The sequence below is a fragment of the Mytilus edulis genome, chromosome 13 (genome assembly GCF_963676685.1).
Source record: "Mytilus edulis chromosome 13, xbMytEdul2.2, whole genome shotgun sequence".
NCBI lineage: Eukaryota > Metazoa > Mollusca > Bivalvia > Mytilida > Mytilidae > Mytilus > Mytilus edulis.
This window is the reverse complement of record NC_092356.1, coordinates 19,020,212-19,092,300: the sequence shown is the minus strand read 5'-3', so window position 1 is coordinate 19,092,300 and position 72,089 is coordinate 19,020,212. Positions and strand designations below refer to the sequence as shown.

At 31.5% G+C, this 72,089-nt stretch overlaps 3 protein-coding genes across 3 annotated transcripts; all 3 read left to right on the top strand.

Moving 5' to 3' along the window:
* Positions 1 to 36,636: 36,636 nt before the first annotated feature.
* LOC139502043 (C-type lectin domain family 10 member A-like) lies at positions 36,637 to 47,161 on the top strand. The gene is made up of 5 exons (XM_071291363.1): positions 36,637 to 36,682; positions 38,459 to 38,934; positions 41,115 to 41,212; positions 42,876 to 42,966; positions 46,867 to 47,161. The coding sequence occupies exons 2-5, from the start codon at positions 38,496 to 38,498 to the stop codon at positions 47,088 to 47,090; spliced, it is 852 nt and encodes a 283-aa protein (XP_071147464.1). The 5' UTR covers positions 36,637 to 36,682; positions 38,459 to 38,495; the 3' UTR covers positions 47,091 to 47,161.
* Positions 47,162 to 52,627: 5,466 nt separating this feature from the next.
* LOC139502054 (C-type lectin domain family 10 member A-like) lies at positions 52,628 to 59,037 on the top strand. Its single transcript, XM_071291375.1, has 4 exons — positions 52,628 to 53,409; positions 54,944 to 55,047; positions 56,195 to 56,285; positions 58,658 to 59,037. Exons 1-4 carry the CDS (start codon positions 52,980 to 52,982, stop codon positions 58,885 to 58,887), a joined length of 855 nt encoding a protein of 284 aa, XP_071147476.1. The 5' UTR covers positions 52,628 to 52,979; the 3' UTR covers positions 58,888 to 59,037.
* An 11,677-nt stretch (positions 59,038 to 70,714) lies between these two features.
* Positions 70,715 to 71,113, top strand: LOC139500146 (uncharacterized). The gene has a single exon (XM_071288885.1). It carries the CDS (start codon positions 70,715 to 70,717, stop codon positions 71,111 to 71,113), a length of 399 nt encoding a protein of 132 aa, XP_071144986.1.
* Positions 71,114 to 72,089: the final 976 nt, after the last annotated feature.

Genomic DNA, 72,089 nt, shown 5'->3' with positions numbered 1-72,089 from the left:
TTATAAATTTTCTGTTTACAAAACCTCGAATTTTTCGAAAAACTAAGGATTTTCTTATCCCAGGAGTAGATTACCTTAGCTGTATTTGGCACAACTTTTTGGAATTTTGGATCCTCAATGCTCTTCAACTTTGTATTGATTTGGCTTTTTAACTATTTTGATCTGAGCGTCACTGATGAGTCTTATGTAGACGAAACGCGCGTCTGGCGTATACAATTATTATAATCCTGGTACTTTTGATAACTATTTACACCACTGGGTCGATGCCACTGCTGGTGGACGTTTCGTCCCCGAGGGTATCACCAGCCCAGTAGTCAGCACTTCGGTGTTGACATGAATATCAATTATATGGTCGTTTTTATAAATTTTCTGTTTACAAAACCTCGAATTTTTCGAAAAACTAAGGATTTTCTTATCCCAGGAGTAGATTACCTTAGCTGTATTTGGCACAACTTTTTGGAATTTTGGATTCTCAATGCTCTTCAACTTTGTATTGATTTGGCTTTTTAACTATTTTGATCTGAGCGTCACTGATGAGTCTTATGTAGACGAAAAGCGCGTCTGGCGTATAAAATTATAATCCTGGTACTTTTGATAACTATTTACGTGCTTTTAATGGTCCTTTGACAGTTTTGACAGTTTTCACTTTTTAATTCTTTAAACTACACTTTCCCTCAATCTTATCAACCGAAAGATTTTTCGATCTAGTCAAACGATCGTTCTGTAAATCAGCATTAAAGTTGTTAAACAGTTTGTAGGTATTCATATGAGCACCAATGGCGCCCTTTTAATGATTTTTGCTTGAACTGTTACGAATCACAGTTTATGAGTAAAGATCGATCTAAACTGCATGTGACTTATAAATTCTACAACACTAACCGTTATCTTGATCTTAATATCTTCGCTAAATAATCAAGAATTTTCTAAATTGACTGCCGAAATTTACCGGGAATTTATCTATGAATTCTATGGCTTACCTTCAAAGCCGAGCTTCAAATGTAATACGAAACTACACATTTTAAGGTGGCGTGAAGCAGATGTAGATACACAAAAATTCCAAAGATACAATCTTAGAATCCTTCATCTTGCAATAGTATTAAAACATTTATTTTTCATTCACTTTACACCAGTATTCCCCATTCCAAGACAATTGAAAGACTTGGTCCTGCTTTGTTTCATAAATAAAGAATTGCCAAAGTACATACATTTGTACAAGTATCGTGTCTGAGGGAAAGATACATTGTACTTGTTACAAATCACTCTGATTCAATTAAAAAATTATATGAAACTGACATTATCAAGATGCTTGATTTCCTGATTGAAAACGTAATTTGTTACGTTTGGAGGACGTGTTTTTAACAAACAATCAATATTCCCATGGACACAAACTGTGCTCTAGTTTCTGTCGATCTCTTTCCTTTTTACATATGTATATATGAGGCTGACTTCATACAGGAACTTCTTAGGAAGAAAAAACTTGGCAGTATCCTGTAACGTTACTTTCCGCTACATATAGATGATGTTCATTCACTAAATAATTCAAAATTTGATGACTATGTTAAACACATCTATCCAATCCGACTTGAGATAAGGGATACAACAGATAGTTAAGTCTGCCTAATATATTTACTTACAACTAGAAACGTCAATAAGGGTCACCAGCCCAGTAATCAGCCTTTCCGTGTGGAAATGAATTATCCTTTTATGGTCATAATTATAAATTAACTGTTTACCAAAATTTTGAAATACAAAGGCTTTTCTACCTCAGGAATAAATTACCCTAGCTCTTCAACTTCGTACTCTATTTGGCCCTTTAATTTTTTTTGTATTCATCGTCACTGATCATTCTTTTGTAGACGACACGCGCGTCCAGTGCAAATACAAATTTCAATCCTGGTATCTATAATGAGTTTATTGAAAACATAATTTCAAATAAAAGAGATGATTTCAGCTTCCCAATTAAGAACGTTCTAAGTCTATGTAGCAACATAACAGCAGCATTTGCATATATAGTATATATCTCCCAGATGATAAGATGTTCCAAGGCGTAGATTTTCTATCATGATTTCCTTGATAGAGTGTTGCTGCACACATGGAAGCTATTAAAACAAGAGTTCCAAATGGTAAAGATCATTCCATCGTAAGTTTTACGGACGGCATAATGATTTGGTTGACCGTTATGGAAAATCCGTTTCACTAATGATAGTAGCAGATATGTTTCTGGTGTCGTTACTACAATTCCGTCCACTTTTGTTGAATGTGACCTACCGATTTAGACTTATTACCGGGTTTGTACTAACATGCGCACCTCGACGGTGGTCACATGTAGAGCAGGATCTGATTACTCTTCCGGAGCTTCTGAGAGCTTTGCCAGTTTTTCGTGGGTTCGTGTTGCTCGGTCTTCAGTTTTCTATGTTATGTGTTGTGTGCTATTGTTTGTTTGTCTGTTTTTATTTTTTATATTTTTTTAGTCATTAGATGTTGTTTACCGAGCCTGGAAATATAGAAACGATCCTGATAACTTTATTCTTATAGGTTACCGATTGAACACTGTAAACAGATCATTTTATTATTTACATTGGTTTTAATATTGAATTTGTTATCAGTAAATAAAATCAAACTAAATGTTTTTGTTCTCCACATATGCGCTTTCAAGGCTCTAAAATAACTACGATATCTGTATTTTGGCATTGCACAATTTCATGCTTTTCCCTGACCGTTTATGAAGTCTTTACACTAAATCAAATGGATGTTGGATGTGTTCTGATTAACAGTGTAGTCTTAGATACATGTTTTTTTCTTAGTTGTATTTTCGTTAAACTAGCTGGTTTGGTCATAAACTGTGATTCATAAAAGTACAATAACAAGTCTGCTTTTTTCAGGGGAATATGGATTGCCTATAGGAATAACTACAACATGTTGATAAACTTTGTTCCTGAAACGTACATAAATAGTATCAAGAAGAAAGTTAATATCTTCAATCATCTCATCACACCATCAAAAAGTATATCTAGCATATTTACCTTCATCATTAGAGCAGATGGTTTTTAGTGAGTTGCAGAAAATATATCTGCATTCAGATTATCATTTTATTAAATAGGAAAAAAGCTTAGGTGTAGGAGTAGTGTAAAGAGTCAAAAGTCAAAACTCTCAACAGAATCAAAAGGACCATCAAAAGCATGCTATGTATCTAAAATATCAAAATAATTTGTTATACTCCAAAAATAGTTAATTCCACTGTTTTCGTATATTTTATCACATAAGCCAATTGTAAGTTCTTTGATAGTAGTTAAGCAATTAGTTAAAAGCGCTTAAGGATAAGTTGTTGAACACTTACTAAAGGCCGAGATGAAACGATATGTTTTTCATTTTTTGAGTAGTTTTTGTAACCAATTCATAGAAAGGACCTTCTTATGTTCAGAAGAGGCTTTAAATTGTGATGTTGTTATTATATGTTTTGTAACTACTAGTATGTGACTCTCTGTGGAGCACACAGACTTGAATGTAGATTAATTCAAAATTTCATTCATACAGTTGGGTGCAGACCAAGCATTACATGTAGACGGGCCGAAAAAGTTAACGCGGCGTTTACTCGCGTGCACTTCATGTAAACGCCGCGTTAACTGTGCGTTAACTCCGAAATTGCAGTAGACATTAAAAGTAAACGGGCGTTTACTTTCGCGTTTACCTCCGCGTTAACGCAAAAACGGCAAGTTTTCTAATTTTGTAAAGAGTAAACGGGCGTTTACTTTTCCGTTTACCTCCGCGTTAACGTGGAAAAAGGCGCGTCCTCTATTTTTGTAATAAGTAAACGCGCGTTTACTGTTTGTAGTAAACGCCCGTTAACGCAGATTGTCATCGTAACTTGGATACACTGACCTAAAATATGAAATGATAAGGAACATCAAAATTAATTGACCAAGTGGTCATTTCTGCTTGACATATTGACGATTAGGCAGCAACCATTTGATTTTCTGGGGGGCTATGGTTTTTTTTGGAAAAAAAAGTTTGTTTCCAGTTTTTTGAGAAAAAAATAATTTGTTTTTGATTCTGAGAAACAAAAATTGTTTGTTTCACCCTCAGCTGCCACTATATGTAATGCTAAAATTGAAAAAAAAAATTGTTTTCGACTTGTCGCGAAAAAAATAGTTTGTTTTTCGCCGCAGGCGAAAAAAAAAAATTTGTCCAGAAAAAAAAACCATAGCCCCCCCCAGAAAATCAAATGATTGCTGCCTTACAGTTATTTAAAAATGTCACACATTTGTATTCAATTGAACAATAATTATAGTAAATTTCTTGTTCTTCGCAAATAATAGTTTAAGTATGTTTATTCAAATACATGTAATTTAATCCTCACCAAAATTAAACAGTTTTCTCATCTTAGACAGACTGACTCGTAAAACAAAACTTTTTGATATCATTCACCACAACTGACAATAGTTACCTCTTAACAAGTTATCTTATTCTATATAAAAGTAATTCAGTTATATTTTTATGCCATAATTGACCATATAAAACAATTGACAGCAATTTTTGTACCAGCCTGACGGCGATGACCTCTTTTTATTTAACATATTGAATAGTAAACAAAATTAAGTAGTTTTCATACTTCAGACTAGCTCGTAATATATAATTATTATTAGGTAGCAATATTTTAATATTATGACTAAAAAATTTTGTTCGCATCAATTTAGATTGCCAGCATGTACTTTTTTATTCAAAATATTGAATTGTAAAAAAAATCAGAAGTTTTCATACCTCAGACTTACTCATGTAATAAAATAATTTGTCCGCAACAACAAAAACTGACCATATAAGCATTTTAATATGTAAATCTATATAGCTGCATAGTAAATTAGTTATATTTTCATGTAAGGATTGATTGAATAAGAAAATATGTTGCAATATTTGAATATTATGACTAAAAAAGTTTGTTCGCATCAATTTAGAGTGCCAGCATGTCCTTTTTTATTCAAAATATTGAATCGTAAACAAAATTCAGTAGTTTTCATACCTCAGACTGCCTCATATAATAAAATTGTTTGTCTGCAACAACCAAAACTGACCATATAAGCATTCTAGTATGTAAATCTATATAGCCGCATAGTAAATGAGTTATATTTTCATGTAACGATTGATTGTATAATAAAATAGGTAGCAATATTTGAAAATTATGACTAAAAAATTTTGTTAGCATCAATTTAGAGTGCCAGAATGTCCTTTTTTTATTTAAAATATTGAATCGTAAACAAAATTCAGTAGTTTTCATACCTCAGACTGACTCATATAATAAAATTATTTGTACGCAACAACCAAAACTGACCATATAAGCATTTTATTATGTAAATCTATACAGCCACATAGTAAATGAGTTATATTTTCATGTAAGGATTGATTGTATAAGAAAATAGGTAGCAATATTTGAATATAATGACTACAAAATTTTGTTTGCATCAATTTAGAGTGCCAGCATGTCCTTTTTTATTCAAAATATTGAAGCGTAAACAAAATTCAGTAGTTTTCATACCTCAGACTGACTCATACAATAAAATTATTTGTCCGCAACAACCAAAACTGACCATATAAGCATTTGCTTATGTAAATCTTTATAGCCACAGAGTAAATGAGCTATATTTTCATGTAAGGATTGATTGTATAAAAAAATAGGTAGCAATATTTGAACATAATGATTACAAAATTTTATTCGCATCAATTTAGAGTGCCAGCATGTCCTTTTTTATTCAAAATATTGAATCGTAAACAAAATTCAGTAGTTTTCATACCTCAGACTGACTCATATAATAAAAATATTTGTCCGCAACAACCAAAACTGACCATATAAGCATTCTAGTATGTAAATCTATATAGCTGCATAGTAAATGAGTTATATTTTCAAGTAAGAATTGATTGTATAATAAAAAAGGAAGTAATATTTGAATATTATGATTAAAAATTTTGTTCCCATCAATTTAGAGTGCCAGCATGTCCTTTTTTATTCAAAATATTGAAGCGTAAACAAAATTCAGTAGTTTTCATACCTCAGACTGACTCATATAATAAAATTATTTGTCTGCAATAACCAAAACTGACCATATAAGCATTTTATTATGTAAATCTATATAGCGGCATAGTAAATGAGTTATATTTTCATGTAAGGATTGATTGTATAAGAAAATAGGTAGCAATATTTGAATATTATGACTAAAAAATTTTGTTCGCATCAATTTAGAGTGCCAGCATGTCCTTTTTTTATTCAAAATATTGAATCGTAAACAAAATTCAGTAGTTTTCATACCTCAGACTGACTCATATAATAAAATTATTTGTCCGCAACAACCAAAACTGACCATATAAGCATTTGCTTATGTAAATCTATATAGCCGCATAGTAAATGAGCTATATTTTCATGTAAGGATTGATTGTATAAGAAAATAGGTAGCAATATTTGAATATTATGACTAAAAAAATTTGTTCGCATCAATTTAGAGTGCCAGCATGTCCTTTTTTATTGAAAATATTGAATCGTAAACAAAATTCAGTAGTTTTCATACCTCAGACTGACTCATATAATAAAATTATTTGTCCACAACAATCAAAACTGACCATATAAGCATTCTATTATGTAAATTTATATAGCCGCATAGTAAATGAGTTATATATCAATGTAAAGATAGCAATATTTGAACATTTTAATTGACGAGATGGTACAAATGAACATACTTATATTACACTTTATTGATATCCCTTTCAATATACTGTTCAATTTACGTTTTTTTTTATCATTTGTCAAAACAGAATCTTATCATGTTAATCCAAGGCAAACAAGGTGAATTTCGATTAAAAATTAATGTATTAAATACACCGAGTTATAGTTAGGAATTCGAAGAGACAATTATAAACGGGGAACGAAACAACGTAAACCATGATGTTTATATCCCATCATATAAAAATATTCTCCCGATGTCTCGGATAACCTTTCTTTCCGTATCGATATTTGCACATGTAACTTTTGAAAGGAAAATATAGAAAATCTGCCAATCAGTTAAGTTAATGGACTTTATGAAAGTGATTTTGTGTAATTTAATATTTCGAATTAAAAGAGTTTTTGAATTGTTCTGGTTTGAAACACATATACGTGAAATATAAAGACTAAAGGTCGCTTTTATAAAATAAATGTGCAAATGAACTTGAAGTTTATTTCTAAATTTACCCAATCAGTTAACGCGAAAAGTAAACGTGCGTTTACTTTCAAGTGCACGTAAAAATACACTTGTAAAATCTGTACTAAACGCCCGTTTACCTTTAAGTGCACGTAAAAATAAATTTGAAGAATTCTGAAGTAAACGCCCGTTTACTACTGACTAAACGGACACATAGTAAACGCCCGTTTACTAGTATAGACATTAGAAATTTCCATTTCGACCACGTTAACGTAATTATAGTAAACGTGCGTTTACTAGTAAACGGGAGATTTGAAGTTAACTAACGAAATATGTGCACGCGGCGTTAACTTGCGTTTACTTTATGTAATGCTTGGTCTGCACCCAACTGTAGGAACGTCAGCATACCACCACCACATGGTTGGTTGCATTTTATTCTTAAAAAATATACGTATTGTGTACTCTTTCATTTTTTTTTCTGAATTTATTTCAAAATGTGATAGATACTCGAATATCTACATTATTCACGCATTTATTTGAGAAAAAAAAACAAGAGATGTTTTATCAGATTTCCCCTTTTTCACCAATATTTACAATACGATGGAGACGCGTCTTTTTGTTACCTTACGACACTGTTTCCAATCTAGATAAATGACGATATTGAGGTTGTTTTTGTAAATAGTTTTTAAACCCTCAGTCTCAACGATATTAAGGTCCCCAGTAATAACATGGCTAAAGGGATCATATTTAAAATTCAACGATTCACAGCTTCGAGTTTAATAAGAGCAATATTTTCCCTTTTGACGTCTGATGTTTCTGACGTAAAATTAAAAATCAAACTTCTGCTGGTTTGTTTTGTATGAATACGAAATGATAGGTGCTTATGTTTTAATAAAATAGGGAGGTATAAAGTCTTGAATGGTAGTGTCATTAAGATAACTCGATAAGTTGATAAAACCGATACCTCTGTTAATATAATTAATAATTTTAGAAAGTGTGGTTAATGATCTACAGATGTAAGAGGATTTGGTATGAGTGCCAATGAGACAACTCTCCTTCCAAGTCACAATATATAAAAGTAAACCATTATAGGTCAAAATACGGTCTTCAAAACGGAGCATTGACTCACACCGAACAGCAAGCTACGAAGGGCCCCACAAATGACCAGTGTAAAACCATTCAAACGGAAAAACATAAGATTTCTGACTTTGACAGGTGCAAACGTTTAAATAGGTACCTTCGCCCTTATCGGAAACAGTAGTGTAACATCACAACATAGAAAGACAAATTATAAAATATCAATTGAAATTGCTTAACTCAATAAATAGACATATCAACATAAGTGAACATACACTGAATGAATAAATTTGATCGATGTTACAATGTAAATACAAAAACAATAACAATAACATAAGGGGTGAATTATTTAAGTGACAGTATTATACTGCTGTGAAATGTTAAACAATTTCAGAAAAACAAAAATCCGCCATTTACAATAGCAATATGCACAGATAATAAAAATAATTTGGTTGTTATCTATACAGTTTAAATGGAGATATAAATATTTTTACAAAATAAATAATTTTGATGTTCATAGTACGAAGAATTGAAAATTTATAGTAATACCAAACACTTATCAAAGCTGGCATGGTATATAGACCAGATATAACCCTGAAAAAGTAAATAATTAATAACAAAAAAGCATTACAAATAGGATCAACATGTCAAATTAACAAGAAAGTTCGATTTGAGAGTACTCGCAGTTACTGTCAGCTAGTTAAAAACCAAAAGCAATTAATAATAAAAAATCATCCGTCAGAGACTAAGATCAACTAAAACGAATCTAGTATTTTAACGTCATTGACATGACTTGTGCAATGTCAAACATAAATGTATCGACAGGCAAAAGGGTAGTTATGAGTTAACCTATTTGTAGATAAAAATTAACGTGGGTGTGTCTTTATACACGGGCATATTAAACGAGTTGGGATATATAAACACCGTATGATGGAGCCAAAGGAACATCGCCGTATAAAAAAAAATTAACAACAGGGAATGTAAAATCGTCTCTTTTGTCGTAAATTTTCGTATGGAGTAATCACAACTACTGCTGTTTATGTTCAATAAAGTTAAAGTAAATTCTTTTGGGTAAAATTTGGTAGTATACATGTATTTAGAGAACTCTTGATTATTTAACGAAAACATATCATCCACATAACGGTAGGTATTGTTGAATGTATCAGCCAAATGTAACAATGACGTGTCTTTACTGAGTTTCGTCATACACTGAGATGCATAACAATATAAGAATAAATCTGCTATTAAAGGGCACAATTAGTGCCCATAGGAATACCTTCTACTTGTCGAAACACTTTATCGCCGAAACGTAAATATATGCTGTCTAGGAGAAAATTTCAAGCTTCAGTCAAATCTTCACATTTCCAGTGAGTGTATCTAGCATACTTTCTTTTTTCGTTACAGAAAAAGGCTTTAAACGAGTTACAGCAAATAAATTGCAATGAGATTTTTCAAAAGACCATTTAACTTAATATGAAAAAAGATTGTGTGGAAGTGTAGTGTTGAGAATAAATAAATCCTAACTATCAACAGAATTAAAAGGACCACTGAAAGCATGGATTTTATCTAAAACCGCTAAAGAATGTTTAACACTCCAAAAATAATTAATACCACTATTAGCTTTATTACAAAAGTTAATAACAAGTTCTTTGATTGTTGTACAGGCTTGTCGATATGCGGGAAAAGACCCAGTTTACATACAAATTGATGCCTTAAATTATTTTAAATATAGATAGCAGATCATCAAGTGTATAATTTATACGATGATTAATTCTTTGATTTCGATTGCTACGTTTGCCACGAAACTTAATATTGAGTAGTCTTTTGTTTTGAGTTGTCTTTTGTTAACTATATTCATTATATTAATAAAAGAAGTGTAAGATATGTCCCCTTTTCCAAGTATATTGTTATTTACACACAGATTATATGCTGTCTGCAGTCGTTTAATCCAAGACAGTTCGTTAAAAAAAACTGTCCTATTTGTCGTAAATATTTTACACCATACTTTGACTTTGTTCAAATAACAAGATATATGAGGCTTTGCGTTTTTCATGAAATGCACAGGGAAAGGACAGCGTAAAAGCTCTCCCGTTTACTGTAGACCTTACAGAAGATAATCTAGATCAGGTTAGTCATTTTCTGGCATTGGACGGGAATATTTGTTGATTTTAACTTGCATTTTTTTCTAATAGTCTAGCTGCAGCATTGCCATCTTTGTAAAACGAGCTTTTATAAAGGGGATTTTCGATTGACGGCGGTTGAAGTTATATTTGGAATATGCATGTGAATATCCTTAAAGGATTGGTGTTCATTGTTTCATGTCAGTTCGTAAAATCATGATTAAATAAGGGTAATTAGAAAATTAAATGAGGCTAGAGGACCTATTATTAGATAACAATTACAATAACGGAATGTATAAACAATTTATAAAGCAGTCGAAGAATTTTTATAAAAAATCTATTGAACAGTATGACAGAATGACTTTAGTAAAATAAACCAACATTGATCCGAGAAAACAGTTTTATCGCAGTGAAATTATCTAAGACAGAAAACGCAAATTAAAAAAATTTAGCACCTGCTCTTTCCAAAAGATATGTTTACAATGTAGTGTATTAATATTGGGACAAATTACAATAAACTTATAGAAAAGTATATAGACTGTCACCCAATTTAACGACAATTTTAAGTAGAATAGGAAATGAACTGACCAAAGAAAAAACTAAACATTGTCGTACATACATGTAACACACTACTTGGTCGTAAGTTTATAAGCATGTCAAACCTAGAGCCACGGAAAGGGTTTTAATTGTTCGTAAATACGACTTAGAAATATCTAACAAGTTGAAGAAAACATATTCACACAATTGAGTGAAAATAAAAATAGTCCTATCCTACTGCTAATAATCAAATTTCTATACGAGTTCATTAAAAGGTGTTTCTAAGAGGTATGTTAATTATTATGATCAATTCAATCATGCAATATGATAACACTGAGTTAAATTTTGTAAAATTTTCTTTCTTTATAATAAACAAACCATGCAAAATAGTAAAAAATAAGCCAGGAACATCTGGCCTAGTTTAGTCATATTTATGGACGTAAGAAGATGTTAGACAACTCTATATTCAAGTCACAATTTGTAAAAGTAGACCCTTAAAGGTCAAATTATGCATGTATGTTTTTATTTTTGTTCATTTTGTTTTGTTTCGAATTTTAGTGTCACACAAATTTTCTCTTAACATTTTTGCTTTAAGACCATCTAAATCCCAGCACTTGGTGCGATATTTTCTCGCTGTGTTGAAGACCCATCGGTTGCCTTGAGCTGTTTTCTGCTCTTTTGTCGGGTTGTTGACTCTTTGCCAATTTCCTCGTTTCCATTCTCAATTTTAATAAAATGGAGTTTTTTAAACTTAATCATAAACATGATGAGTAATAAATAAGAACCAAAAAAGTTGTCTAGTATTGTTATTTAGATGATTATGTTTCGACACACACATAATCTCCCGTTTCCACAACAAAGCATGACAATTATGGAAAATAGGTTTTTAGTTGAAATTATTCTGAATTATAAAAAGTATAAATAAGAACCTTGTGTTAATTGTGTTTTACGTTTTTATATGTAATACGTACCTCTACTGGGAAACAGTAAGTTCCACTGATCTGCAGTAATGACACGCTTCTTTTTCAAGCCAAGAAGTTTTCTTTTGTTCTTTTTAAATAAGGCATTTAAGCAAGAAGGATTAAATTCATTATCGAATAAAACACGCACAGCCTTTGTCGAAATGCCAGTCATCAACAAATTCATTCTCAAAAAGTTCTCTTCTTCTTCTAAAACATGTGGTATATCGACAGATGCCATTCTGTTTTCGCTTAATCTCCAAGCTGTTATTAAAACTAATGGTCAGGATTTTATTTGATGCTGCCTGAAAGATACATGAGTTACCATTGTGTTTCCATAAAGCTGTTTTTGTTGATAGTCCACATATTGCTCAACAGATACTCTGGACTGTATTCTGTATTGCCTTATAGATTAACTTTACTTGGCCAGTTCTAGTTCTTTTTATGATTAATCAAGATCACCTGCTTTTTCAATATCTGAAAGATGCAGAAAATGTTGATGAAAAAAAGATATTAACAAAAATATCTGTCAATATACTCAATACCCCATTCTCGCTATCCTATGTCCATGTTCAGTTAGACACTCCTGAGATGTTATTAAAAAAAATCAGCATATAGGGATAATCAATACTGAGATTCAAGTTGATGTGGCCAAAACAAACGTCATAGTAAATATCCAATGATCTACAGCCATTTCGTTTCAAAGATATCTATCTATTTTCAATTCAAATATCTCGTCTTGCTCCCCCATTAATATGACCATATATGTAATATGAAATAGATTTTTGTTGCTGTGTTAAATGCCTGTTTGCATGCATTTTCAGTATCCATTTGATTACATAGTTTTTTTGTTATCTGATATTTTGTTATTTAATTTTTAAAACTAGTTCGATTTGAAAAATAATGAAACTTCTTCATACTGTATTCAAATGCTATAATGGCGAATACGAAGATACGTTGTTGAACAGCTGTTATACACACGTCACTATCATTCTTTTGAAAATTAAATGTTTATTCTAATTAGATAACAAAAGAACAATATGCCTATGGTAGATATACGTCATAATGCCATATGCACAAAGTAACTCACAGTAATTTAAATTTTAAATTTTAAATGTGAATGCCAATGGAAACTTTTGTATAATCACTTTTAAAAAAATTAATTTATAGATATATTATATGATCTTTTTCGCATTTATTAATAATTGTATTTAGATAAAATTTAATTTGCATATATAGAATGAAGAGGGTCATAACATGTGAAGTTTATGTGAATAAATAAACTCATCATAGATACCAGGACTAAATTTTATATTTACGCCAGACGAGCGTTTCGTCTACAAAAGAATCATTAGTGACGCTCGAATACAAATGAGTATTGCATAAGCAAAAATCTAAGACGCGTTGTAAGGTCATAAGGTAATATCATTAATATGGCATTTGGAAACTAGTTAATATTAGTTTTAATTTGAATTTCTGTGAAAAAACTTTGTCCGTTTTTATATAGATATAAAAGACGTGGACCAATTAATAAAGGGTGAACGTCAAAGTAAAATCCATCATATAGTCATATATCACCTGACATCATACTGTCAGATTTCAAGTGGTACATAACGCCTAAATTTTAAAAGATATTTTTCTAATCCGGCATTTACATTTTATTTGGCTGATTTTCATTTTAGAGCCTCCGTGACGTAAACAGTACATACAATAACATAAACATGTTAATTTTTAGGTAGAAGATAACATGCGTTTACAATGGACATTTTGTGTAAACATTAACTAGTCATACTCATATCAGTACTTGTTGTCTATTGCCTTACACTATTGTTTCCTACTAATTTTTGTTTTGCTTAATCAAAATGTTTATTTGTCGGTTTGCTAAACAATAAAAGAAAAGTATACACGATGTAGATATACGTTACGCTTAAACGTGCCCACCGAAAGAAATAACAAGTTTTATCTATGAGTTCAAAAGAAAATGAATTATTTTATCTTTCATTTTCAAAATGATTTATGTGACATTGAACTAGAGTAAGGTACATACGACAACGTAACCCAAATATTAAATTACCGTTCAAGTCCAGTGAACAATATAGAAATATATTGATAAAGTGAGGGATAACGGTATTAAGACGGCAGTAGTCGTGATGTGTTGTTAAAGACAACATGCATTGATAGTGGATACACTTGATTGCTCGCGATCGGTAAATACACTTCGATCACTAATCTGATGTTGTTTTATTGATATATATATGTTGTGTACAAGATGTAAGTTTGTTCAAATTATAATTTGTACAGGGTTTTTGTACCAGTTATAAGTTTTTTGACACATACCTTCTTGCACCAGATGATAAAAGTTTATCTTCTAAAATGTATCAGTTTAATGTCTTAAATTCAAATCTAAATACTTCAACCTAACAATTAGTGCTTTTTTCCTTGTCCTCAAACTGGCAATGAGAATACCTTAATGGTTTAAATTCTACTTTGATATTTTTCCTTATACCAAAATCATATCCTTAAAAAGACTGTTTGTGTTCTTATAATATTTTATATCAATGCTCATTATTAGACTTTATCATGTAGTTGTGGAGATATGAAAGAAACACGCAAAACAAAAGACTGTGTGCTTGCATCATTAATTTGTGTCAAGCGGTTCATAAAACACTGATAACTTTGTACAAAAATTCTGTACAAATTATAAATTGTACAACATTACAAACTTATATACAACTCGTCTAAACATCAACCCAACAATGTTAGATCCGTAAATTTGCTTTCGCAAATTTTTTGTTCTTCCCTCGCCGGGATTCGAACCCATGCTACTGAGATATCGTGACACCAAATCGCCTGCACGTCCCTCTAGACCACACGACCACCTGGGCTTCACAATAATAAAGCATTCGGTGGCCGTGTGTTACCTTTCCTCGTCAGTTTTAATCTAGCGTCGTACAAAAGTACATGATATATAAGGCATGGAGATGTTATTGTTACAGATCAGCTCAATTATCTATAGTAAAGGATCTTACAAATTAATGCAAGATACAGTCACAGAAAATAATTATATTTATAAGTACGTCTGAGTCAGTGACAACTCTACAACAGATTTATCCATCGGATCGCTGTGTACATTATGTATATACAACTCGTCTAAACATCAACCCAACAATGTTAGATCCGTAAAGTTGCTTTCGCTTATATATGTCGTGTACAAGTTGAAATTTTGTACAGGTTATAACATGTACAAAAATATTGTACATGTTATAATTTGACACTGCCAAAATACAAGTTATAACATGTACAAAAGAAACCTCGTACATGTTATAACATGTACAAATTATTGCTAGAAAATGATTTCAACCTGTACAAAATTGAAAAATAATAATAAAGCAGAATAAACATTCACGATTGAAATTTATGAAATAATAAATAACAATAATCAAATATAAAGGAAGGTGCATTATTTACAGCATGCATTAAATACTTCATTTTCATACATTTTAGAAACAAGTTTGGTGACCTATAGTTGTTATTGTTTGTGTCATTTTGGTCTTTTGTGGATAGTTGTCTCATTGGCAATCATACCATATCTTCTTTTTTATATTGTTTTATTTGTTGCTACAAGACAGAGACACGTGACACCTCTGAGTGACATAAAACTTTCATTCATCTACATTTACTCCTACCATGCAGACTTACAACTGCCTTTCTAACACTGACAATGCACAAAACTTTGCCCTCAACATAATGATATCTTACGCACCATCTCTCTCGCACTCATATCACTCGTTAGGACTTCACACTCATTAAAAAATGCATTTGCAAGAAATTGAATCTGGTTTCTATTCAAGTATCCCTCGATTTGTCCAACTAAGTCTTTAGTTTCAATTTTATAGTCACCCTTTTTTATTCACATTCATCACCACACCAGTATGTTTGTTTCTAATCGACAGGGCCTATATCAATGGACGGAATATGATTTTTAATTTGAAAATTATCACCTTAGTAGGGAACAGTTTCGGTTTTTTTTTATCAAGGTATAAGCGTTTACCTGCTGGCCAGAAAGGGCTCTGTTTCGTGCAAGCGTAATGTCAATATTTGAAATTTCAGACACACCCTCTCTGGTATTGTCTGCAGGAATATCACCACAAGAAAGCACCCTCTTTCTAGGAAGTATACCAGTAGGTATCAAGCTGATACTTCCTCACAAACCATGTTAGCATCACTTCATTCAATTACCATTGTTTCTGTTTCTAACTCAATTGTATGTTCATTGTTGTCTGCTGAATCAGGCCATTCAATTCACCATCAGTTTCAGTGTTTGTGTCAGAAATAATGTCCGTCTCTGACACAGTTTTGTCAGTTTCAATTTCAGTGTCGGTATTATGTTCTGTCTCGGAAAAAGGGTCTTCACTATTAGCATTATGAAATACAGAACTTGCTTCAAATATTGCTTCTTCTGTTTGAAAACCATGTACGAATACTGAATAATGTTTATTGACTTCATGTGCATTTTAAAAGTCTTCAAGGTATTAAAAGTAATTATTAAAACTATATATTTCTTCGAGGTATTAAAAGTAATTATAAAAACTATTTATCTGGTCATTAACTGTATCAAAAAGGTACCACACTAACATGAATAGACAATAACAAAAAAAATGATGAAACTATTATAGAGGTTAATGGCATGTGTTGTTATAATAGATACATATTTTTATTTTCAAATTTTGTACACGTTAAATCCAGTTTTAAGCAATATTTTGTACATGTTATAACATGTATGAGGTATTTTTGTACATGTTATAACTTGTATTTTTGCATTGTACAAATTATAACATGTACAAAACTTTTGTACATGTTATAACCTGTACAAAATCGCAAATTGTACACGACATATATATATATACATATATTCATTGATCAACTATTGATTAGGGCCTATAGTTGCTGCTCGAACTGTGGTATAGCGGTCGATCATGTCCAAAACCGAACTGCTATGATACATGATAGACATATGTTAAATTGCCTTCTCAAGCTGACATTGCTTAGTAGTGGTTTGAATGATGCCTTTTTATTTAAGTTTTATAAATATGTTATATTTGTTATTCTCGTGGGATTTTGTCTGATGCTTGGTCTATTTCTGTGTGTGTTACATTTTAGTGTTGTGTCGTTGTTCTACTCTTATATTTAATGCGTTTCCCTCGGTTTTAGTTTGTTACCTTGATTTAGTTTTTTGGTCCATGGATTTATCAGTTTTGAACAACGGTATACTACTGTTGCCTTTATTTGACGTCTGTTCAATGTAAACAAAGAAACGCGATCATCAGGTAACGTTTATTCATATCAAAGACAAAGAATTATCAAAAATGAAATTGGTATTGTGTTCCTTGAGTTCCTATATTTTACTTGACTACTCAAAGTCTCATGACCACGAAACCGGAAGAAGGAAGTCGATTTCTACGGTTTGCGCAAATGCGGTAATTAAAAAAAGTGACAACAAAAAGTTAACGATTTTGAGTTTATTAGTACAATGAAAATTTCTGGAAATTTTCCCGATTTAAAAAAAAACAAAAAAAAACATTTTGATTTTTTTTTATTGATTTTTCTACTGTAATAGGGGAATTCGTCCCCTTAATTACAGATTACTCAAGAAATTTTTGCACTTTTGTCGAAATGATGTCTGTAAATTTGATGAATTAATATATATATAATATTATTATGCTTTACTTTTATACATTTTGACTTAGATGGAGAGTTGTCTCATTGACACTTAAACCCAATCTTCTTATATATATAAACAGATGATAAAACTATTTTTGTTTATACATTTAAAACGAAAAAAAACATATTTGAATACATTTATTATACTGACATTCGAATTCATAAATTTAAGAAAAAAGAACACCCAATGTGTAAAATTCTGACATTATTGACTACTCACATGTTCTTTTCGAATGCTATTAAGGTTGCCCTTATGAGCTGAATAACTTTACCAAAATGCCAGCTTTATATAACATTGTCGATTAATATATGAACTGTCGAACCGTTCTAGTTTTAAACGATAACTATATGCCTACAAAATCTTGACTACGATCAACACAGAAATGTTGTAATGTTACCAGTAGCAACAATAGATCAACATTTACTGAGGCATGAAGTAGTTTCAAAGATACAATCAGAAAACGTTAAAGGTATTTGATAAACGTGTATAAGTCTCAATTTAGTGTTAACTTAATTGAAAAAGTACAATTATAAAACTACGAGACGACTTTTGTTGAGATATTGTTAAGTTAAGTTTAAACAATTTAAAGGTAACTGATTATTGATAAACGAGTATTCTTTCTGAAACATGCACTGTTAGTTTTGATAATAAATCGCCATTTTTAGCTTTTGTGGTACTTTTATTAGTATTTATCAGTTGTATCAGGATATAAATTGTTTAAAAGTTAATTAGTATATATTTTATATCGTAAAGTGTTATAAATAAATGTTCGTCTTTCAATCAAATAATACTATCCTTTATATAGGTCAGTGCTTTCTCAGCCCATGTAAAAGGGTTGTCTAACGTTGCATCTCCCTACTTTAATTGTTTTTAAACAAATTGAAATAGTAAATAGACATTTCGTGATATTTCGTTTTAAGGGCATATCAATCAGTGTATTTCTGACGGTGAGAATGTTTTCCCTTTAAGATATATAGGCTATTTTTTACATGCTTCATGTGCTTCTTTTAGTAAAATGAGGTCGAAATTTCAGGTATTTGCTCAAAATTCGGATTTGTGGACGTATTTTTCCTCCCGCAGAAATGCATAACGTTTTTGTTTTAAATGATAAACACAAGCTGTTTTTGTTAAATTATTTATAAGTTCTCTTTTATATGAGTATCTATAAATTTATGTAATATTTTGTTTAGAAATAACTAAAATTTATCAAATGTTTTTGAATATAGAAAAGAACGTCATTTTTCACCACTAGTGCCCAGTTTTTTAAATTTATACAGTGACCAAACAAAGATATGAAACACATCTAAATTTAATGTAGATTCATAGTAAACCGCCATCTTGGATTGTACAATCACAGAACAAACTCTGTCTAGTTATTTGCCTAAATCTGCAAATTTGGAGACAGATTTGCAATTGAATGGTTAGACTGTTTATATGTATAGATAAAACTTGTTAATTTATTGTATTTTTCAAAATATTTTAACAAATATCAAATGTTTTGGTTTTAAAAATCTTATTTATATTAAATGACGATGAAATACTCATTTTACTACTTACAACTAACAGTAAATTTGTATCGAATTATATAATTGATATAACACAATTTAGAGAACAATTAATTTGAATTTGAATTTATAGAATTGAGAAATAACCAGATAACGTTACAATGTAAATGTACATTTAAAAAAAAAAAAAATTTAAATCTTTTTTGCATTTGTAATTATTGTGTTAGAGTTTAATAGCAGTGCATCATAAGTCTTTGAAGTCTGGCTGATATGTAAATAATGTACTTAAATATATATATGTTGAATTATTATGTAATATCAGGTTGCACTATAAAATAAAACATATATACTTATGATCTACCTTAAACAACATAATATACTGGCATTCGATGTTATGTTAATTGCGTTTAATGAAATAATCATAGAACATTATTTTTTTCATCCAATAATATATTACGCCTAATATAAAGCAATGTGGTAGATGAATATAGGGGTTTTAACAATGTCGAATCTTTTAAAACCACTTGAACAGATGTAGACTCAACATTCATTCATTGGTATATATATATACTATAGAGATATTATACTTATTTAACAAAATTATCTTTGTTGGATTCTCACAATTATGTACTTTTTTATACTAGTATTCAAAACCTATATATATATATATGGTTTACACTTGTAGTAATCACTTCAAATAAATTTTGTTTTCAAATAGTATATCACTCCTGATTAATATCAAGTTGGAACAATGCTATGCATGTCAAAACTATTGAACAAGTACTTTTATACATTTGTATATGCTTTCTTTGGAATTGAATATCTTTATATCACAATGGTAACTGCGTGCGACATGTCAATTGTTGTATGGTAATACTTGCAATAACCAAACATAGTCATGTGGAAAATTCCAGTTTAATTACGATAATTGATAGTCAACAAGAGCTTCACTACGAGAAAAATACAAACGTTACAATATTACCAATAGCAACAATACACAAACATTTACTGAAGTCTGTTGTAGGTTTTAAAGGTTCAATTAACAAAGGGTATATGATAAACGTGTAGCAATTCTCAAGTAAGTATTAACACTTTTTGAAAAAGGTTTTGTGACTCTTTTGTTCAGTTAAAGTCTTTAAAAATTTAAAGGACATTGATGATTGATAACTAGTATTTTTTATAAAACATGTATTGTTCGTTATGATTGCTAACCAGCATTTTAAATTTCTGTTCAAAAAAGATTATATTAGTTTTGATTTATTGCAGTAATATTTGTTTAATTCTTGATCATCGTATATTGTTTATCGTACAGTTTTCGAAAAAATGTTCGTCTTTTAAATATGGTCCATTTCACATGCAGCAGTAACTTTTCACACCCTTGTATATGATTTTCTAATTCTGCATTTCTTTATTTTTATATTTCTACAAAAAAAGGTAGAACAAACAAACATTTCGTTGTATTTCGTCCTAAAGAGTATCAATTTGTTAGAAACAACGTAATTCCAATAACCGATTCGCGGAAGATGAAATGAAAAATTTCTTAAAATTTTCTTGATTTTTTCTCCGACATGATATCTGTATAATTTGCCGGATAGAAATATGTAAAAACCTTCAATATTCCAATTAGTATAAAATTTTTTAACACAACTGACCGAAGTTTGTTTTATAAATTTACAAAACGAAGGTACCAGACACATTTTGATATATAAAAAAATATTATGTAAATTCTATTAAATCATTTAATCACAGACCGTCAATTGTCGAATGCTATATCACGTCTGATATACAGCAATATAGATGATGAAAAGACGATTCAAAACGATGAAATGCCTGTAAAATTTGTTGAACAGGTAAAAACAAATCACGATACTGATATTTTCAAAACTAACCGTATCGGCTATTCACATGTTCTTTTTGAGGTTTGTTTATGTTTTTCTGAGAGAATTATTCATCTCTTTATTACAATGGTAACTTCATGTAACATTGTCAATTGCTCTTCGGTATACACTAACAATAACCAGGCATGGTAAGGTTGAGAGTTTTATGAAACGGTTATTATATGCTAAAAAGATCTTGACCACGATCAAAACACAAATGTTTCAATATTACCAGTAGCAACAATAACTTAACACATACTGATGTCTCTTATATGGTTAAAATTTACTTTGACCCTTTGACAAAAATATAAAAATTTCAAAAATTTTGAACCAACCATTTTATCAGAAAAATTACACTGGTTATATAGCAGTTTGACAAACACTGATTTTGATCATCGATAAGCTTAATATTCCCTTATCAACCCAATGTAATTAAAACGTTTAGCTGATTTTACAGAGTTATCTCCCTGTAGTGTTAGGTACCACCTTAACAAAGGGTATTTGATAAATTTTTCTTAATTCTCAAGTAGGTTTTAACTAATTTGAAATATGTAAAAGAAAATCGGTGACTGATAAATGAGCATTCCATATAAAACGTGCATTGTTCGTTATTTTTGTTTATCGCCTTTTAAAATTGATGTCGTAAATAGATTAATCAGTTTCATTACAATATAAATTGGTTAATTGTTGATTTTCATATATTTCATATCAGACAGCTTTTCAAATTTATGGTCCCCTTTAAATAAAAAAAAATCGCTTCACATTTTTCAGCGATTCATGTCATTTTTAGTTCGTTGATTGACTGTTATGGATAACCGATTCACAAATGATATCGGATATGTTCCTTACGTCGTAACAACAATCCCCTTCCCTTTCACGAATGTGACCTACCGAATTAGACTACTAGTATACATCGACTGCAAATTGTTATATTTAAAGATCTTTTTAAGCATAGCGAAAATACGAAAAGAAATTTTATCAAAATGAAAAACAGATACTATTATTAAAATAAATATATTTGAAGATTGAATATATATGGGAAGATGCGTAGATATATCAGGTATATTGAATGTTTGTAATAATTAATAATAGGAATTTATTCGTTCTCAAATGCAAGACCGTGATCCATGTTTGCTTATCTGGTATATTTTTAGTTGAAAGATGTTAGCTAATTAAGTTTGTTTAAAAGGTAAAAAGTTAATTTGAAAATTAAAGTGTTAGAAAAATAAGCTTTGATAAGCATACTGAATGTTAAAACACAATATTTGATAGATATAAATATAAACTTCTTGTGTGACACATGTTGTATATCTGCATCACAGAAATTGCAGGAAGTTTCCACTTGTCTTTAACCCAATCTCTTAGTCTGTTACTTGAATGTGAGATTCATAAATACATCTGATCACTTTTTTTCTAATTGCATGTGCAGGAGCTGGGACCTGTACGAAAACTTCTCGGGTCAACCTGTACTGTTGACTGGGGTGGGTCGTGTAGCTTTGAAGCACGCCAAATGTGACAGTGAACACATGATGATATGATGGGCAAGCCTTTAATTTGTCTTCTCCTTCAATCATTTTACTCCATTTGTTGATTTTGAATACTAGTACAAGAAAAAATGTTCTGCTAACAATTAACTTTCAACACAAATACTGAAATGTTCTGTTTATTGATTGCTACAATATAAGGACATTTGGTGTAACAAAAATAATAAATGATAAGACTTTTCGTAACACAAAATTTATGGCATTTGCATGAAGGATAATTGAAAAATAAAATATTGTTTTATTCACACTAATGAAAATAGTATAATGACGTATGGATGTCTACTTTCCTCGTTATACATGTATAAAACCAACCGATAAGGCATAGTAGTCACAATACCATAAAAGCAGGTGTTCTAATCTCGATGAAAAAAGTACACTATATTTGAGGTCTCACATTGTTGGGCTAACTTTCATTTTTTATCATAATTTTAAGTTGTACTGTAACAACACTGTTCCAGGTTGACTCAACAATTTTTGACGCCATTGTCGCTGTAGCTGTTGCCGGAAAAGCAATCCATTTGTCTTACTTTCTGCGACTTCTGTTGCAGGTGAAACTAATATTTTCTGTTTTGATGTCGGGGTCGACATAAACCTTATTCGGCCTCCAAGAATAAAAACAAAAAGTATGACGTTAAATACCAATACAAATAAACAATCATTCCGGTCGCTTGATCGATAAAGCTATTTTACTTGAGCTACAATTTTTTAAAAGAATTTTTTTTGTACTAACCATTGAAGGAACATTGACGTCTTAACCTTTATCAACCAAATCTGACCATTTAAACATATTCTTATAATTAAAAGACTCAGATCAAGACACCACATTGTACAAAAAAAATCTTTCTTTTCGTTTAGGTAATACAAAACGAACCGTGGTTAACATGCACCCCTCACACTCTGCAAGGGACATGCTATGATATCTGGCATTTTTTTAGTAATGAAAGAGTTATTCGCAAAGTGTGACGACAAGATCAAGGTCCGACTTGTTAATCTGAGAATATAAACAAATGCCATCTGTTATATTAGTTAAATGCAAAAAAAAAAGCATATCAATAAAGTGAAAGATCCAGTTTTCATTTTTGGTTAAAATTATAAAAAATCATAAAAGTATACAAGATTTTCACCTGAATAAGTGTTGTGTAGGTATATGTTATTTTCCAAGTGAATTGTCTTTACCTAATTCATAAATCAAGCAGGTACTTTAATGTGATTTACACACGCATACGCTGTTGTTTGCAGCTTTCTCTACGGGAACACCAACACATGTCAAATAGTATTCAGGTTTATTTAACTTTATCACATGGTTTTAGACATAATATAGTGTACTTCCAAGTTCACTTAACAGCTCAGAATGGACTTGAATTTCTTGTACAACTGAGCTATACGCCATTAGTTGTAAATGAATCTCTGCAAATTGTACTGTACTGCACATTGGTCTCGTGCCTCTATATTAACGAAAACTACAATTGTATTGGTAGTTCAGCTTGTAGCTGGTCAATGCCGTTGTTTTTCAATTTTAACTTTGACCACATATGATGAAGAAAGGCTGACACACCGGGAGGTTTGCTCTATGATTTAACACAATTATATATTTGCCCTCTACCAAACCAGGAGGTCTGAATAATGTGTTGTTTGTTGTTGTTTTTCGTTCATATACACAATGTATGTTTTTTTATGAGTTATATGTTGGTGTTTTCTGCTGTACATTCCAGTAGTTTTGATTAATCCTGTTATTTGCTTTTGAAAATTGAATCATCATAAGTGAGATAAATACGATAAATTTTAACCTTTTTTAACATAATCGTTATCAATATACAAATAAAAACTGATTTAAGGAAAAGGAAACATAATTTAGACCTTACACCAAAGACTTTCATTAGACAGCCAATAATTGCTTCAATTCTGTTAAACAAATTATAAGCCTGTTTAAACAACTCTCAACTGATTATCTTATGAAGGAAAAAGAGTGTGAATTTAATAGTTTTATTTGTATACATAATGATACAGTACATAACAGTTTGTATTAACAATGTCCATATATAATCATTATAATCTTGAATCACAAAACAGACAAATTCAAAATACAAAATAACAATTTAATTAGAGATCAATCTATTAAAGTAATAAATGAACACATGGCTCTTTTTTCAGATTTCATATATCAAAAATCAAAAATAAACACGATCAAATATGTTCATTGACTTAATATTTATCTATAGAATTTCACCTGAAATTCATCTGAAATTCACATGAGCAACATTTGGCTGTGTACACCTTACACTCTGGAAACTATACTGGAATAACTAGATCATTGTAGATGTAGTCATTGTAGCAAAAATATAAGTAGCAGTGTACTTTTTAAGTAAAATATTGATACTTTCATTGCTTTTTCTCAAACATTTATAAAAATGTAATTCTATATCTCAGACATGAATTCAGACGCGAAAATAAAACTTAGACAATAGAAGCGAATAATACATATCATGAATGGGATAAAAGAATTACCATTTTAATCTAAATGTCAAGCGGACACTAGGGCTTTATTATGAACGAACCCTATGACAGCTTCCGTACGTTTCGAAGTTCTTATTATGAAATGAATAGGATTACCTTGAAAGAAATGAATATGAATAATCCTTGGCAAGATAGTAGGAAAATATTCTCCCAAATCCTGTGTTTACAAAAGGTGCTGGTGGACGTTTCGTCCCCGAGGGTATCACCAGCCCAGTAGTCAACACTTCGGTGTTGACATGAATATCAATTATATGGTCATTTTTATAAATTTTCTGTTTACAAAACTTTGAATTTTTCGAAAAACTAAGGATTTTCTTACCCCAGGAGTAGATTACCTTAGCCGTATTTGGCACAATTTTTTGGAATTTTGGATCATCCTCAATGCTCTTCAACTTTGTATTTATTTGGCTTTTTCACTTTTTTGATCTGAGCGTCACTGATGAGTCTTATGAAGACGAAACGCGCGTCTGGCGTATAAAATTATAATCCTGGTACTTTTGATAACTAATTAAAATTAATATTTTGTCTAGGAGAATTCATCCACTTCTCAAAATATCAAATGACTGTTAAAGATACCCATGCATGCAATTAACTACACCGAAACAGTAACGACGAAAGCCAATATCGCACTTAATCATGTTCATACAACGCTATTTTTTCTTAAGTACAGTAAAAAGTTCAAAATACATTAAAATCCAAACATTAAAGTAAATTAAGAAACAAAATATATTATAATTGCGTAAGTATTGAAAGAGTTTCAAGTATATGTAGGATGGAGGCATCCCGGTTACTACAAACTGACATGAGATTCATTTGGCTTACTTTAAGCCAATAGTTTTTTAAAAGCTTCGTTTACAATGCTCTTCAACTTCCTTATTGACTTTTAATTTCAACTGTTTTGATTTGACCAACACTGTTATGTCTTATGAAGACGAAAGGTGCGTATGGTTTACTTATGAGCTTGGAATAAAGTCTTTCACATAGTATTTTTGCCTTTTACTCTGTAACCATTCTGTATATGCTTAGATTTTGAAAAGTATGTACCAACCGGCTAGGAAAAAAAGTGGAATCTACAATAAGAAAATTAGTTACACAATATTAAAATCAAAACAAACAAAATGGTATCAATTTTTACGCCATCGATAAACTTTCGATGCTGACATTTTTAAACAGAGCACGGTTATATAACTACAAGCAGTATTAACAACACAGAGCGGACATTGAATATAAGCTCAAACAATTAGTCAGAAAAATTGAAGCTACGTTTTTTGCTATATTATCCATCATTATACTAAAGTTTATAACATTTAAAGTGTACGACAGTCTATAACCGTGACAAATTATAAGGTAATTGGCTCCTCACCCTAAGAATAGAAACGCTTTATGAAACAATTGTTCAGTTGTATACGGTATTCAATGTATGAGTAATATGTGCGCTGGACACAGTGCAGGTGGTGTTGTCTCGATATCTCAATAGCATGAGTTCGAATCAAGGCGAGGGAAGAACACAAAAGAGTAGGTCCGGTAAGAGCTGGTTTTGGCCTCAATTTTCAAGTTCATCTGACGAAAGATTTGGAAACTTTTTAAACACTTAATTGTCTGTTTCAGTTGATTCAATTAGTTGATGTGAAAGATTTTAACTGATTAAGTCAATAAAAACGCTCCGACCCAAGCTTACATTTAAAAAATCGATCAAATATGCCAAAATATGTCACTTTTCAGATGGTTTTTGACAAAAATGAAAGTGGCCGCATCCGTGTTCATCCTCAACCTTTATATTTGTTATGTATTATCATCAAATACAACTTACATTTCAATATTAAGAATGAACACAAATGCGGCTACTTTCCATTCAAGACGGAAACCATCTGAAAAGTGATATACTTTGGCATATTTGATCGATTTCCCTTATTTAGCATGACTTAATGATGCCAGTTCCCGATATATATGCAAAAAAATAACTAAAAGTTTAAATTTTAACAATTTTGTAAAACTGCTATTTTTTGGGGCCAAAAAGGGGTCTTACCGGACCAACTCCTTTGCTTCCACAAATTTGCAGACTTTTTGGACACCTTTTATTAGATGTAAAGCTCTTTTAACATATGAATACGATATGAATATAATATGTTTACATAATTACCTGTGCATTGTTCCAAGACGTCTTTTCATCACAAATTAAAGAGCTTTACATCTAATAAAAGGTGTCCAAAAAGTCTGCAAATTTCCGATCAAATATGCAAAAGTATATCACTTTTCAGATGGTTTCCGTCTTGAATGGAAAGTGGCCGCATTTGTGTTCATTCTTAATATTGAAATGTAAGTTGTATTTGATGATAATACATAACAAATATAAAGGTTGAGGATGAACACGGATGCGGCCACTTTCATTTTTGTCAAAAACCATCTGAAAAGTGACATATTTTGGCATATTTGATCGATTTTTTAAATGTAAGCTTGGGTCGGAGCGTTTTTATTGACTTAATCAGTTAAAATCTTTCACATCAACTAATTGAATCAACTGAAACAGACAATTAAGTGTTTAAAAAGTTTCCAAATCTTTCGTCAGATGAACTTGAAAATTGAGGCCAAAACCAGCTCTTACCGGACCTACTCTTTTGTGTTCTTCCCTCGCCTTGATTCGAACTCATGCTATTGAGATATCGAGACAACACCACCTGCACTGTGTCCAGCGCACATATTACTCATACATTGAATACCGTATACAACTGAACAATTGTTTCATAAAGCGTTTCTATTCTTAGGGTGAGGAGCCAATTACCTTATAATTTGTCACGGTTATAGACTGTCGTACACTTTAAATGTTATAAACTTTAGTATAATGATGGATAATATAGCAAAAAACGTAGCTTCAATTTTTCTGACTAATTGTTTGAGCTTATATTCAATGTCCGCTCTGTGTTGTTAATACTGCTTGTAGTTATATAACCGTGCTCTGTTTAAAAATGTCAGCATCGAAAGTTTATCGATGGCGTAAAAATTGATACCATTTTGTTTGTTTTGATTTTAATATTGTGTAACTAATTTTCTTATTGTAGATTCCACTTTTTTTCCTAGCCGGTTGGTACATACTTTTCAAAATCTAAGCATATACAGAATGGTTACAGAGTAAAAGGCAAAAATACTATGTGAAAGACTTTATTCCAAGCTCATAAGTAAACCATACGCACCTTTCGTCTTCATAAGACATAACAGTGTTGGTCAAATCAAAACAGTTGAAATTCAAAGTCAATAAGGAAGTTGAAGAGCATTGTAAACGAAGCTTTTAAAAAACTATTGGCTTAAAGTAAGCCAAATGAATCTCATGTCAGTTTGTAGTAACCGGGATGCCTCCATCCTACATATACTTGAAACTCTTTCAATACTTACGCAATTATAATACGAAAATATCTGAGATTGTCTGATATTTGTCATGACAACTATACCGATTCTGTCATGTCCACAAGAATCAATATATTTATGCATTCTTTTGACAATAAAATATGGTATCGTTTCTCTTATCATGTTTAGAAATTAAAGTATCAGCATTTAAGTTATCTGTGTTTTGAAGGAGCAATGCAGTAAACAGAAAGGGTCGCTTGCAGATATTTATTCTGAAAAAAAATCCGTGTGGGTGGCTAACTACTGTAATCAGACAGGAGGTTTGCATTTTATTAAGCACTCTTTGCCCAATATGAAGGTATTTGTTACCGAGTACAATATACGTTGCAAAATATAACTTTGACAAAGGTATCATATGATTTGGTTTTATTTTTACAATTCACAATATAGTTGTAAAAAGGTGAAATAATGAGTGCAAATAGCTCTTCTATAATTCTGGAATTCGAAAATTGAATAATTTTTACAATAACTAATTAACTCTTTTTATCAAACAGCATATCCGAAAATGAAATCTACAAAAAAATGGCATGGCAGTTTTAGTTTTGTTCTGTAGAGGTTTGATATGTTTATATGATGATAATTTGCCAATATATATATTGGAGACAATAAGTTTCCATTTGCAAACTGACTGTTTGTTAAGATATGAATCAGCCAAATTCAACAAATATGATTTTATCAAAGGGTTCATCATTTTTTATAATAACATCATCAAATGTATTGTGGGAATCAGAATGCTTCTTGTAACATTATAAAAATAAGATGTGACATGTTTCGCAATACGACAACTCTCCCTCATGTTTTGAACGACGTGAAGATAATAAAGTAGATCTCGTCGTGTCCTCACGAAAATTAAGAAATAAATATAACTCTTAAACCCTCTATTTCATATGTTGGAGGTGAAGAACGCGTACGGAAATGGAAAAACACGTGTTGGTATGTTTATAGAATAAGAATAAGAATGTTCTTAGGCTTATAAACACTAACAAATATGAAAAATCTAAAGTGATGGAATGCTAATTTCCATTTGTATTAATAATTGATAAATTGTTCTTCGATTCAAAAAGTGATACAAATAGAATAAAAGACAATGTAAACAAACTAACACGTCTTTTCCTATAAGAGTTATATTTTCTTTGTTTTCGTGACATAACGACAAGATTCAATATGGACGATTCTAATATGACTTTTTGGGGTATATTGGAAGAAGGTTCAAAATTCCATCTCTTTTTTTAAATCCCTGGATTGAATACCTCATCACAATGTTTTTGAATATCGTCTTTAAATGTAGAACGTATATATGTGAAATTTAGAATATGTCGAACTTTATATACTAGAGGGACATTCAAACTCATAGATCGAAAATATACTGACAACGTCATAACTAAAAATGAAAAAAAGAACCAGACAAACAATGGTACGCAATAATAACTCTTCTCGGATAAATAAGCTTTTAAGGTTAACAAAATCAGCTCTCCGTATATATACTACATAGGTCTGTCATTAAATGTCATAACCGAAATTGTAAATGATAATAGTCATTGATTAAAAGCCTTCTGTTTTTTATTGCAGCAGAAAATATCTGGATTGGTGGGAAACGTGAACATGGCGTATTCAAATGGTTTACTTCCGATGGGAATACCCAACGTATGAATTACACCCGATGTATTAGAGAAGACTATTTGCGATCATCTCAAAATGACTTATGTGTTTATATCACGAAGTTTATTCAATATAAATGGTTTCCTGATCCCTGCAATGTAAAAATATATTTTATCTGCAAAACTTATATGTGACATCACATTTGCCATTATTGTTCATAACTTGATTGCAAAAATATATAAATCGATAAATTATTAATAATACTTTAGGGAGAGGAAACAAATGGCATGACACAGATAAAATGGAGTAGCAAAGCATATAAATTTATACCAAAACTTTTATGAGTTTTATTATCATATCTTTTTTTGTGATAACTCGATTATTCCATACATAAAATTGAGACATGATGTTGTATATTATCCCCGGTAAATACAATATTCCAGTGATTACGTTTCTTATCGTGAATCTTTGAAAGAGTGTGCTTACTGGTGCAAAAAAGATATAACACCAATGTTTTGAATGGCCAAATTCGAAATTACTCAGTCGGAGGTGTTACGCCACCATGATTCAATCCTCCGTTATGAAACATTTGTGCAATACATTATCCTAGATACGTTGTACTTATCTTAATCATCATCCTGTCTTTTTCATTGAATCGAATATTACCGAAAGTAAATTATCACTTGTACTTGTCTACTACATTGGAGCAGGAACTTTCAGGAGCATAAGAGTTCTCACACGTTTTTTTTTGTGGTGTTCGTAATGCCGAAATGTTTCAACACCTGACAACAATATAACAGCTTTAACATCCTGAAAGTCAATTCACTCGAATTTTTCAGTACTTGCTATTATTTCATCAAATTGTCTAACACTTAACTGAACTGAATTGACAGTTCATTACCCAAGTCTTTAAAAAAATCTGGTTGCAACCATCACACAAAGGGTGAGACATCCAACATAGGGTTTGTTTTATCACTGTATATAAAAAAAAAGCACAAAAAATGAACTCCACAGAAATTCAAAACGAAAAGTCTCTAAAAAAGTTTCAAAATCAAAACTCAAACATATCAAACAACTGTCATATTCCTGACTTGGTACAGGCATTTAAAGTAGATTGTGTAATTCATTTGACATATGTTTTGCCACATAATGAAGTTCTTTTTCATTTTTTTCCCGCCTTTTTTGTCCAATCATTTTGATCTAAATGACATCAATACATGCAAAAATAATGTTAAGTTTTCATGATTTACAACGTATACATTTGCCCGAATACCGCCATCAGCAGTAATTAATCCTATTAATTCTCCACTTTGATAAATTAAATGATGTTCAGACCATTCGTTTGTAGTCAATAAAGATATTTCAGTCTATTTTCAGGTTTTTTAATTGTTGATACTTTCAGGTACAAAATAAGAAAATTCTAGATTGTATGAAAAACTACTGCAAATAGTCTCTGAAAGGCTATTGTGATTAGAAAGTCTTAACAGTATTCGATTAACAATAACCATGATAACGACATATCTGCCAAATAATCAAAACATTTGAAGTGCTTTAACATAATGTTAAAACTCAAAAACGCCCACGTAGCACGTGGTTATATCACATGATATTCGAAAAACATCAAGTGATATATATTATTTATCAAAAACGAATGGACAAGAACTGTGATATTCCTGACTTGGTTCCTGCATTTTCAAGTGTAGAAAATGGTGGATTAAAGCTGTTGTTAAAGCGCTAAACCTTTCACTTTAATGACAGTCTTAATGTCTGTGTCATTTTGGTCTTTTGTGGATAGTTGTCTCATTGGCAATCATACCACATTTTCTTTTTTATATCATCAAATTCCGTTATATTTACAATGATGCGTGAACTAAACAGACATACTAAATAAAATATGTTCATTTGTTCTCCACTATTTACTATGAATGATACTTAACTAGTTAAATTTGAATGTCATCATCAAATCACGATGAGATAACAATTTACTAACTTTCAGCGTACAATCACTTGTCTGATTTAACGTTAATCGTGCACTCCCATAGCTAAATATTTGAAAACCAAGGACAATAAGGCACCGCAACAAAATTAAGAGTAAAAAAATCAGTTTAATACGGCTAATAATTACTCATCAAATATTCTAGGTATAAAAATATGTAAGCCAGACGCGTGTTTTATCTACACAAGATTAATCAGTGGCACTCGAATCAAAATAGTTGAAAAACCAATGTAAATTCAAATTAATAACTTTAAAAACCGAAACTTGCAAAAAGTTGTGCAAAAAACATCTAAGGCAATCTTTGGGGAAGACAAAAAACTTAATATTTGAAATAATGCAATATGTTAATATGATAGATATAAGAAGATGTGGTATGAGTGCCCATGAGACAACTCTCCGTCCAATGGTTCTTTTCTTTTGAATTATACAGCATGTTATAAACGGTATCTGTAAAGATAAAATAAACACATAAAAAGTAAAATAACAAAAATAGCGAACTCCGAGGAAGATTCCGAACGAAAAGTCCCTTATTAAATGGCAAAATCAAAACCTCAAACACATCAAATCAAAAGATAAGAACTGTCATATTCCTGAATGGGTACCGGTGTTTTCTTACGTAGGTTTTTCCTATTTTCCATGTCAACATATAAAGGGAAAGAGACGAATTCAACTTTTGGGTAATTGTGTTGTTGTCGATATTTTTCATACGTTGTATATGTTAAAAGGATGATGTGGTACGATGGCAAAAGAGCATGTTATAAATCATGATAGTACCGAAATACAAAACTGATGATACCCTTGATGACTTACCTTCAACAGGAACGTTCAATGCCAAATATTTGAAAGCCAATGAGTTATAAGAACCGAAAAAATTGGAGAGCTATATGGCCAACAGTATGATGTATGCATATTTTAAAGTCCTCTTTGTCAATAAATAATAAACTGCAATACTAGTTATGTATTTACTAATGTTTAGTTATTTCTTATTTCGAATACAGATTACACAAAAGTCAAATTGGGGGTACAGATATATTGTCATCTAGACCTTCCCGTCCGTCAGTAAAAACATGCCTAACCGAAAGGTGTTGCGGGATGTACGAATACGGGGAGCAATGCCTTGCTTCAGAAGTCTATAAAAGGCAATTGCGGTTAGAAAATTAAAGAAATTTAACATTATCTTACACTAGAAAGTGTCATTATATTAACTTTATCTACTGAAAGTAGTAGATGTATTTTACAAAATCCCCATCGCATAAATAAACTCATCATAGATACCAGGACTAAATTTTGTACATACGCCAGACGCGCGTTTCGTCTACAAAAGAATCATCAGTGACGCTCGAATCCAAAAAAGTTAAAAAGGCCAAATAAAGTACGAAGTTGAAGAGCATTGAGGACCAAAATTTCTAAAAGTTTTGCCAAATCCAGCTAAGGTAATCTATGCATGAAGTAGAAAAGCCTTAGTATTTCAAAAATTCTAAATTTTGTAAGGCCACACCAATTTAATTTCTTGTTCTACGGATTTTTGGACTCCAAAATTTGGGGCGAGCGAGCGATTTGAAAATTTTAATAAAAAAAATATTTAATTTGCAAATTTTTGAGGCGAAGCTTGAAAAGTAAAGGCGAGCGATTATAATTTTTTTTTGTAAACATAAAATAGTAGGTTTTGACAATATTAAAACTTGATATATCACTTGTACTTTGACATTTCTTTAACTTCTGAAGTATTTTTTCCCTGTTCACCAAGAAATAATTAAATCTATTCTATGTACATGATGTATGTGTGACTGACAATGAGACAACTCTCCATCCAATTCGTAATCAGTTTTGGGGCAATCCCTTAATGTTATAGATATCCCTTTTACATGTTTTAAGAGGGAACAATATCAGTTATAATATATTTGTTTGTACAAAAGGGCTCATATTATCTCAAAGAACTATATATCTATCTGGTATTAAATGGTCAAAACATGTCCAAGAATTTTGTTAAATTAACACATTTACTTTGACAGTTTAATATTATTCAAAATAAGTCATGTAAATGGACCCCTCTTCAGAAAAAATTGTTTAAAATATGATGCAACTCTCCTCTTTTTTAGTACAAAATTCTACGTTTTCAAAGGTTTTGTACTCAAAGAACTATACAAATCCTTGGTATTTCTATTTTCTTTTCTACATCAGTAAAATGACCCCTTGTCTGAGGGAGGGTTGTTCTCAACCTGATAATAACAAACACAGGCCTTTTAGACAGGGCTTTGATACAGACCAAGCAGCAAGCTATAAAGGACCCCAAAATTATTAGCGTACACAATTCGAACAGGAAAACCAACGATCTAATTTATATATCCAAACGGAAAAATACCAATGAACAACATCAATAAACAATAACTACTGAACGACAGGCCCCTGAATCAATCAGGGCTGGTGCATAAACATGCAGCGGCTATGGAAAGTTTTGTTTCGCCAGCATATAATATAATTGCAGTTGAAGGCAAATCCTTCAGTAGTTCTTTGTACTTTATTCTAACAACGAACATTTTTTGATAGGGAATATAAGTAAGGGGGAAAGAAACCAATTTTTTGTTCTTAACAGGTATTTCCGCTATTATAAATTTATATGCATGATAAATATTATATGGGAGCACTCCAACTTTAGATAAATAGGTTTCATGCTGAAACAAATATTCTCACACATATTACCCAGTGTGGTGGGTTGCTTTTATGTTTTAAATCGTTATATATACAGGTAAGACTGTGATTTTAAAAACAAATATTGATATCTTTTTATAATATTTACAAAAAAAAAAACGGTGCGGGAAAGGGACATGATTACATTTCCGGATGCGGGAAGCGGGAATTTAAAAAAATTAAAAAAAATCTGTTTTGAAAAAAATAGGTGCGGGCGGGTCCGTCGAACAAGGAATCAAATTGGTGTGGCCTTAAAGCCAAAAATTTAATGACCACCACAAAAAAAACCCCATTTTCTTTACATTTTGAAAAGAAGCAGAATATCAAAATAAAATAATGATATTTCTTTGTCCGCCATTTTGAATATTACCGAAGTAAGAGTTTTTAAGACATATGTCTTATACATTGTATCCCTTAGAAGCATCAAAGAAATGTTCCTTCACAATTTAATGAAAGTAGCAATACGTTAGAACACATTTCAATCACCCTCCCTAAAAAATAAGCTTATTTTAGTACAATGTCCGCCATGTTGGATTTTACCGGGAGTAGAGTTTTTAAAGACATCTAATCTATATAATTTACCCAAAAGTAGTACATAACAAAGGTTTGTACCAAATATTATTATGGAAGCATGATAATAATACCTTTGCACATACTAGCCTTCTATATTGGGCCGATTTAAGTATGATGTCCGCCATTTTGAATTTTTACCGCAAGTGAGACTTTTTTTTCAAATGCTTCCCTATCTAAAAAAAAGTAATAGTTGAGGAAGGTCTATGCCAAATTTCACGCCTGTAGCAGGATGTGCACAATTCGTCTGAAATATGCTTGTAGCCGCTGGACTATATGTTTACCCATCCACTCACCCTTTTATGAGTTGGTTATTGTTAATGGGAGTCTATGCATATATTACATTATATTAATATGAATTTTTCCTCTCTTGTAGATAGTTTTGAAATGTGTTACTGTATATTACTGTGCTATTGTATGATTGGATTGGTAGTGTGCATTTATATTGAAAGACTTTAGTTTGAGAATCATATTGAATGTAAAGTTAATGTTAAAGGCTGCTACAGCTGTAGGCACACTTATCCTATGTATGTGTTGTTTTATTTATTAAATAATTTATATTCGTTTGAGCTGGCGAAATAAAATATGAGGAAACTTAATAATAGGGCAGGAAGAATCCTTTTTTTGTAAATTTTGGTATTGTTTTTTCTTAGAAATTGAAATGTCTAAATCTAGAAATGTCTGGACAACAACTGCTATTTATGTTAGTTAGTTCTTTGAGTAAATTTCGGTAGTATATTTAGTGATCTGTGGTTTATTTAACCAATACATTTCATCAACATAAAGGTAGGTATTGTTGTATGTGTCAACTAAGTGTAACAATAACGTGTCTTTAATGAGTTTGGCCATAAATTATGATTTATAGTAAATCGGATGACAAAGGAATATCCCATACGGAATGAAAATTATATTTCAGGCAAATGAGTACTATTTAAATGATTTTTTTTTATAATTCAAACTAGATGGCAAATAAAGGCAACAGTAGTATACCGATGTTCAAAACTCATAAATCGATAGAAAAAAAACCAATCCGGGTCACAAACAAAAACCGAGGGAAACGCAAACATTTTCTTCCCTCACTATTTACAGTCCTAAACTATGTTTCAAATGCCCTACGCACTATTTGAAGACACTTCTGATCATGGTATTGAAAAAAAAACATATATTGTTATGAACAACAATGCTTTCCGGATGTAGTAGCAAGGGTTTCCAAAAACCACGCACGTCACACCCTGTTGTCAAAATCCATTGTTATTCGTAACAATAGATCTATAAATCTATTCAATTTACACTTTTATAAAAAAATAGAAACAATAAAGTATAACAATAGAACTGGGGTGTACAAATGTAACTGTCACTGCTTGAAACTAGACACAAATGAATTGTTACGGTGAATGAAAAATACAAGTCACTTTGTAAGTAAATAATTTTATCAACTTAGTTTATGAAAGGGGGGTGCTTTGTTTGTTTCCTTCTTTTTCTCATGAAACGTTTTTTTTGTGAAAAGCTGTTGTATATTTTCAACAACTTTTATCGAACTACTCAGAAGAATTGATTTCTCTGTTTTGTCTAGCTATACATTTTTTAATATTGATTAAATATAATACTAAACCTCATTATAATATACAAGACTACTATTGTATCGAAAATAAGAATAATTGGTCATTTAATAGAGTAAAAATGTAAAAGGTATTGTTAATAGTGACGTAACAAGTTAGGATCTGGCACAAAATGTATGAAACTTTGATACAAGTGCAGGTATATAATACGAAAAACGAATATCTCTAGGTAGAAGTATGGGTTCCACTAGATTAAGTATGAATCTATAAGATAGTCAAAATCCTACACACGATTGTGTTTAATCTGGTTTGTTTAAAAGCAGTATGAATATCTTCCATTATCGAATTCATCTCGCATTATGTCCTTGTATTTTGACGATAACTTAACAAAAGTTCACTTGTTTCTGAAGTTAAAATGTACGTCAAACATGTTTTTTTTGGTAATTTTGTCTTGTAAACGACTGAAAGGAATGTTCCTTCTTTTAACCTATCAAAGATAAAAGTTTGAAGAGCAAAACCCCAATTGGCAACAAAACACGATAACTATCAAATGAGTTGAATGTTTACCTAAAATATTATTTGCACTTTAATCAAGCAAAATAATGACATGTGTCACATTTTTTTATACCTAAGTAAGTAAAGTATAAGTAAATTTTATCGTCCAGGTTAATTCTTTAAAGGGATGACTTATAAATATCCTTCTAAAAAAATTAACCCCATATACATGTAGGTATATAAAGACAACCAAGTTATATTTCATTGGAAAAGGGCGTTCTTTTATCTACTCATCATGTTTCAGAATATTCCTGTTATAACAATGAAAAAGAGGGACATTTAGCAAGACATACATTTTTTGTAAGTCGGAAATATTACAGGTTTTAAGCTTCAAAATTAAAAAAAATATATAATTATACAAGTTAGGGAAATTAAAACATGTACTTACAAGTATCGATAAACGACTGTTGCCATAATCTATTCTAGAGTCACTAATGAGTCTTATGTATACGTAACGTTTATGCAGCTCTACTAAACAATAAACCTAGTATCTGATTTTATCAAAATTTGGTCGTTGCCTAAACTCCTGAACGTTTCTTCTAGCTGGTATGATTAGACAAAGTGTTTACCAATTTTGTGTTTAAATTAATTTGCATTGATATTTTGTTTCTTTAAATTAGTTGTTCAGAAATGTTGTTCAATTCAAATTAATAATGTTTTTCTAACCAAGGTTAATATCGCTTTTAAGTTGTATTTTGCAAAATTTTCGGAATTCCTGTTTTTCAATGCTTCGTATTTTTGTTTGCCTACCAAGTGTTTTGATTTAAGCAACACTAATGAGTTTGATGTTGACAAATCTTTCGTGTTAATTTTTAAACTATTTCCATGTATCTTTTATGATTTAATAAAAAAAAAAACCATGTATAATTACTTGATAATATTGATGTTTATGATAATATTTTCGTGGTTCACCTTTACCCGTAAAATCGAAAAAGATAAGGAAATATTTAGAAGCATTAACTGTACACTTTTAATCTGAGCCAATGTGTTATTACGAAATTGAATAGTTGTTCTTTTTTGGCTGTTGTGTTCATAAGGATTGTTTCAAAGAAGACATTTGTTTTAATGGTTTTATAGAATTTACAATTTAAGGAGACACGTGAAAATAGATGAAATGAACATTTGGTTGTTAATGGTATTCTCTTTCATGTCATATTCATGCAATGGAAGTTTGGTGGATCAAAGCACTCAAAGTTATAAAGTGGCGGCAGTTGATGGGAAAGACATAACGAATATCAAAACGGAAGTTGACGTTATGAAGGGAAATTACCATGCTCTATTTATGAGAGTAATTAATAACGAACATGAAATCGCTTTCCTGAAAGGTCAAACACAACAGTTGGAACATAAACATGCAAACACTAAGCGTGCATTTTCATGTGAAATTGAAGGTTTGCGAGATGGCACCATACAGCTCGAACAAGATCTAAAGGAAACAACAAATGCATCGAAAACAATTTATGACACAATACAAGATCTACGTCAGAGGGTCAATGTGTTAGATAACAAATACTCACATTTGAAGATACCGAGAAAGCATAGCAGTAAGTCAGGTGTGTATATTTAATTCTTTTGGGAAATGGCAATGAGTCAAATGTGTGTTTTTATTTTCTTGTGGGAAATAGTAATGGGTCAGATGTGTATATTCATTTTCTTGTGGGAAATAGCAATGAGTCAGATGTGTGTATTTATTTTCTTGTTGGAAATAGTAATGGGTCAGGTGTGTGTTTTTATTTTCTTGTGGGAAATAGTAATGGGTAAGATGTGTATATTCATTTTCTTGTGGGAAATAGCAATGAGTCAGATGTGTGTATTTATTTTCTTGTGGGAAATAGTAATTGGTCAGATGTGTATATTCATTTTCGTGTGGGAAATAGCAATGAGTCAGATGTGTGTTTTTATTTTCTTGTGGGAAATAGCAATGAGTCAGGTGTGTGTATTTTTTTTCTTGTGGGAAATAGTAATGGGTCAGATGTGTATATTCATTTTCTTGTGGGAAATAGCAATGAGTCAGATGTGTGTATTTATTTTCTTGTGGGAAATAGTAATGGGTCAGATGTGTATATTTATTTTCTTGTGGGAAATAGCAATGAGTCAGGTGTGCGTATTTATTTTCTGGTGAGAAATAGTAATGGGTCAGATGTTTTTATTCATTTTCTTGTGGGAAATAACAATGAGTAAGGTGTGTGTATTTATTTTCTTGTGGGAATTAGTAAAGGGTCAGGTGTGTATATGTATTTTCTTGTGTAAAATAGAAATGAGCTTCATTGTTTAATCATACGTTTTGTGATTGAGTTAAGTCTGCCAATTGATATTTTATCGTATGTTTTTCTTTGTTGTGATGTTATGCTATTGTTTCAGAAAAAGGGAGAAGGTTTGGATCCATTAAAACGTTTAATCCCGCTGCAAATGTTTGCACCTGTCCTAAGTCAGGAATCTGATGTACAGTAGTTGTCGTTTGTTTATGTAATATATACGTGTTTCTCGTTTCTCGTTTTGTTTATATAGATTAGACCGTTGGTTTTCCCGTTTGAATGGTTTTACACTAGTAATTTTGGGGCCCTTTATAGCTTGTTGTTCGGTGTGAGCTAAGGCTCCGTGTTGAAGGCCGTACTTTAACCTATAATGGTTTACTTTTTAAATTGTTATTTGTATGGAGAGTTGTCTCATTGGCACTCACACCACATCTTCCTATATCTATCTAGTGTGTATAAAATTTTCTTGTTGGAAATATCAATGATCCAGGAGTGTATCTTTGTTTTTTTTGTGAGAAATTGCAACGAGTAAGGTGTATACATTGTATATCTATGTTCTTGTAACATGAGTATTACTGTTATCGATGTGTAATATTCCTTTGAAAGCTAGGTAAACCGCCATAATAATACGAACGGTACGCAACTAATTGTACTGCATCATTAGATTATATTTAATAAACATACTTAAGTGATGCCCATTGCCAAAGCACTCAAAACTAAGTATAAATGATGCAGACATGGTAATAGGCAAACAGGACCCAGGAATGGCAAAAATTCCGGTCATGGAATAAAACTGTATGGTAGTCATCTTTCTATAAAATAAGTCAAGGAAAATCAATATGAAAGCATAAATTACTGGTTGGATTGTAAGATGTGCCGCCCATTATAGAGCATGAAGATTATTAATGGATAAGAAACATTTTCTGGAAAGGTTTCCATCAAGGAAGCGTCGAGATTGTAAAGTTTTGTAAAAATAATTTACTGAAAATGTTTGTAAGCATGAGAGCTAAATGTTTCCAAACAATGCTGCCAAAACTTTATTAAGGAACATTATCATAACAGAAGTACAGATGCCGATGATATCCAACGGGCAGGGTATCTTCATGCCTGATATAAATAATAAAGTTAAGAAATATTCACAAATCTGAATTTATTTTATATGTTTGTCTTCAATCTTCTACAAACACAAGGTCAACAAATATATCTACAAAATTGTCAAAAGAATATATTTCTGATCAGCCAGTTTTTTGGTAATTTGTTACAATAACCTCACCGCCTTGAACTCATAATACACAGTTATCTTTAAATTTATTATCCGTTGCCTTTTTTATTTGAGATATTTTCAATTTTACGCAAAGTACAAAAAATAATGAGTTTTGATCGAAAAATTTAATTATCGATTTAATATTGCATACAAACATAAAATGCAGAAACCATATATTTCTGATTAAAAAAGTTTTTGTTTATTATAAATTCAGGTGACGGATCAGAATGTCCTTTAGATTGGGTTAGACGTGTTGGCTTTGGTGCCTGCTATTTTTTTAGTCATTCACAAAAGTCCTGGAACGATGCACAGGTAATTGGGGAATCAATTATGTTAAGTATTTTCAATGTATCATTCCTATACTATTCTAGCTTTGAATCGAATAGGAGAGGCCTGATGTCCGTCCTTTCTTCTGTCATAAATAATTAAGGTATAGGTCTTTCACAGCATTCCACGTTGCATACTTGAGGTTGGCATCTAAAATAATATCGGTATCCACGGATATCTTGAATACCATATGTAGCTGCATAGTATTATTTCACTAGAAGGAGCAGCCATTAACGTCACTGTCACAGTACTGTTCTATACTTTAAAATTATATACTTTAAAAATGTTATAAATTTAAGTTTTATGATGACAAAAAGAAAGAAAAATAGATAGCATTTGTTGTCTGTGTGAACAATTTATTTCGGTTATTGTGAGTACCTCTTATATTTAAGCGTTTCCCTCAGTTTTAGTTTGTTAACCCGATTTTGTTTTTTTGTCCATGGATTTATGAGTTTGAACAGCGGTATACTACTGCCTTTATTTGACGTAATATGATCAGATTATGTTATTCACAGCATCCATATCTTTATCTTGAACTTCAAAATCGGAGGCTGTTTTCGATGGTTCGCATTTGAATGTTGTATTCCTTCTGTTCTTCTTATAAAAGTGGTCTATGCCCGGTTTTTTTCTTTCTTAAGACAACATTCTTTTCAAAACTCAAGTAGACGAAGGTAACACGTTGAAAGGCAAAAGTTCCTATGAAAGCCTTACTCCAAATTCATAAGAACTCCAGACGCTCTTTTCGTCTAGAAGAGACTTATCGGTGGTGTTCCATACGAAAAGGTTGAAAGGTCGAATCAGTAAAGAAGTTAAAAATCAGACACAATAGGACTCAAAAATCGTGCCTAAATAACTATGCTCAATGATATTTCATGTCAGGAAAATGCCCTGCAGCGGAAATACATTTGAACGACTTTCAAACCTTACTCAATAACTAACAATTATTATATTGGTACCTAATATACTTTGATCAATTCGTCGCGAATAATATAGACTTAAAAGCTGTAATGAGGCAAACTAACGTGGATATCCGCGAATATAGATAACTGTATTATCTTGATTAATAGGCTGCTGACCTGTCTTTTTGACTTTTAAATGAAATATTTACTTACAAAAGAAGATGTGGTATGATTGCCAATGATAAAAACTCCCAACGAGAGACCAAATGACGCAGAAATTAACAATTTTAGGTTGTCATACTGCCTTATACAATGAGCAAAGCCCATTCCGCGTAGGCAGCTATAAAAGGCTCCGAAATGACAAACGTAAAACAATTCGAACCAGAAAACTAATGGTCTAATTTATGAACAAAATACATGAACGAAAAACAAAGATGTAACATATCAACAAACGACAACCACTGAATTGCAGGCTCCTGACTTGGGACAGACACACACATAACAAATGTGCGGGATACCCAAACTCTCTCTAACCTTGGGCAGTAGTGTAACAGTACAGCATAATAATGAACTATCATATTCAATTGAAAAAGGCTTAACTCATCAGATGGATACAATTAGAAAAACATCTTACAAGCACACAGAGTTGACGTGGACGGGTACTTGTATATCACATATTTTAGGCCAAAAAATGATGTAATCCTTTTCAAATAGAGAATCTCAAAATTCAAAATATCAATGTTTTGAAGGAGCAATGCAGACGACATAACGGATCACTTACAGATATCAATTCTGAAAATGAAGCCGTGTTTCTGGCTGAATATAGTCGTAATCATACAGGTTTGTACTTATTTAGCACTATTTCTCCTAATATAAATGCATTCAAAACCGACTTTTTTTTCCGTTGAAAAGTTTCTAGCTAGGTTAAGGGTATCATATTATTTGGTATTCTTCCACACATCTACTTTTGCATAGGTACTATTTTTTGTACCAAAAATCTGTAGTACCGAAAATCTACTTTTAATATTCAGTACTATTTTGTTACTTTAAAATTATTCTTATATTTAGGTACCTGTATTTTACACTACTTGATTTGTACTTGAAATTTAAGTACGACAGATTTTTGGTTGCACGGTTACCTTTTCAGCATTTTGAAAGTTTGTCTTTTTGAAATCTCATTAGTCATGTGTTGTTAGTTAGGATGTTCAAACCTGGAATATTGTGATCATTGTTGGTATTTTTTTTGTACCAATATTTTAAGTACAAATCAAGTACTGGAGAATACAAGTACCTAAATATTACAATAATTTTAAAGTAAAGAAATAGTACTAAATAGTAAAAGTAAATTTCTTGTACTACAGATTTTAGCTGTGTAACAATTTATAATTCAATTGTTTAGATAACGGAATATTTGATTGCAACATGTGCCAGTGGTTCCTGGAATGTGAATAATTCTATAATGATCTGACAAACTCATCCTTTTATCTAGTCAAAGTCAAATATATTTGAACTAATCGAAATTCATGTCTTGCTAGGTGGCAGTTTAATGTATCGCCTTAAGATTAAACCATTTGTTAAAAAAATAATTGATACTGTTTTTTTCTTCAAATTTAAGATAACAAGTAAGAAATATTCAACTTATATTTAGATTTCGAACCTTCATGCAATCTTGTAGCATGTTAACATCATACAGTATACCGATTAATTAATTATATATGAACTCTAATAATTACATATTTGTAATGGAATCGATTCCACATAAGCGATCTTACGTCACGACTATGTTTAGATATTCTCAAGGATTTAAATTTGATTTGCGTTCCACTATGTAAATGGTAGTCACCACCATTTAGATGAAAAGTCATATAGGTGTAAATATTAGCCCGGACGACGAAACAACATGTAAATAACACATGTCTTTCTGTTTATGTTAAAAAAAGTGGAAATAGTGGTCAAGTCATGTAATGTACTCCAGTATGTATCATTAGACATGGTATTCTTAAACATGCATCATATTTCTTACATATTCACAGTGATAAAAAAGACATTTTTTCTGAGATCCGACAGTATTTTTTCGAAGTTTAAAACACATAAAATACTCAAGAGCATAGTTATAAAGTGCATAAAATAATAAAATCGCATGAACTCCAGAGGAACAATAAATGGCAAGTTTATAGTGTAAGTGTTTACTGCTTCTCGTGTATCTCTCGTTATTCGAATCTGCACTCAAAATGTCATAACAATAAAAGGATTACAATCAATGAACGCAAATCATGTTGATGCAAGGGAATTGGAAGTTGACGATTTGAAATATGACAACACGTGTGTTAGAGATTCTAGTTTGTGATTATCAAGGAAACGACCGCGATATGAAGTGTACACGTGTATCCTTCTTTCTTTTTTTTTTTTAAAGTAAAACTTATTATAAGTTCCTTTGGACACTTTTGATATATTAAATGCAAAAACTCATTACAAAGTGGGAAATTTTGAATTGATAGAGAAAGAGTATTAAATGATAGGACACGTCAGTATATCAGGAAGTTAAATTGTAACAACTTGATAGCATGATCAAAGTTTTATCTTTGGTTTTCAGAAGAAACTTAATTGATAATAGATCTAGATGATCACGATAAGTTGGTGTGTATTGGGATAAGCAATGTGACAGGTACAAAATATAAATTGTTGGTATTTCTCCAGCTACTGGTTAAGCATACGTCATCATACTAATTTTGCATGTAGTCTTTACTGTACAATATATACTTAGTGCCAATGAAATTTATATTAGAAATGACAATCTTTCAAAATAAATTGATCTTGAAAATTAACAATTTTAACAATAGATCGATATCAAACAAAAATGTTTCATTGTCATCTTTCGGGTGCAATAGGTAAACGAAACATCCAATGTCGAATCATCAACTCACAGTCCTTACAAAAAATGTTACAAACCCGTGGTGCAGTGCAATCTCGACAGCGCCGTGGAATTGATCATCCTGGACGTTTAATGTGATCCCGAGGAATTTTATTCCACTTGTCCCGCAAAGCAAACTCAAGTTGACTTTATGATATTGGTGGCTGTTTTCATCGTCTAAACCATGTCAAATCTGATGCAAAATCGGCTCGATCGGACCAAAATCCGACGAAAAGCATGACTTTTGTCCAAGGCGGGTGCAATATGCCTATGTAACTGTTCCGGACCATATGAGTATTTTGACCATATGCGTATGGTCGGACCATATCAGTATTTATACTCGTTTGGTTATTAACAGGCCGGACCATATGAGTATATATACTCGTTTGGTTATTAACAGGCCGGACCATATGAGTATTTGGACCATATATTTTTTTTTACAAATATGCATTAGAAACGTTCAATTATAAAATAACTTTATTTAAAAAAAAATGATGGTTACTTAGAAATGTATTAATTTTATAATTCAAAAGCTACTAAACAATAAAATATATATGCCACAATCAGTTGACCTTAGTTTTCATCGCTTATTGTATTCTTGCATGTATGCTTAGGGTGACGTTATACTTCCACATGGTACCAAAGACTTTCTGTATTTGCATGTCTTTGTTGTGCACGTTCCCTTTTAGTTACACCTTTTGCTTGTGAATGAAAAGACAGCCTTCTTTGCAACTGCATGCAGTAATACCGAGGTCTTGGGCCATTCTGGTGTGTCTACGGTGTTTTTAAAAAAGCTCTGGATCTGTAATATCTTAACATGACTGCACTACACCATATTCACAGGACTACATAAATAAAATATACCACGGTCCTTTACACAATAAACGTGGCAAATCACCGGTATACGTAAAGTAACAAAACTTCCTTTTACAATATGTACATTTGATTTTGACATCTGCTTATTGTAAAAAAAAATGTACTTTGAATAATGGAGTAAAATAACTGTGTGAAACATGTGTGGTACATAATGAATGATTTTTGGTCTACAGAATTCGATGTTTACGCCAGACGGCCGTTTAGATGAAAGACTGTGGTGCTCTTTAACAATTTCTGCAGACATGGTGTTTTACTGAAATTGCTCCAAAGATTGTACTGTGACGACCATTGAACTCGCGTGATCTTTGGACAGCCACCAGAGTCGATATCGGATATGTTAAAGACCAAATGTATCGGTCTTGCGTAGCGTTTCTTGCTTTTTGTACCCCGGGATGTAGCTTATCATTAAATTATCCATTTTGGTTGAATTTGTGGATGATTTGGATTATTGTAGAGGCTACAACTTCAGTCTTCTCGTAATTGTATGTTGTGAAAGGCTTCAGTTGATCATGCCCAAAACTGCATGTCTCTGGTTGTCAGAAAGTCCTAGCATTTACTCAGATGTTTTCATAACTATAAGGGCGGGAAAATTCATGACATTAGCCAAGCTTTAAATGACAAAATCGTGAAAATGGTGCGTATGTTGAAAAGCGTTGAACTCGGTGTATGTCCGTTCAAAATAACCCTTATTCGCATTTGTTTCTTAAATCATTCAACCGTAAAGTCGACAATTGTCTTAAAAGTCATTTTCAACCACAACGTTCTAATATAAATAAAATAAAAATTATAAGATTTTTTTGAAAAACAAAAGTGTTGCGTTTTCATTGGCATTCAGTATATGATAGTTAGAATTTTAGAAAAATGTCAATTATTTCAACGAGTGTTGTTTTTGGATTCAGAAAAATCAGGACAAAAGTTATTCTTTAAAATGCTTTGCTCAATTTTTATTGCAGCACGTTCTGTCTGGATTGGTGGGAAAAATGACCATGGCGTGTACAAATGGTTTACATCCGATGGAAAAACCAAACATATGAATTACACTCGATGGACGAATACACAAACACGTCAGTACAGAAATCGTTCGGTGTGTGCTCAGTTGTATGACGGTGTTGAGTATAAATGGTTAAAATGGAATTGTGATGAGGCAGAAAATTTTATCTGCAAAACCTATATTTGACATTTCACTCGCCAATTTTTGTTGATCACTTGATGTAACATTATCTAACAAGAGTAAACACCTGAAAAATATCTCGCTGGTTTAACTATCCATTGATTTTATGTCGAAAGTATCTAAAATAAAGGTATTACAAAAAGCATTACACATGACAATGAGATCAAGGTATGATGTTTTGTGTCGCACAGACATACCCACCTTACAGATTATAATACATCAGTAGTTGACCTGTTGCGTATGATAATTGAAAAACAGACCAAGACAAAAAAACACTTAACATTGAAGTATGAATATGAGATCAAGGTAAAATAATACTTAACAGACAGACATTTGACCTTACAATAATCCCATACTCCAAATATAAATGACCTAGTGTAATTAGTTTTTTGAGACATTTGCGAAACAGACATAATCACGTAACTTTCACCTTGATCACTGATCCATTAAATGACATCTAGGTAAGGTGCACATCCAGACTGTCTTACGGATATATGTACGTTGCAACGAACCCATATACCAACAAATATATAGACTTTGCAACGAACTCATATACCAAATACAGTTATCTTATTTCTCATATTAAGTGAGAAATATTCATGACAGTGTGTTTTCAAGCCGTCGCTGAAACCATGATAATGAAGCCAAGGACAATTGAAATACGATTGACTGAAAATTTGTTGTATAAGATTTCTGTAAACAAGATATGAAGCATTCAGTTCTTCTACTTTCTGAAATAAAAAGCTTTACACAAATAGTTTACGCCGCCGACAGAGAATTATGCCTCTGTCACGTGCACTGCGACGAAAAACGATTAGTAGGGGAAAGGGAGGTGGAAAGGATGAGAAAACGACAATTGATTACACACGATGGCAACAGGAGGTCCAAAAAAATATCATCATTAACTTAAAATAATCGCTTAGTGTGTGTGGAATTATGAGTGTATTTCAAGTTTAAATGCTTTTCTTAGTATTGTCATGTGGAATTCAATTGTATATCCAAAAATGATAAACAACAATAAATTAGGCTTTGTTGTTGATAACACTTACAAAAAAAAATTAATTACATTTGGGATAGGGAAAATAAAACTGCATGAAACAGAATAAAGGAAGAAACAAAGCATTAAAGAAATACCAAAAACGTCTGTGATTTTTTTACTTAGATCATTTGATTATAACCAATTATAAAATATACAAAACTGAACCATTGTGTATATTATTCCGGGTTTATACAAGATTCAATGTATATCATCGTGAGTTTTCCACTAACTGTAGAACGTCGCGTATCTATGTATAATAATGTAACTACGTGTATATATATAAAAAAGGAAGATGGTGTATGATTGTCAATGAGACAACTCTCCATAATAGACCACCATGACACAGAAATCAACAAGTATAGGTCACCGTACGACCTTCAACAATGAGCAAAGCCCAAACCGTTTAGTCACCTATAAAATCCTAATGATTATAAAACGCTTATGTATGACTCGGACTTATCGTAAAAAGCTAATAAACTCTCTAAACGCTCATCAGTCTAAATGTTATCTCATGTATGCATTGATAATCTTGTGAGTTTGACCATCACGATAATTTGACTTGAGGTTGATCTTGTATGATAAAACTTCCGACTGGAATACGTAAATGGAATGTGGTATAAACTCTGGGGCGTTGGTATCTGGTACTGATGATATGGTGGTGATGACGGGTTTCAAGATTTTATATTTATATTTTCTAACTTTGCTTTCTTATTCTAGATAATTTTTATCTGTCTCGATTATCTCATCCGTTATTTCTTCGGAATCCACTGTGTTTAGTTTAATGTCTGTTCATCAAATTTGACTAGAGCTTTTATTTTCTATCAGCTGCTTCAAGCAATTTTGAGTTTTCCTCCGGGTTGAAAGTTTTATCACCAAAGGCGTCAAATTAATTCAAAGTTGAAGATAATTAAATAAAGGCAAAAGTAGTATACCACTTTTCAATAGTCATAAATCGACTGAAACAAATCCGGGTCATTAACCAAAACCGAAGGAAACATCAGATAAATAAGAACTGAATATTGCAAAAATGTTTGCAAAATAAATCTAAATCAACAAATTATTACGAATTCTCTTCTTTGAAAACGTCAATACATAAGTAAGTGATTTGTATAATTCAGCAGGCTAAACACGGTATTTCTTCAGGAAAAAAAATAATACATACATTATATTCCATGTCAACATAAAAGTGACGAAAGAGACGATTCAAATTTTGTTTAAGTTTTTTTTTTGTTGTTTGTGATATTTTGTTATACATGTTGTAAATACCTTAGCTAGCTTGCTGTAGTATCGAACACATGTTAAGGCTGCTACCAAAAGGATTAGCTGTTTGTTAGTTCCTTTAAACCAGTGGTCATCCATGAAGTTGGTTGCTGTATTGTGCTGGATTTTACTTCAATACGACTAAATTGGATAATGCTGAGGTTTGTGACAGCGTGAAATTGGCTTAACTCCACAACAATTTGTGCCCAATACCAAGTCAGGTTATCTGTACCATGTGTTGTTCTATTTCTTGGTTATTTGTCTTCCTCCTAATAACAACGTTGTTTTTAGTTCGGTAAAAAGTAAAACTAATAGAGTACCGAGCTACGTGGAAAATTCAAGACGATAAGTCCATAATCAAATTGCAAGATCAAAAGCTCAAAACACGCCAAACAAAAAGATAACACATTTCATATAACAGACTTGGTACATGCCTTTTCTTTTGGTAGAAAATGCTGGTTTAAACATGTTATACCTGGTGTTATGTCAATTTAATAAAATGCCATTATATTGACAATTTACATATGTGAACGAAACAGCAGACATATTAGGTAAAAATTTCAAAAAATAGGAAAACAGCAGTCAACATTGTGCTATAAAGATATAAGAAGATAAGATGGGGTATGAGTGCCAATAGGACAACATCCATCCAAGTCATAATTTTGTAAAAATAAAACTTTTTTTTTCATTTTCTGCTGATGGACCTAGGACCTAAAGTTAAAAAAATTTGTTCTGTAACTAAAGTTTATTAGTTCACCGGCATTCTGTTAAGTACAATAATTCTTACTTATTCAAGCAGGGAAACTTATAGACGAAGCGTTGATATAAATTTCAGCCACTTATTTTCTATTTTTACATGCTAAATAAATGTTGTAAAAGTAATTGAATAGTAATAAGAAACTTCTTCCTTATTACTTTGGTTCCTCATTAGAAGATGAAAGTATTGGAGATGTAATCTACGACAAGTGGTGATTATTTTTCAAACTTGACGGAAAGGAGGAAGAAGAGTCAACTAATTTCTGGTTTGACGTACATGTCGTAAATAATTTTCACTAAGTCTAATCGATATTGATTCAATGGTGACAATAATCACAATATTATTAAAAGATTATAATTCAGGGATTAAAGAAAAGTATAACTTGAATATAACAGTTGTTATCAAAATATAAAACAACACGTTTAATAATTTATTGCGTCCGAAGCGCTTTTCTGGATTTACCTTCATCAGGAACGCTCAAAGCCAAACATTTGAAATCCGAAGATGTATAAGTACCGAAAAATCAAATATACATATTTAAATTTTAAATACATGTATAATACACTTTACTTTGCCTAATGATGAATTCCAATACTGTAAAAAGTAAAATCACAAAAATACTGAACTCCGAGGAAAATTCAAAAAGGTTCAAACACATCAAACGAATGGATAACAACTGTCATTTTCCTGACTTGGTACAGGCATATTTCTTATGTAGAAAATGGTGGATTGAACCTGGTTTTATAGCAAGCTAAACATCTCACTTGTATGACAGTCGCATCACAGTACTGTTTATGTTTTACTGAAGTAAATACATCAATTAACATATGCCTTAAAAGTAAACAAAATATTTTAACAAGCTAAATATTGATTAAAAGAAGCATGTAAGACATGACATATTGACCATAAACACAATATTATATATTTTTTTTCACTGTAATCAGACTGTAATCAAAAAGTAATCAGGATTACAAGGTGTTTTAAAAATCCATTGATTAAACTCAATTCAATTCAATCAGATGTTTGGCTGATTAATGATTTCAATGATTAATTGAAAAATTGTAATCAATTACAGCTGATTAATGATTACAATTACCAATTACCAAAGAATGGTCCTGGGTATACGCGAAAGATAGTTCTGTCCATATTTTTTTAATAAGAGACAGGTTTTTTTTGTCAGACAGTTAAATGACAAAAATCATCGGCGAATACTTTTAAACAAACTTACGCTCGTAAGTACAGAAATAAAGCCAATATAAACTGTCGTGAATGTATGAATTAAACTGTAATATCTCTCTCGTTTCTTTTCTTTTATTTTTGAGTTTAAATTCACATTGCGATAAGACGTGTCACGGTACTTGTCTATCCCAAATTCATGTATTTGGTTTTGATGTTATATTTGTTATTCTCGTGGGATTTTGTCTATGTGTGTTACATTTTAGTGTTATGTCGTTGGTATGTCTTATATTTAATGCGTTTCCCTCGGTTTTAGTTTGTTACCCCGATTTTGTTTTTTGTCCATGGATTTATGAGTTTTGAACAGCGGTATACTACTGTTGCCTTTATTTAAATGAATTTATTAACAAAAAATCTGAAGAAATCATGAAGACAAAATAGGCGCTTAGTTGTACAGAGAGAATAATCGTGAAAAAATAGTGTTTTTTTGTGTTTTTTTTATTATTAACATGTCCTTTATTTCAAATGAAGCATTCTGATAGAATTGAGAAATACAATGGCTTTGGTAAGAAAGAGATGTATGTGTCCATTTTGATTAATTTACGAACGAAGCCATATAAAATAATATAGTGTTTTCGGTAAATTTGAAAATAATTAGATAATTTTTACCAAGCCTATAGAGAAAACTAGACATATGAAAGATTAGAGAAAATGTGTGTTCAGAGCAAAGTAAATGTAGCTATTGCTGAAAATATAGGCTATTACAGTAATAAGCATGCAGTTAATAACTTTAATTGTTTTGACTAAACCAAAAAGATTCTTCTTTCTACAGAGAGAAATTTGTTTAAATAATGCTATCAGATTTTTATATATATTGTATTTACTTGATATTTTCTTTGCTAAAAAAAACCAAGTTGGTTTGTTTCGACAAACTTGTGTTTATAAATCGTAAAACATGAAATTGAAAAAAATACCGAACTCCAAGGTATATTGGTAGCATGAAGTTTATTCGGGGTTTACATTAACCGAGAATATAGTAAAATATACTTTTAACTTTTACTCTGAGCTATTTTACAAAATGAATTAGTACTTCGTTTATTCCTTGTAGTGTCTGATAAATCGCAATTGTTTAAAGACGATAATACGTTCACGTTAATATGCATAACATTAAAAAAACGAAAATAGTTTAACTTCCGCATAAACATTCATTTAATCTTAAAATAAGTTTGTTTCCGATTACAAGCACATGAAGTATTCAATTCAAGTGTTTCAATGATATGACCCCCTTACGTTATGCACATCATGTTCAATAATCTTGATGAAATTTGAAATTAACTATATTTGTTTTCCAATTCAAGAGGATAGTGAAGAGTCTTGTTAATGAAACGTTTGGAAAACCTTATACTGTCCGTGCCAAGTAGGAAGAGATGCCCTATTCCAACAAATTCTATACATGTATGCAACGTATTGATTTTTGCCGTGATTGGACAACATTATTTTATTTTTGTTCATCATGCAAACAATATAATTTTCGTCTGTGCTATTTTCATTTGAAAAGTTTTCATGACGATTGTTTCAAGGAATACATTTTTTTTAATTTTGTTATATTGTTTTTTTTTTATATACAGTTTACAATTTTAGAAGTCGTGAAAAATGTCATGAAATGGAAATGTGGTTAGTAGTGATATTCTCTTTCCTGTCATATTCCTGCAATGGAAGTTTGGTAGATCAAAGTACTCAAAGATCTGTAAAGACCGAACTTAATGGGACAGATATCAAAATGGAAGTTGACGTTATGAAAGGAAATTACCATGCTCTACTTCTGAGAGTAATTTATAACGAACATGAAATAGCCTCCTTGAAAGGTCAAACACAACAGTTGGAACATGAACTTGAAAACACTAAGCAGACATTTTCATGTGAAATTGAGGGTTTACGAGATGTCAGCATGCAATACGAACAAAAACTAAACGAAACAATTAATTCATGGAATTCGATGAATGACACAATACAAGATCTAAGTCAGAGCGTCAGTGTGTTAGATAATAAATACTCACATTTGGAGATACCAGGAAAGCATAGCGATGAGTCAGGTGAGTATATTTAAAATTTTGTGGGAAAAAATAATTGTATTCATACTAATCTAACGAATTAGATCCAAAAAGTACGGAAACAGTTTGCAAGCATGAAAGCAAAATGTCTCAAAACAGTGCTGCCAAGACTTTATTAGGTAATATATCAAAGGAGAAGTAGAGACACCAATAATATCCGATGGGCATGGTATCTTCATACTTGTTATACATAATAAAATTACAGAATATTCACAAATCTTAATTTATTGTATATGTATGTCTTCGATCTTCAACAAACGCAAGGTTAACTTCAGGGGCGAAAGATACCAGTAGGACAGTCAAACTCATAGATCGAAAATAAACTGACAACACCATGGCTAAAAAATCAAAAGACAAAGAGACATTTAATAGTACACAAGACACAACATAGAAAAGTAAAGACTAAGCAACGCGAACCCCACCAAAAACTGGGGGTGATCTCAGGTGCTCTGAAAGTGCAAGAAGATAACAAATATATCTACAAAATTGTCGAAAGAATATCTTTCTGATCAGCTAGTTCTTTGGTAATTTTTTACAATAGCATAACCGCCTTGAACTCATAATACACAGTTATCTTTAATTTTATTATCCATTGACTTTTTTTTATTTGAGATCTTTTCAATTTAACGCAAAATACAGAAAACTTATGATCGAAAAATTAATCTATGCAAAGGCTTGTTTGCATAGCATAAATTGTTCTAGATAATAAGGATGTTCTTATCCCAAGCATTAAAACATAGCCGTATTTGACACAACCTTTTTTTTAACTTTTGATCTTCAGTGCTGTACAACTTTGTACTTTTTTTCACTTTCGATCTTTTATATCTGGTTGTCACTGGTGAATCTTGTGTGGACGAGGCGCGTTTTTGGCGTATTGAATTTTAAATCTGATGCCTTTTGTTATCTATTAATCATGTGTTTCTTTGTCTTATACATTCTCCTATTCATTTTTATTGCAATATTATGTTGTTATTTCAATGTTATATTTAACATTGCCATTACAGTGTGAGGTTTGGCATGCCACAAAACCAGGTTCAACCCACCATTTTTATCTTTAAAAATGTCCTGTACCAAGTCAGGAAAATGGCCATTGTTAACGAACTATCGTTTCTGTGTGTATAACATTTTAACGTTGTGTTTCCGTTGTGTCGTTTGTTTTCTCTTATATTTGAATATGAATTCACATTACTATAAGACGTGTCACGGTACATTTCTATCCCAAATTCATGTATTTGGTTTTGATGTTATATTTGTTATTCTCATCGGAGTTGTCTAATGCTTAGTCCGTTTCTGTGTGTGTTACATTTTAATGCTGGGTTGTTGTTCTCCTCTTATATTTAATGCGTTTCCCTCAGTTTTAGTTTGTTACCCCAATTTTGTTTTTTTGTCCATAGATTTACGAGTTTTGAACAGCGGTATACTACTGCTGCCTTTATTTATTGATTTAATATTGAATACAAACATTAAACATAGAAACCATACATATTTCTGATTAATCAAGATTTTGTTATTATAGATACAGGTGACGGATCGGAATGCCCTTTAGATTGGATTAGACGTGTCGACTTTGGTGCATGTTATTTCTTTAGTGATACACATAAGTCCTGGAACGATGCACAGGTAAATAAGAAATCAAGGATGTTTGGTAATTTTATCATATTATTCATAAACTATTCTAGCTTTCTGCTGTTGCAATAATGAAGGTAAAGGTCATTCATTGAACTTAACGCTGCATTCTTTTAGTTGACATTTCCAACTGTATCTGTATCCACTGATTTCTTGAATACCATGTGGAGCTGTATAATAGTTGTTCGCTAGAATCAGCAGCCAATACCGTTGGAATCTGACACAGTTAAAGACTGTCATGTACCTTAAATGTTACATATTTTATTTTTATGATGCCAAACAAAAATTAGCTTAAACTTGTTGTTATTGCCTCAGTACACAATTTATTCCGCTTACTGTGAGTACCCCTTGAAGTTATATGACCTTTTTCTGTTAATTATTCACAACATCAAAATCTCTATCTTAGAAGACAAAATTGGAATGTTGTATTCCTTATGTTCTTCTGATAAAACTTGTCTAGGTCTGCTTATTTTTTTCTCCCAAGATATTAATATTGTCAAAACTCAAGTGACACGGTGAAAGGCACAAATGCATGTGAAGTTTAACACCAAACTCATTAGTATACCAGAAGTAGTTTTCGTATAGATGACATCAGTAGTGTTCAAATCAAAACAGTTGAAAGGTCAAATTAATAAAGAAGTCAAAAAAACAAAAACAAAACAGTCACAATGAGACATTAAAAAAAATCGTTTCTACATAGCTAAGCCAAATGATATCTCATCTCAGCAAGACGCCCTCCATTCTAAATATATGAACGTCTTTTGAACCTACCCTATAATAAACAATTATAGTATTATTACCTAATGATCTTCACTGTCGCAAATAATATAAAATAGGAAGTTGTAAATAGGCAAAATAACGTGGATATCAGCGTGTATAGGTAACTGTATTATCTTGTATAATTAGCAAACCCCACACCATATGGTCAGCTAATACGACATAACAAATGTAAAAGAGTTCATCCGATAAAACCAATGTTATTATTGTTATGATAACACAATTAAGAAAAACAAATAACAGCAACAAACCACAAAGGCTGCTGACTTGTCTTTTTGAACTTTTAATAGAAAGTAAATGCAAACATTAGACCAAAGATTTTTAAATAAAAAGTCTTTAAATTTAAATTATCAATGTTTTGAAGGAACAATGCAGAAAACATAACGGATCCCTCACAGATATCTATTCTGAAGATGAAGCCGTGTGGCTGGAGGAATATAGTCGTAATCATTCGGGTTTGTATTTATTAAGCCCTCTTTATCTAATATAAACAAGATAAAGATGTGCATACCCTACTATACTTTATGTTACAAAATGTAAATAAGACAAGGGTATCACATCATTCAATTACTTTTTACAATTCCGCATAATTTTATTTTATAAATAATGAAACATATGATTGCAACATTTCAAAATCGAGGTTTAATTAATTCTATAACGATCTGTTCAACTCCCATTGTCGTCTAGTGCAAGACGAATGCTTTTGGACAAAGTGAAATGTATACCTTGCTAGAAGTCAGTTTTATATAACGCTTAAACCATCGTCAAAAGGTAAACAATATTGTTTCCCATGCAATCTTGTAGAATGTTAACAACCAATCAGTTAATTTCATATCTACTATAATAATTCAGTATATCGAATAGTAAATAATCCAGTTCAGCGATCACTGCGATATAACTAGATTTAGAAATCATGTTACGAACATTTTAAATGTGATTTGAGTTCTACTGTCATGACATTTCTAATTATCGATCATTAAGATGATAACATTAGCACAGCCGGTGAAACAACCTGTAAATAAAACATGTCACTATGTTAATTGTAGAAAAAAGTTGCAACATTGGTCAAGTCATGTCACTTACTCCGGTATGCAACGTTGGATATTATGATATTCTTAGAGTTTCATGTGAAACATACAGCATATGTCTTACATATTTACAGCGATCACACAGACCCTTTTTCTGAGCTTGGAATTAAAATTAGATCCCAAAGTAGTTTTTCGAAATTAAAAACACATAAAATAATTATGAAATTAACATGCATTGAATAAAAAGGAAATCGCATGACATCCAGAGGAACAATACAGATTGAGTCGATAGGGTAATCGTTTACTGCTTCAAATGCATCTCTCGTTATTCGAATCTGAACTTAAAATGTCATAACTGTGAAAAGACTACAATCGATGAACGACAACCAAAGCTACAAGTGAGTTGATATGGCGACACCTTGTATCGATTAACATCATTGTGGTGTCGACGTGGTCGAATATTTTAGATCATTTATCTACAGTATAATCAACACCCTTTCACCATTTAGATTGTGCGTTTGAGGATCACTAGAAGCAATGTCCTATTTTACCTACCAATGTTTAATGTACCAGTGGCGCCAACTATCATTCAATCAATCAGTCGTTATGGATATCATGATGGTACCAAAGGAATGTTACTATTGGAAAAGGGATGTTGATTATTGTAAATTTGAAAACACTTGTATTATAGATTCTAGTTTGCAGTCGTTAATATCAAGGAACCGTCCTCGATATGAAATGTCCCCTTCTACTTTTGAAGGTGTCATTAATTAAAGTTCCTTTGGACACTTACCTATCATGTCTGTTTTATTCACGCATTGGTATAAATATAACGGAATTCGATGAGACTGTCATACAGGCTAGAGGTTTAGCGCTATAAAACCAGGTTTAATCCACCATTTTCTACATTTGAAACTACCTGTACGAAGTCAGGAATATGACAGTTGTTGTCCATTCGTTTGATGTTTTATTTATAACTGATTTTGCCATTTGATTAGAGACTTTACGTTTTGAATTCTCCTCGGAGTTCAGTGTTTTTGTGATTTTACGTTTTGGATATATGAAATGCATGTACTCACTGAAAAGTGGATTATTAATACAGGTGTATACTACCATTGATTTCCCCCTATTAGTATTTGTTAAATTGGCATTTTAAAAAAACAATGCACAGTATTTACCTTTATTTCAACCAAAGAAAAACATGCATGAATAAAGTTTAATCCTTTCCCGTGCTACAGTGAAAATTTCACACTACATTTCATTGCATATAAGAAAGAAACCATCACCGGAAGTAAACAACCCAATTTTTACACTGTTACCTTAACTTTCCAAAATAGTTTATAAGACCATCAAATAATGCAGACACCCGACATACATGTTTATGACTCAGAAAAATTTAAGTGCATTGAAATGCAGGGTTAATTTTCTACAACTGTCAAATTCAAGGGAATATTCTTTTTAGACCCACTTTCGTATACAACCGGATGTGACGTACCATGATTTGGTGGTATTACACCTACAGAAACAGTATTAAATGATAGGTCATCGGCAATATATTTGGAAATGAAATTGAAAAAAAAACCTTTGCATCTTTGGTTTTCAGAAGTTTCGTAAAAGATAGTTGAGAGTCGTCTTTTATTGTTGAACATATGATAGTTTTAATTTAGGAAAAATGTCAATTATTTCGGCAATCGTTGTTTTCGGACTAGAAGTTAACTCATTTATAGCGTAGTTCTGATCTACTGTCAAAATATGTACAAAAGTTATTCTTTAAAATGTTTTTCTTATTTTTGTTGCAGTACTTATTTTCTGGATTGGTGGGAAGAATGACAATGGCGCGTTCAAATGGTTTACCTCCAATGGAGAAACAAAACATATGAATTACACACGATGGTTCAATGGACGTCGATATCAACACAATGCAAACTATCGTTCGATGTGTGCTCATTTGAATAGAGGTACGGAGTATAAATGGTTTATGTGGAATTGTGATACGCAATTCAAATTTATCTGCAAAATCTATATCTGACATTTCATTCGCCATTATTGTTGGTCACTTGATGTCAAATAATCAAACAAGAGTGAACATAATTTATTTGACGTTAAAATGTCTTGTCGGTTTTACTATACATCGATTTGATATTGAAATTCATAAAGATAAAGGTATCACAAAACGCAATATAGAAATTTAACATAAAAATATCTAAAGACAATAAGGCCAAGGTCTGGTAAATGTGTTATACATACATGTAAACATTATAATACATCTAATATTGTTGACCTATTGGCATGACGATTGAAAAAAACCCAGATCAAAACAAAAGCACTTAACATTGCCATATGAATCATAAATATGAAATCAAGATTATATGTAAGCCAACAAAGTATCCCTTGAAATTGTGTCTTCTTGAACTACTATTTCACAGTTCATCTGGGAAATTTCTTTCACGGGACATAATACCACATTTGTAAACTATAAAATAGTGTCTCCCTTAGTGAAAAATTGTCCCTGGTGTTTGAACATAATTTCATGGATGTTTTATAAGAATATGTCACAAGGGACAATTTTTCATAGTGGAGCTATATTTGTCTGTCCCTCAAGAAGGGAAATAATTTAGCAAGCATTGAAATGTTTTAATCAATTAGTTAAATCATAATTGACATTTAAATCAAGACAACACAGATGTAAACAAAAAAAGAAAGTGGTGAATATAAACAGTTATATGACTTTTTGTTGGATGGGCAATACCCTCCAGAGTTTAATATTAATGAAAGAAGAGTATTTATGAATATTATTCATGACAATAATGATGTTGTTAAAAATGACAATCCAAAGATGTTAAAACAACTCATTAATTCCTACTGTATATATAAAAACAAATGTTGATTTATTTTTTGTAAATTAAAAATTAAATTTGGTATTAGACAAGACTTTTGTGCAATTTGGACATGATTTCACTATGAAAAAATATCCAACAAAGGTTAAAATAGAATATCTTTTCAAGGGACACTTTAACACAGAGGCGGACAATATTTTACAATAAAGTTCTGTCCTGGACTAAATTTCACAGGTCATATCTGTGAAATTTTGTCCATGGGACATCATTTCATGGGGGACACTATTTAACTCTACAAGTATATACAAGATAGACATTTGACCATACAATCATTCCATACACCAAATATTACTGACCTAATGCTATTGGTATTTGAAAAAAAACCCAGACCAAAACACAAACAGTTAACATTGACCATTTAACCATTAAAATTAGTTCAAGGTCGGATTATAGCTGCTGGAAAGTCATTTTCACCTGATAATCATCACAGAAACCAAACATAGTTGACCTTTTGCTTATAGTACTTAAGGTGGTATCAATCACTTTAACTTAAATTTTGCTCGTTTAATTTTCATAAAGTTTTGAGAAAGAATTTACTTTGACCTGTTTACACAAATATGAAAATTTATAGAAATTTGAACCGCTCAATTTACAGAATTAATTTGCTTGGCTATATCATGTATATATAGCAGTTTGAAAAACACTCATTTTGATCGTCGAAAAGCTTGATTTCTCCAAACTAACAGTATGTAATTAAAACACTCAGTTGTTTCTTAAAGATTTAACTACCTAAGGTGTTCTATACCCCCTTAAGAAATAAACAAAAACTTAACATTGACCAATGAACCAATGAAATGCATAAAAAAGGAAAGAATGCAGTAACCAAGAATTTAAGTACTAGTAATACGAAAACGTCTGTGAATTTTGTAGTTATATCTTTTAAGTGATAACCCAATTATTCAATAAACCAAATGATACATTATTCCCGGCTAAAAAAAATTCCAGGTACTAAGTGTCTCATCGTGATTCTTTGAAAAATGGTTTATGCTTCAGAGAAATTATAACATTGTATATCCAAGTGAGAGTAAAAGTCATTCATTTTGGATTGCGTGTTTAAGTAAAAAGTAACTATGTACGCCGACGCCACACACTGTATGACGTCCCTGATCTATTTAGAATATTGTAACTATGTTTATGCTTATTTTTTAATAAATTTTTGAACTGTACATTTTTTATTTTCTTTAGAATCAACCTAGTCTTATCACACAACTAAAAAATAATTGTGCCGCGAACAAGTACACAACTAAAAAAAAAAAAATTTGTGCCGAGACCAAGTACACAACTAAAAACACAAATTTGTGCCGTGACCAGGATGATGGTTATTTTCCGTATAGACGTCTAATGTATGCTTCGGACTAATAGTAAAAAAGCTCTTAAACTCTCTAAACGCAAGTGTCATGGATGCATTGCTTATTTTGTGGGTTTGGCCATAACGATTCTATAAAAAAAAGTTCAATAGCCTTGCAGTTATTTAAGTTGGCCATGGTGAGACCTGAAACTACGTTTGCAGCATTTGATTGCAATAATGACTTCAAATATTAGAATTTCTAAATGTCGGTTAGTATGTTGTTAAGATGAATTGTTGGTTCAAATAAATCCCAGAAATATTGCCATTCATGTCAACATAAAAGTGATGAAAGAGACCATTCAATTTTGATTCAGCTTTTTTGTGATATTTTGTTGCACATGTTATAAATACCTTAGCTAGCTTTTTTAAGCATTTTAAGCCTGCTATCAAAATAATTAGCTGTTTGTTAGTACCTTCAATCTAGTGGTCATCCATGAAGTTGGTTGCTGTATTGTGCTGGATTTTACTTCAATACGACTAAATTGGATAATGCTGACGTTTCTGACAGCGTCAAATTGGCTTAACTCCACAACAGTTTGTGTCCATACCAATTCAGGCTATCTGTACCATGTGTTGTTCTATTTCTGAAGGCTTATCTACCTCAAACATATATTACCTTAGCTGTATTTGGCAAAACTTTTAGGAATTTTGGTCCTCAATGCTCTTCAACTTCGTACTTTATTTGGCATTTTAAACTTTTTTGGATTCGAGCGTCACTGATGAGTCTTTTTTAGACGAAACGCGCGTCTGGCGTATATACTAAATTTAGTCCTGGTATCTATGATGAGTTTATTGGTTATTTGTCTTACTCTTAATAACGACGTTGTTTTTAGTTCGGTAAAAAGTAAAATTAATAGAATACCGAGCTACGTGGAAAATTCAAAACGAAAAGTCCATAATCAAATTGCAAAATCAAAAGCTCAAAACACGTCAAACAAAAAGATAACAAATTTCATATAACAGACTTGGTACATGCCTTTTCTTTTGGTAGAAAATGCTGGTTTAAACATGTTATACCTGGTGTTATGTCAATTTAATAAAATGCCATTATATTGACAATTTACATATGTGAACGAAACAGCAGACATATTAGGTAAAAAAATCAAAAAATAGGAAAACAGCAGTCAACATTGTGCTATAAAGATATAAGAAGATGAAGTATGATTTCCAGTAGGACAACTCTCCATCCAAGTCATAATTTGTAAAAATAAAACTATTATAGGTCAACGGACGGTCTTCAACACGGAGCCTTGGTTCACATCGAATGGCAAGCTAAAAAGGACCCCAAAAGTTACTAGTGTAAAACCATTCAAACGGGGAAACTAAAGGTCTAATCTATATAAAAAAAAAACGAAAAACGAGAGACACTTATGAACCACATCAACAAACGACAACTACTGAACATCAGATTTTTGACTTGAAACAGGTGCAAACAAATACAGCGGTTTTAAACGTTTTAACAGGTACCACCCTATATCTGAAACAATAGTGTAACATCAAAACATAGAAAGACACAATATAAAATATCAATTGAAATGTCTTAACTCAATCAAAAACATAGCAACACAAGTGAACATCACAATGAAAACAAACAAATATGTCAATAAAGAACAACAATAAAGTTGATACGGAAAATTTATCAACCAGGTCTAAGTATCTTCCGATAATTTTTTAAAGAAAAGGACAAGATGCTTACGTTTTTTTTTAAATAACACTTGTTCATCAACTTTCTGCTCAGATACTGGTGGCGTTTTACAAAGTCTTAGTAGCCATTGAATACCGAATGATTTGGAAAATATATATTCCATATGTGGATGCTATTAAGGTTGGGGAAATTGATAAATTCAAAATTAAAATCGTCTCTTTTTCCAAAGATTGTGTTACTGAGATGATCGCTTTTGCATATGTCAAATTCGATGTTTAGGTCTAAAAAATGAGACAAGTCGTGTCTGTTAATTTCTTTAATTTCTAGCTCTGGATGATATAATAATAGAAACCAATTAGAAAAAGAATTTTTAATGGAAAGCAACATCACTAATATATCTGAATATGAAATAAATGATCTGGCGTCTTTGATAAATATTATTTTTGACACTTGTCTGAAAAAATAAGAAGAGGTGCACAGATTGTGTCCGACAATGCTTTTTCTATATATATGCCAAAAAATCATTTATGTAATCCTTTTCTTTATATTTTGAAAAAAATACGATTTATGTGCTGTTTTCATATATACTAACTGGTGGTTTTTAGCGACTTTAACTGACTGGTAAGCTCTCGAGCGGTCGACTCGGTGCTCGAATGCTTCAACACGAGATGTACATAATGTTTCCATAATTTATTGTAAAGGTTAACTGAGTTGCATATATTCAGAAATAATCTATGGAACTATTTCGTTTCAATGCCGATTCCATTCCTTGTTCTTTATCTCTTTTTGCACATGGCGTGTATATTTGTTCTTTTTAGGTAAACGTTTCTTTCATTAGGATGCTTTTTAGATATTCGGCTTATGAACATAGAAACGTTGCGCACGATGTTCCTACAACACGACGTAACACCACCACGACGCCAAAGAGAGTGTTCTAAAACTTTTGACGTTCATTTATTCAATTTGCAAGTTTCATTTGCTTTTTTTATGTAGTTGGTTGATTCTAAATATGTCTCTATTAATTTTGTGATGTCTATTTACCATGAATTTATTTACCTCAAGTTGTGGAAATCGATTAAATAATTTTTACCCTTAATTCACCTTAAAATGTTGTATTGTCATAAGCAATGAACTTGAAGGAAGGAAAAATGGGACAGAAGTATACGGTTTTCAATAAATGAATTAAAACAAAACTTCCATCGCAGGCTGCTAAAATTACATGGTGCATATCATAATGAATTTAGCATCTTTGTTCTTCGTAGCATCCCAAAATATTTTATAGATTCTTGTACAACACAGCTTGACCTCCAAAACTGTGTCGCAGATTTCCAAAAACATCAATAGAACAAATGTTATACCCAATTGAATTTTGTGTTCTCTTATGAATTGATGTTGCAAACTTCATTGAAGATTTATGGGAGAATGAAATACAATAGGAAAAATCTGAGACACAGTTTTGGAGGTCAAACTGTGTTGTGCAAGAATCTATAAAATATTTTGGGATGCTATGAATAACAAAGAAGCTAAATTCAGTCAAGTATGGACATCAAAATATAGCAACTAATTACATAACAATTAATTATGTTATAATTATGTCATAATGAAATTATCACAATTTGAAAGATTAATCATTCTTCTTTCTTTTGGTACCTCATTTATAAAATTTAAAGAAGGGTGAGTGGAATTACAGCAGTTTAAAGATGTCTGATTGGGGATGAAAAATCTTTGTATTGTGCTACCTTATATGCAGCCACCGAGTCAAACGAAATTCGACAAAAGAACGGCTTTGATTTAACCAAGAACTGACACACTTCTTTGCTTCTGTCAAGTTTCGGGAAGATCAGAGAATAAGAAATAGGATCACTATACATAAGAGATAAAACAGTTGTTCAAAAATGTAACGTTGGACATCTGTTTTTTTTTCACATAGCTGTGTTGTTTTAATCCTCAAATATACTAGATATTACTAAGCATATGACCAAGAGCTATAAGAACATAAAGGAAAACATATACTGAATTAGCTTTTATAGTGGTTAGTGTTTGTTAACATTTTATTTTGTTTTGCGGAGGAAATTTCGAAGATTCTGTTTTAAATCATAGGGGTTGTAGGAACAGCGTGTGTGACGTTAGAACATAAATTGATAAAAAGACCTAGCTAAAAAAAGTTAAAGATATAAGAATAATAAGATGTGGTATTATTGCCAATAAAACAACGCCCCGTTTTAGACCAGCTGACAAAAAAGTTACCAAGTGTAGGTCTTATTACGGTTTTCAATATTAACCAAACCCATACTACATATATATAGTAAGCTATAAAAGGCCTTGACATGAAAAATGGGAAACAGTTCAAAGGCCCCATTTATAACAAAACAATTTACGACAAATCTTTTTATTTTACATGATATTTAGATTAGGTCTTTATGCATGGGTATAATGTTTTCTTTTTCTTTTCTTTTTTTTATTGTGGGCGGGGGATGGGGGGGGGGGGGCTTTTTTCCATTTTCTGCTGATGGACCTAGGACCTAAAGTTAAAAATAAACTTGTTCTGTAACTGAAGTTAGTTCACCGGCATTCTGTTTAGTACAATAATTCTTACTTATACAAGTAGGGAAACTTATAGACGAAGCGTTGATATAAATTTCAGCCACTTATTTTCTATTTTCACATGCTAAATAAATGTTGTAAAAGTAATTGAATTGTAATAAGAAACTTCTTCCTTATTACTTTGGTTCCTCATTAGAAGATGAAAGTATTGGAGATGCAATCTACGACAAGTGGTGATTATTTTTCAAAATTGACGGAAAGGAGGAAGAAGAGTCAAATAATTTCTGGTTTGACGTACATGTCGTAAATATTTTTCACTAAGTCTCATCGATATTGATTCAATAGTGACAATGATCACAATATTATTAAAGGATTATAATTCAGGGATTAAAGAAAAGTATAACTTGAATATAACAGTCGTTATCAAATATACATATTTAAATTTGAAAATACATGTATAATACCCTTTACTTTGCCTAATGATGACTTCCAATACTGTAAAAACTAAAATCACAAAAAATACTGAACTCCGAGGAAAATTTAAAAAGGAAAGTCCCCAATCAATTGGCAAAATCAAAGGTTCAAACACATCAAACGAATGGATAACAACTGTCATATTCCTGAATTGGTACAGGCATTTTTCTTATGTAGAAAATGGTGGATTGAACCTGGTTTTATAGCTGGCTAAACCTCTCACTTGTACGACAGTCGCATCACAGTACTGTTTATGTTTTACTGTAGTAAATACATCAATTAACATATGCCTTAAGTAAACAAAATATTTTAACAAGCTAAATATTAATTAAAAGAAGCATATAAGACATGTCTTATCGGGGCCTATTATAGCTGAATATGCGGTATGGGCTTTGCTCATTGTTGAAGGCCGTACGGTGACCTATAGTTGTTAATGTGTGTGTCATTTTGGTCTTTTGTGGATAGTTGTCTCATTGGCAATCATACCACATCTTTTTTTTATATATTGACCATAAACACAATATTATATTTTTTTTCCATTGTAATCAGAATATAATCAAAAAGTAATCAGGCTTACAAGGTGTTTTAAAAAGTAACTGATTAAATTAAATTCAATTCAATCGGATATTTAGCTAATTAATGATTTCAATGATTTCTTGGAAATTGTAATCAATCACAGTTGATTAATAATTACAATTACCCAAAGAATAGTCCAGGGTATATGCGAAAGATAGTTCTTCCGATATTTTTTTTTTATAAGTTTTTGTTTGTCAGACAGTTAATAGACAAAAATCATCGGCGAATACTTTTAAACAAACTTACGCTCGTGAGTAAAGAAATAAAGCCAATATAAACTGTCGTGAATGTATCAAACTGTAATCTCTCTTAAATGCATTTATTAACAAAACATCTTAAGAAATCATGAGGACAAAATAGGCGCTTAGTTGTACAGAGAGAATAATCATGAAAGAAGAGTGTTTTTTTTTTTTGTGTTTTTTTTTATTATTTACATGTCTTTTATTTCAAATAAAGCATTCTGATAGACTTGAGAAATACAATGGTTTTGGTAAGAAAGAGATGTATTTGCCCATTTTGTTTAATTCACGAACGAAGCCATATATAATTAAAAACCAATTGTTCAGAGAACAATTGAAGGTCTTTCCATCAAAACAATGTATTTTGATATGAAAAGTTGTGAAACTAAGTTTAAAATGTCATTTCAATCGTCAAATGATAGCTCCTAGTAAGCTGATTCCAAAAATATATTGTTTCCATACATTTTTTTTAAATAAGGGAGATAATTTGTTACTTCCGGTTTGAAAAATGTTACTTCCGATTATATTTGAATATTTACTTGACACTGATTCCAAAAATATCTGGTTCTATTTACTTTTATATTAATAAAGTACAAAAAAATAGCTATTTCCGGTTTACAAAAGGTCACTTCCGGTTGTTTTTTACAAGGTTAAATGGTTTGATACCTTTTTCTAAAAGTTGTATATCTTTATCATGTATACATATAGAATAAAAGCAAAGGTCAAAATCTAGAACGTCAAATTAAGCTATGACCTTGAGATCAATTTCAAGGTCATAAACCAAGGACCTCAAATCAAAAGACCATAGGTCTTTATTATATTTAGTTAATGAGTTATATCACCAAACGCGTATTTTTAAATACAAGAGGGGAGAAAACTCCCTTTTACATTCAACGTACGCTTGCAATCAAAATTTACATCTTACGACATGTCGCAACTAACAATTTAGTAAAAATAATTTGTTGATATCTTATACAGTCTTTGGATATAAGTGAAAATAAGCCAAATTCAAATATTAGAATATGACCTTGACCTTTGACCTTGACCTAATTTTCATTTTTTGGGACCAAGGACCTCAAATCAAAAGATCCTAGGTCTCTATCACTTATGATTTATTAGATAGAAATTCATATCACTTATATCAGATGCATAAGGGGAAATAACTCTCATATGGAGCGGTCATATCGCTTCGGTCAAAATAGGACAAATCATGCGAAGGATATAACGAGCAATTTTGTAAAATAAATTTGTCATAATCTTTTACGGTTGCGAAAGAGATGCGCTAACAAGGAAAACAGTGTTTGGGGAGATAACTCCTACAAAGAAAAGTATTCGTTTACGCAGGGTAAATTTCAAAAGCGCATAAACTGTTCGATATCATATACCAAATATCTAAGCGACATATTGCGAAACAAATGTTTATCGCAAGAACAAAATTAGGCGGAAGAAAAAAAAATAATCAGAAGAAAAACAATAGGTCTTTCCACAGAAAAGTGGAAAGACCTAATAATATAGTGTTTTCGGTAAATTTGAAAATTATTAGATAATTTTTACCAAGACTATAGATAAAACTAGAAATATAAAAGATTAGAGAAAATCTGTGTGCAGAGTAAAGTAAATGTAGCTTTTGCTGAAAATATAGGTTATTACAGTAATAAGCATGCAGTTAATAACTTTAATTGTTTTGACTAAACCAAAAAGATTCTACTTTCTACAGAGAGACATTTGTTTAAATAATGCTATAATAGTTATCAAAGGTACCAGGATTATAATTTAGTACGCCAGACGCGCGTTTCGTCTACATAAGACTCATCAGTGACGCTCATATCAAAATATTTATAAAGCCAAACAATAAGATTATCATGATTATTATATATATTGTATTTACTTGATATTTTCTTTGCTCAAATAAACAAGTTGATTTGTTTCGACAATACCTGTGTTTATAAATCGTAAAACCTGAAATTAAAAAGAATACCAAACTCCAACTCATGTTCTATTTGTTATTCTCGTGATGTTTTGTCTGATGCTTGGTCCGTTTCTGTGTGTGTTACGTTTCGGTGTTATGTCGTTGTTCTCCTCTTATATTTAATGCGTTTCCCTCGGTTTTAGTTTGTTACCCCGATTTTGTTTTTTGTCCCTGGATTTATGAGTTTTGAACAGCGGTATACTACTGTTGCCTTTATTTATATTGGTAGCATGAAGTTTGACGTTTATTCGTGGTTTACATTAACCAGATTGATCATCTAATGATAAATAGCACATGGAGAAGATCATTATTAGATGTGAAAGTTAAGAGAGGAGCCGATGTAGGATCTGACCACCAACTGATAACAGCTCTCATCCAACTGAAACTCAGGGCAACTGAAAAGAAAGTTCCACCAAGGAAACGTTTTGATATTGATAGACTGTAGGATATCAATGTTAAAAGAGAATTTGCCATAAAGTTACAGAACAGATACCAGGTATTGGAAAACTCAGTAAGAGATGAAAATGAAACATTAGATGAGAATTGGAATGAGATATCAGATATATACACTAAATGTAGCGAGGAATGTATAGGCTATAAGCAAAAGACAAAGACAAAAGATTGGATCACACCGGAAACATGGAACAAGATTAATATCAGAAGGCAGGCAAAAAAGAAAGTGAATGATACCAAATCACCAAGATTGAAAGACAAATACCAACAAGAATATAGTGACATACATCGCAATGTCAAAACCCTGGTTAGAGCTGATAAGAGAAAAATATATGGATAATTTAGCAGATCAAACAGAAGAAGCGGCTAATAAAAGAGAGCAAGGCAACCTCTACAAAATTACCAAAACTATCTGTGGAAAAGGCAAGTCTTCACCTAACATCCTAGTGAAAGACAAACAGGGAAATTTACTAACATCAGAAAAGGAACAAGAAAAAAGATGGGTAGAACACTTCAGTGAAATTTTGAACAGACCATCTCCAAAAGAACTACCTACTATTCCAGAGCCTAGCTTTGAACTGGAAATAAGTATTGAACCACCCACCATATCTGAAATTGTAGCAGTAATCAAAACTCTAAAGAACGGAAAAGCTCCTGGTTCAGATAATCTGAATGCAGAACTGTTCAAAACTGATCCCATCTTAGCAGCCAATACCCTACAACCAAATTTCCGTAAGATCTGGAAAGAACTTATAGTACCAACAGAATGGGATAAAGGTATTATCATCCGAATACCTAAAAAGGATGCATTAAATGATTGCAATAACTGGCGTGGAATCACCCTTATATCTATTCCTAGCAAGATCATGGCCAAAATTATTATAAACAGAATATCTGAAGCAATCGACAGTTTACTCAGAAAGGAACAGGCAGGATTTCGCAAGGGAAAAGGCTGCGTTGACCAGATTTTCATTCTGAGAAATATCATTGAACAATGCACAGAATGGCAGCGGCAACTCTACATCAATTTCATCGACTTCGAAAAAGCATTTGATAGCATTCATAGGGAAACCCTTTGGAAAATCATACAGCTTTATGGCATCCCACAACACCTGATCAATCTAATCAAGGCCTTTTATGAAAACTTTAAAGGTACAGTTGGAAGTGAACAACTTTATTTCCTAATTAAAACTGGAGTAAGGCAAGGATGTGTAATGTCATCTACACTATTTATAATAGCCATTGACTGGGTGATGCGACAAACAACTGCAGATATCCCAAGAGGCATAAGATGGGGAACTTTCACCATTCTTGAAGATTTGGACTGTGCTGAAGACATTGGCATGCTATCGCACACTCACCAACATATCCAGGAAAAGTCCAGTCGAATAGAAAAGTATGCAGGACAGATAGGTCTCAAAATAAACACTAAGAAAACTGAAGTAATGAGTCTAAACACTAACAACCCAGCACCAATTATAATAAACGGGACATCATTACCACAGACCGATACCTTCACTTACCTAGGAAGTACTGTAAGATCAGATGGTGGAGCCAACACTGACATCAAACAAAGACTTCAAAAGCTAGAGCTGCATTTAATACCCTACAGCCCGTATGGAAATCAGGTCAATACACCATCCGAACAAAGCCAAAACTATATAACAGTTGTATACTACCTATCCTGTTGTATGGTTCTGATAGTTGGCGAATGACAGAGGCAGACCAACAAAAGCTCTCTACATTCCATACCAAGAGTCTGAGGAGAATCCTAAGGATATTTTGGCCACAAAAAATCACCAACCAGAACCTCCTCATTAAATGCAAACAGGAAGATATCAGCATACTCATTAGCAGGAGAAGATGGAGATGGATTGGCCATATTTTACGTAAGAGCCCTGTAGAACTTACAAAAACAGCAATGTTCTGGACCCCAGAGGGAAAGAGACGCAGAGGACGACCTAAAATAACATGGCGGCGCACAGTTGAGTCTGAGATGGCAAATTTCCAACATACTTGGGGGAGCTTGAAGAAGATGGCACAAAACAGACAGATGTGGAGAAACTTCGTTGCAGTCCCACACGCCAATGGGCGGCGTAATGGGCAGTAAGTAAGTAAGTAACATTAACCCACAATATAGTAAAAGATACTTTTAACTTTTACTCTGAGCTATTTGTTTCTTTTACAAAATGAATAAGTAATTCGTTTATCCCTTGTAGTGTCTGATAAATCGCAATTGTTAAATGGTGATAATACGTTCACTTTAATATGCATAACGTTAAACAAATGAAAATAGTTTAACTTCTGCATAAACATTCATTTAAACTCAAAATAAGTGTGTTTCCGATTACAAGCACATGAAGTATTCAATTCAAGTGTTTCAATGATATGACCACCTTACGTTATGTACATCATGTTCAATAATCTTGTAGAAATTTGAAATTAACTATATTTATTTTCCAATTCAAGAGGATAGTGAAGAGTCTTGTTAATGAAACGTTTGGAAAACCTCATGCGATTTCTTTTCTATTTATATTAAAAATAAATTTACTTTCAAACTTACAAATATATTTATAATATTTTTTTTTCTATTTTAATTCAAACCTTACAAATATGTTATGCAATATTTTTATATGCATATTAGAGTAAATATGTAAATAACTTTCACACATATATGAATCAATTTTCTACATATTTTAAAACAAAAATGATTTATTTGCAGTATTTGTATATATTCTTATTGGTGTTTTAGCTACCTTGATTGGTTGGTAGGCTCTCACGAAATGTGAAGGTGATCAAATGCGTTTGTAAATTTATAGGAGATATGCGATTTCATAAACAACAAATAGGGAAAATCATTGTTGAATACTTTAAACAAACATTATGAACGTTATTAGATAAATAAAGCGAATATATATATAGCCCAGGTAGTCGTGTGGTCTAGCGGGACGGCTGCAGTGCAGGCGATTTGGTGTCACGATATCACAGTAGCATGGGTTCGAATCCCGGCGAGGGAAGAACAAAAAATTTGCGAAAGCAAATTTACAGATCTAACATTGTTGGGTTGATGTTTAGACGAGTTATAT

Excerpts from the sequence above, each read along its gene's own strand:
- LOC139502043 (XM_071291363.1), top strand. The coding sequence starts at position 38,496 with ATGAACATTTGGTTGTTAATGGTATTCTCTTTCATGTCATATTCATGC. Across the intron at positions 38,935-41,114 it reads AAAGCATAGCAGTAAGTCAG|GTGACGGATCAGAATGTCCT; the intron begins GTGTGTATATTT and ends TTATAAATTCAG. Across the intron at positions 42,967-46,866 it reads ATATAGTCGTAATCATACAG|CACGTTCTGTCTGGATTGGT; the intron begins GTTTGTACTTAT and ends TTTTTATTGCAG.
- LOC139502054 (XM_071291375.1), top strand. The coding sequence starts at position 52,980 with ATGGAAATGTGGTTAGTAGTGATATTCTCTTTCCTGTCATATTCCTGC. Across the intron at positions 55,048-56,194 it reads AGTCCTGGAACGATGCACAG|GAACAATGCAGAAAACATAA; the intron begins GTAAATAAGAAA and ends AATGTTTTGAAG. Across the intron at positions 56,286-58,657 it reads ATATAGTCGTAATCATTCGG|TACTTATTTTCTGGATTGGT; the intron begins GTTTGTATTTAT and ends TTTTTGTTGCAG.
- LOC139500146 (XM_071288885.1), top strand. The coding sequence starts at position 70,715 with ATGACAGAGGCAGACCAACAAAAGCTCTCTACATTCCATACCAAGAGT.